The sequence below is a fragment of the Puma concolor genome, chromosome D1, assembly GCF_028749965.1.
Source record: "Puma concolor isolate L17-30 chromosome D1, mPumCon1.1.hap2, whole genome shotgun sequence".
In the NCBI taxonomy this organism is placed as follows: domain Eukaryota; kingdom Metazoa; phylum Chordata; class Mammalia; order Carnivora; family Felidae; genus Puma; species Puma concolor.
This window is the reverse complement of record NC_141676.1, coordinates 74,320,232-74,392,320: the sequence shown is the minus strand read 5'-3', so window position 1 is coordinate 74,392,320 and position 72,089 is coordinate 74,320,232. Positions and strand designations below refer to the sequence as shown.

General features: G+C 37.3%; 1 pseudogene; it reads left to right on the top strand.

Annotated features, from left to right (window-relative positions):
- Window positions 1-29,834: 29,834 nt before the first annotated feature.
- On the top strand, window positions 29,835-54,059 carry LOC112865774 (lipopolysaccharide-induced tumor necrosis factor-alpha factor homolog pseudogene; annotated as a pseudogene).
- The last annotated feature ends 18,030 nt before the right edge of the window (window positions 54,060-72,089 follow it).

Genomic DNA, 72,089 nt, shown 5'->3' with positions numbered 1-72,089 from the left:
GTTAATAAATAGGGATCATTTTTGAGGCATAGGACTAATTATCAGTATCTTCTATTTGTGTAGTATTTAGTAATTAACAAATGCATAAGTAAGCAATCATTTATTGAATTTCTAATATGGGTCAGGCCTTGTAGTTACTTTGTTTGCATTTATTTTCTTACATACTCTTTAAACATCCACTGGGCGATAAATACTTGCCTCTTGATTTTAAAATAAAGAATAAATGAAATTCCACTTGAGGAAGAATGGAAAATCCAAGTTGGGTTAAACAAATCTCTGTTTGAAATACAGCTCTAGAGCTCAATAGCCTCATGACCTCCTAAAGCACTTAACACAGAACTAGGAACAAATAAAGTCACTGTAGTTTTTATTATTCTTATTCCAAATATTTTGTCAATTAATCTCATTGGGTTTCTATGGAATGCTTGAGTACTGCATAAAAGACATGAAGATATTTAACCAAAATGGGCTATATAATTGAGGCTTAATAATTATTCACTATCCTTTCTTTATTTCATATTCAAATAAGAACCTAGCTCAAGATTACTGGACAAAAGTCAAGTGGAATTTGGATAATCAGTATAATCCAGAGATTTCAGTCCCTAAAGTTGATTGGTGAGAAAGCTTTCAGAAATATTTAGCCTGAGTTTTGTAGGCAATTTATTAACCTTCTGCTTTACTTCTTATGTCTTAAAATAGCTTAGCATAAAACATCTGGCCTAATAAGCAAGGCTATGGAAAAAATCCAAACAGCTAATTTTATTTCACTAGAGCTCCTGATGGTGTCAATAAGGTTCAGGGAAGGCAATGTGTAGAGTATGTTCTGTTGGGACTGTTTCTTAGTTGAAATGGAGACTGTGAAATTTTTGTTGGTATATTTCAACTCAAACATCATTCAAAATCATCAAAAAGCCAGAATGTTCTGCAGTGAGCTGATAGCTAGCACTCCAACACAAATGTCCACATACACACACATATATATGGTGTTAGGTCTAATTGTTGGCACTGTCTAGTTATTCTATGAGATAGCATTACAGAATTCATATGCAGAACCAAATGTTGTCCTGTGCACCACATATCTAAAAGCGTTCATAAATTCTGCCATGAAACTCAGCTTGCTCTCCAAGAAAAAAAAATAACCTAAATAATATCTGTAACAATAGCTATAGTTTACTCGCTGATTTCTATGTTCCATCAGAATATAAAATTCTCATGAAACCATCATACATATAAGGAAATCAAGTTACACAAACTACACAGCAAATTGAGTAAACATGAATTCAAGCATAGACTGCCTGAAACTGAATCCACTTGCCTTCTTCATTTATAGCAGGAGGAAAGCTTGAAGTTTCCTTGGGGACTTTTACTGATTAGTGGTCAAGAGTTGACTAATTGTTTTCTCCTTTGATTCTTCTGTTCTGTACAGTTAGCTCATTGATTGTGGACTAATGACCCAAGTAAAAATTCCTTAAGATTTTACATAATATTGTCCTAACCTCCTGTGTTTCCAAAAAACCTTCCAGTACTTCCCTGCATGCAATAGTTAAATAGGATTGTTTATTTTCTTAGAATCTACTATATATATATATATATATATATATATATATGTACACTATATATAATGTATATATGTATATGTATACATACATATGTATACACACACACACATACACATATGCTGGTGATATTCCCTCTGTCTGAATTACATCATTCTATTGGTTAGATTTTCTAAACTTTTAACTCTTTCTCAAGTGTCAGGTTAAATCCCCCTTTTTCTAAGAAGCATTGCCTGAACCCTAGAATCAGATGTTATCTCATTCATTTTAACACCTATGGCTGTTAACATTGCTTTGTTTCATATATATTATGGGCATTTGTTCAGAGGTATGTATTTTGGAGTCCTGAAGATCCCCATTTGATATTTCATTAACCACTTATCAGGCAAATCGTTTGCTTTTCCTGAGCCTCCGTATCTTCTTACACATATATAATTTTATCAACCATAACAAGGTGTTTGGAGAGATGAAACTCATTTTTGCCTATAGAATATAATAGCCATTTCTTTGGTTCTCAATCAGACGCTGTGCTGCCTCCCTAGGTGATAATTGGAAATGTATATGGGTCTGTCTGAAAGCAGAAAGAAGCCAGGCGTATTCTTGGAACATTAGACCAGTATGACTGGAGCATCATCAAGGAAGATGGAGGGGGTGTAGCATGGAATGAAATTAGAGTACTGAGTAGGTCATGTATTTTCATCTAAATCCAGGAAATGATTAAAGGGCATAAAAATGTTGAGATAATATAATACGATTTTCTGATTTAAAATACTCATTCTTTCTCTTACGTGGTTGGTTGATTAAAGGAAACCATTGTAATAATTCAGATAAAAGATGTGATACCTAGACCTGTATGATATCTGTGGAGATGAGGAAAAGTGTGTGGTTCTGGACATACAATATTTTGAAGGCAGGTAAAAATGATAGGGCAGTGGGTGAATAGGATGTGTGAAGTATAGGAAGATAAAAAATTAAGAATGACTCCTAAGAGGTTGTGATATAGGAAGAGATTGGAAGCACACAGGCACTAAAAGTTGTAGTGAGAATGTAAAATGATAGGCTTTTGGTATTTTAAGTTGAAGTTGAAATTATAGCAAATTTGGATGTATAAATTATATGGTTTACTATCAGTTGAGTCTAAGAGGAGAGATCAAAGCTGTATAAGATGTGCAAGCTAGCATCTTTAAAACCCAGTGAGAGTGTAGACAAAGAAAAATAAAATACTTCAGTTTGAGTCCTAGAGCCATTCAACATTCAGTAATGGAATAGGGAAAAAGAGTCAGTAAACGATATTTAGAAAGATCAGCCAGAGTTAAATGGAAGAAAACCAAAGAGAAGGAATGTCACAAAGACCTAGAGATGAAGGTGTTTCAAGACGGTTGGTGTGGTCAGCTCCACCAAAAGCTACTCAGTGGTCAAATAAGAGGAGTGCAGAGAGTGACCATTGCATCTATCAACATGGTATCCTTAACAAACAATATTTCCTAGAGAGTGATTGGGGTAGTGGCTTTGTTGCAATTGGCTAAAGGGTGCCTGGAAATTGGAGCTCTGAAATGATGACAGATGAAGGTAACATGAAGAACATTAGAAATGCCTAACTTTCTTAAGTTATATTTTATAATATTATTTTTAAAGCATAGTTGATCTCCCCAAAAGATCAGAAATCAAATACCGGTGATGTACTGAAAACTGAATCACAGCATAATCAAGGCGAGAATTGATACTGATGTTGTCCTTTGGGAGGTAATAATTGCCAGTAACACAGGAGTTTGAATTGAAAAGACAAGGACAAGGATTTGGGTCCCCGTGTTGGTGAGATGGTATCAAAGCACACGCAAAAGTCTAACATGTTTGAGGAACTGCATTTCAGGGAAGGAGTTTTGTGATAAAAATAGACCCTTCAGCACAGCAGTGCTTTTGGGTGAGAAATCAAAATCAAAGGCAATTCTTTCACATGCGTTTTATACCACACAAATGACCCAGATAATCATAAGTGTTAACATAAACACCAGAGGTACCCATTTGGTGACTGGAAGGAGCAAACATTGGAACCACCACAACATTGAAAATCCAGCCTGCAAGAGAATTCTTCAGTGGAAGGGGTGAGGGGACACTACAAAGATGAGTCCATAATTTTAAAAAGGGAGAGGGTGGCTGTATTAACTTCTAAGAGTACAATAACATATAGTTCATTTATCAAATAGAGATTGCCAAATAAGTATATTTTAAAAGATTAAATATTGTTCCTTCTCTAGAGAAATAAGGTACGACATACTCTGAAAATTCCTCAAAGTCTGGATGTTTTATCTATGCTTGAAAAGCTTAAAAGAGGGGCGCCTGGGTGGCGCAGTCGGTTAAGCGTCCGACTTCAGCCAGGTCACGATCTCGCGGTCCGTGAGTTCGAGCCCCGTGTCGGGCTCTGGGCTGATGGCTCAGAGCCTGGAGCCTGTTTCCGATTCTGTGTCTCCCTCTCTCTCTGCCCCTCCCCCGTTCATACTCTGTCTCTCTCTGTCCCAAAAATAAATAAAAAACGTTGAAAAAAAATTAAAAAAAATAAAAATAAAAAAAAGAAAAGCTTAAAAGATCTTATTTTTTTAAGTTTAGTTATTTATTTTGAGAGAGAGAGAGAGAGAAAAAAACAAGTGGTGAGGGGCAGAGAGAGAGAGAGAATCCCAAGCAGGCTCTGCACTGCCAGCAGAGGGCCTGATGCAGGGCTTGAACTCATGAACTGTGAGATCAGGACCTGAGCTGAAATCAAGAATAGGTAGCTTAACTGACTGAACCACTCAGGCACCCCAAAAGACCTTTTAAAATATATGACTGTCTTTGGAATAAATAAAGGGGAATTTTCAGGAACCAACACGGAAAAAGATAGGCGAAACCAGAGTGGTAAAGCAGCACTAAAGCTCTTAGTGGTGGAACATTTTAAAATATCAAGGTTCTTTGGCCTCAATATTTTATTATGAAAGGTTTTGAACATATGGAAAAGGTAAACAGAAAATACTCATCTGCCGACCTCTTTGGTTCTGCCATTAAAATTGATAATACTTGTTTTTCCACATATACATCCATCTATTTTTCTCCCTACCCGTCATTCCATCTTATTTTTGGTTCATGCTGAAATAAATTGCAGACATCAGTACACTTCATATTTCAGAATACATATCATTACCTAAAGTTCAGTAGTTTTACAGCTTCGTTTCTCCAATGTAAAATTTACAAACAATGGAATCCATAAATCTTAAATCTTTTTGGCAAATTCATACAACTGTGAAACCCTACCCCTATTACTATATGGAATATTATGTCCCTGCTATCTCAGAAAGTTCTCTCATGACTTTTCCCAATAAATCCTGCCACCCATGTTCTAAATCAACTTTCTTGATTTTTTTCTCACCATACAATACTTTATATGAATGAAGTCTCACTGTATATACTCTGTTGTGGAATACTCCTTCCACTCACCACAAGTATATTTGAGATCCATCTATATTATTTCATGTATCCATCATTCATTTCTTTTTACTCTAAGTAGTATTTAATGAAATATTATAAAGTGTATGCTTGTTTCTTTTTAACCAGAGTTTCATAGGCTAGGGCTATCAAACATTCAAGCACAAGTAATCCTCGTTTGACATAAACTGTTTCACAAAGTAGAAAAATAAAAAAGGGAACACTTCCTAAATGTTAACATAACTCGATGAGAACAGTTGGAGAAAGGGAAATCATAATCACTGTTGTTTATTAATTTTGATGGATAAGATACTTCTTGAAATATTAAGCCTGTAACAAAGAAGCAGCTAACAGTTCAACCATTTGAACACATATGCAGCAACCATCAATACCAATGTGAGAGCCACTTCACCTTGGGAAATAACATATTAGGACAATTCTGCAACATTTGTGATGGAGAGGGGAAAAATACTGTGGCATCATCATGATTATTGCCAAAAAGTATGTCTGATAAAATTTAATTTCCAACCATGATAAAGCAAACAAAACTAAAAATATTTTAGCAAGCCAGGGATAACTTGGCATAGTTGTCTACAGAAGTATCTACAACCACAAAATTAACATATATCATTCTTAGGTCTGTTATTGTACTTCTACTGTATTAATACGTGTCCACACACAGGACACAATATTGTTTTTATGTTCAATTTTTACATGAAAGTCAATATTTTACTATTTATAATTTGCTTATTTTCATTCAATATTATGGATTTATCCATGTTGGTATCTGTAGTATGGTTCATTTGTTTTAACTCGTGTGTAATATTCCATCATAGGAATCAGACATAGGATATTTATCAATTCTATTGGAGGACAGGTAGGGGATTTTTGTGATAGAGAAAAATGGACATCCTTGATTGTAGCTTCCTAACACATAATTTTCATCCAAGTAGAATTGCTAGGTGAAAGGTTTATGGGCATTTTCAACTCTTGTGCTGCCAATATGCTCTACCAGGTTACCAATTGATATTGCCATTAGCAGTAAATAAGCATCCCTTTCCCCCATATCCTCACTAGAATTTACTTTATCGGTTTTATTTTTGAAAAAGCTAACTGGGAATCTTTAACGTTTACATTTGCGTTATCTTTATGATTGCTAATAAGATTTGTGTGTGGGTTTTTTTTGATGAGTTGAGTTAGTATCAGAATGCTTATTCACAAATATTGTGTATTTTTAAAAGCTGAGCTATTCATTTATTATTTATTTTAATGAAATCTTCCTGTATGTTGTATTAAAATATTTTTTTGGCTATGTGATATCTCGTATCTGTAACTTAATATCTTATTTCACTTCTCTTGTCTTTTGACCGATAGAATATTTCATTTTCAAATGGCAAGATATATTAATCTTTTCTATTATAGTTTGTGCTTTTTTTAAAAGACACTTTTTCTTTTCTCGACTCATGAAAATACTTTATCATATTTTCTAAAAATTCTAAGTTCTTTTTTTTTTTTTTTTTTTTTTTAATTTTTTTTTTTTCAACGTTTATTTATTTTTGGGACAGAGAGAGACAGAGCATGAACGGGCGAGGGGCAGAGAGAGAGGGAGACACAGAATCGGAAACAGGCTCCAGGCTCTGAGCCATCAGCCCAGAGCCCGACGCGGGGCTCGAACTCACGGACCGCAAGATCATGACCTGGCTGAAGTCGGACGCTTAACCGACTGCGCCACCCAGGCGCCCCCTAAGTTTTTTCTTTATAAATACCTATGAAATGATATTAAAATAACTCTGTGACATAGAATTATTTTCTTCAATGATGAGTACTGAAGCATCATGAGACAGTGACTTGCTTTCAGTGTCATAGCAGCATAAAGGCAGCCTTGGAACCAAAGTCCAAAACTTCTGTTTCTAAGCCCAGGTAGAGTTGCACTGCATAAAACCATGGGAAATGTAAAATATTTTTTCTTTAGAAATACATGCATTAGAACTCCCTTGCACTGCTGGTGGGAATGCACACTGGTACAGCCACTCTGGAAAACAGTATGGAGGTTCCTCAAAAACTAAAAATAGAACTTCCCTATGATCCAGCAATTGCACTAATAGATATTTACCCAAAGGGTACAAAAATACAGATTCAAAGGGCTACATGCACCCCAATTGCTATAGCGGCATTATCAACAATAGCCAAACTATGGAGACACCCCAAATGTCCATTGACTGATGAATGGATAAAGGTGTGGTATACAGTGGAATGTTACTCAGCCATCAAAAAGAATGAAATCTTACCATTTGCAATGACATGGGTAGAGCTAGAATGTATTATGTTAAGTGAAATAAGTCAATCAGAAAAAGACAAATATCATATGATTTCAGTCATATGTGGAATTCAAGAAACAAAACAGATGAACATAATGGGAAGTGGGGGAGAAAAGGAAAAAAAGGCAAACAAACCAAAGGAGACTCTTAATGGTAGAGAACAAACTGAGGGTTGATGGAGGCAGGTGGCTGGGGGGCTGGATTGGCAATGGGTATTAAGGAGGGCGCTTGTTATAATGAGCACTGGATGTTGTATATAAGTGATGAATCACTGAATTCTTCTGAAATCAATGTTTCACAGCATGGTAACTAACTAAAATTTAAATACATACATACATACATACATAAAAACATACATACATACATAAAAACATACATACATACATAAATGCAAATACTTGCATTGTACATATGAGCCTCTTAGAGACTTAGCATCTTATACCAATATAATTCAACGTTAGTGATGGACATCTCAGATATTTTAACAGTCTTGCAAAGATGCTACTTTGGGGGTAGGTGGGAAAGAAGAAGTAGGAATGCATTTTATACCTTTATTCACACCACACTCACTATTTTATCTTACAATGATAATTGATTTTATAATACAATTGCTGTGTACAACACACTATGCAGAGTTAATTTATCTCATTTAAACTGCATAATAATCCTATGAGAGTTTCACTAGTCCCAATGATAAAGCAACCAAGAAACAGAGAGGTAAAGCAATAGCCCATGTCACACAGCAAAGCTGGACTTCAAATCTGGGCAGTCTGGCTCCAGAACTCATTCTTGTAACTACTGCAATGTGCTGACTCTATTTTGTCTTAGATTTTGCTTATGTAGAATACTTTTCCATAAATAAATAAATAAATAAATAAATAAATAAATAAATAAATAAATTTACACTAATAATTCATGTTTGTTACATAAAAATTAAAAAATACAATACAAATAAATAAACCTTCTACTATCCCAATACCTCAGGGATAGTTATGTTAAAATGCTTCATATATACAGTGTAAATTTTCTCTGACAATATATCATGAACATCACTAGTACCACTAAATAACTTTTTTTTTCAAACTTTTAAATTAAGAATGAAGGCTGACTGGAAATTTAAAAGATAGATACCAGGGTCGCATGGGTGGCTCGGTTGGTTAAGTGGCCAACTCTTGATTTCGGCTTAGGTCATGATCTCACAGTTCCTGAGATGGAGCCCCGCATTGGGCTCTGCACTGACAGCATGGAGACTGCTTGGGATTCTCTCCCTCCCTCTCTCTCTGTCCCTCACCCCCTCAAAATAAATAAATAAATAACCATTTAATAAATAAATAAATTAGTTAATTAATTAAAAGTGGATATCAGACATTTCATGGTAGTGGTGACAAACTAATGGGAAATATTTAGGGTGTATATTCTGGTATCTGATGACTGGAATTTCTGTATACTGACTTTCAGCTCTTCTGGCTTCATGAAAAATGTATCCATTGTGATTAGATTAGAAAGCCTGAAATTCCAGAGGTTGAAGCATTACAGCAATGACTGATACCATTATTAGAACAGATTTAGTACGATGGTTGGCATATGGGATGCTCTGATTATTGTTGAATATTATTATTATTTCTGTAAAATCAGCTGATATTATTACTGGTTTAGATGGATTATTTTTTGTGTTATCAATCTTTGTGTCTGGCATCTTTCTGAACATCACAATTCAGTATTAAACTAAAAGGGTACCAGGATCTTGCCCAAAAAATAAATGCTGCCCTTGAAATTAGGAAAATATGGGAAGAAAACAATAATTACTTGGTAAAAGCATCTAATACTAGAAGAATCTTCACTCCTCTCTTTGATTTTTCTGAGGTTTGCTTGAGATTCAATATTCACTCCTGATGTGACCTGCTGTGCCTGTCAGGATTCAAAATGAACAATAAATGAGACTTGGTAAGTCTCATTAGAAGAAGGCACAGGTATCTTACCAGTGGCCTTCTCTCCACCACCACCCTTCCCAACAAAACCAAAGAGAGCCTGAGATGAATAAAGCTCTGAATTTTGATAATAATATTAAACTTGAAAGATTGTCAGACTTCCTTAAGTACCATTAAGTAGGATGATATACTAAAATGGGTGATGGAACTGGCTATTCAAAGAAAAATTATTATGTGTTTAAAGACTCTCTTTATGGTGGTTGTAGCAGGTTTAAAAGCAAACCAAGTCCGATGGAAGAAAATATTCAGAAAATTATCAAAGAAAAGCAATTGGCACCTCAGATGTCAGATTTCAGGATAAAGTACCCTGGAAATAGACAACAGCCATTTGAGGAGAAGAGCTTAAGAGAAAGGGAAGTACCCTAAATAATAATAGTATTTTTACCCAGAGGATTTGGTAAATAGATATGAAAACTGTTTTGATCTTATCATTCTAGCAGCAGAATTCATCAGACATGTAACCATTTAATGTTAGGACATTTCAATGCTAAATACTAAAATGTAACTAAGTAACCTTTTATTTATTTATTTATTTTTGGATTCTTTATTTATTTTGAGAGTGGAGGAAGGCACAAAAAGAGAGGGAGAGAGAGAATCCCAAGCAGGCTTTGCACTGTCAGCACAGAGCCTGACTCAGGGCTCAAACTCATAAACTGTGGATCATGACCTGAGCTGAAACCAAGAGTCTGCCGCTTAACTGACTGAGCCAACCAGGTGCCCTGTAACCCTGTTTTAAAAATAAACCCAACGGACTGCATAGCCTCAGAGGTATTTTTTTATTCCTTCAATTTACGATTTGGACAATATTTTTTGTGGAGATTTCATTGGTTACAACATTTTCGTGATTGTGTGACTTTTGACCAGCTTTTCTGCATCTTTGTTTCTTCATCCCAAATAAGGCAATATATCCAAAGAAACTTTGCAAACAGTAACATACATTATAAAATTAAGTTGTTATTGTGTCTAAGACTGATCTGGACTCTGTATAGAGAGGCTAAATAATACTTATACACATTGTATAAGTCCTAAGAGCTGTGTGAAAAATTTAGGGCCAGCATTCCTGAATGGAAGAAAGAAAAGATGTATAACTCCTTATTTATTACATTACTCTAGCACTTATTACATTGTATTCTAATTATTTTTGAATGTCAGTATCTCCTTGAGGGCAGAGTTTAGGTCTCTTTGGTCCCAAGAACTCTCCATTTAGTAAGCCCTCCCTACAGATGAGTTGTATTCCTGCTTGGTTTTTGGTGTAAACCCTCCTGGGGGGAGGGAATGATTGGAGCCCAGCACAGATGCCTATTATATGATCAGATACAGCACACAAAAGTAAGAATTAAATATAGCTCATCCTCAAGAGTGATTTGCATCTATGACTATTGCCTACATGAATACTACTTAATAAAAGTTTTTAAAAATTGAGATATAACTGACATATAACATTGTGGAAGTTTAAGGTGTTAAATATGTTAATTTGATACATTTAAGTATCACATTATGATTACTGCTTTAGCGTCAGTGGTTATAGTCAACATTACTGAACTACAGAAACTGGATCTTAAATGTTTTTACCGCAAGCCTTTTAAATATCTCATGAAAGCTATGGAATCTGTCTCTAGGGCTAGGAGAGGAGGGTCATGGGACACAAAATCCTGTTTCTAACTTCAGAGGTGTTTCAGTGCTATTCAAAACCAGTGATGTTCTGTCTAAGAAACTTATGCACTTCAAATTAAGAGCCCCTACCTTAAACAACCTAACCCTCTGATTAAGAACGAAAATTCAAGGATTTGCGTCCAGTCATTTTATCTAATTACATCCTCTCACCCAAAAATTTTCTATATATTCCTTTCCTGTCTTATTTTTTTTCTGTAACACTTGATTTATTTAAGTTAAAAATTTTGATTTTTTCTTGTCATGTAAGTTATCAAAGCAATCTATTCACTAATATGTTTCAAGTTCTACTTTCTCTGCTCCAATATTTGGAAGGGATATTTCATCAAATCTTGGCAGGTATCCATACAAATCATGTACTGATTTGTACATGGAAATGGTAAAATAAATAATATAATTATTATGTGTGTATATTAGTTAGATATATGCATATATATAAAAATATGTATATGAACATATGCATATATTGCTTATTACCTGTCTTTTCTGCTTTGAGGGCAAGATTTTTTGGTCCATTTCATTCTTTGTTGTGTCTGTAATTCTTAGAACATAGTACATGGTGCATAGAAGGCAGTCCATATACATTTATAGAATAAATGACATCAATGACATTAATAAAAATAAAAGGAAATTGTATCATTATATGCTTAAGATGGCTTCAAATTTTGTGCCTGCTACATTAATATCAGTACACACTCTTCATAGTTGCTCATGATAGGTCAAGTTCACTTCAGCCTAAGAACATTTATCTTTATTGAATACTACTATGTACTAGGTATTATTCCAGGTGTTTTATAAAATTATCTCATTAATCCTTATATCAATCTGCCAAGTAGGTATCAGAACATACATTTTATAAATGAAGACTCTGAAGCCAGAGGGTCTAAATAATCAAGGTCACATGATTGGTAAGTGACAGGACCAATATTTGAAACCAGGCTTCTATGTTGTTACCTGATACATTTAAATAAGCCTCAAGCTATTTAAAAGATCTGGCTTCTAATTCCTCACTAGTAGAGCTATACTTCTAGAAAAGAGCATAAGATAGGATATCTGCTCTGAGGGAGCGAAGGAGGATAAATGCTCCATGTAATTTATCTTCCTTTCACCAATGGAAGATTGCAGCCATTTTTTTTAACCAAATAGCTTTCAGGGACAGCTATTGGGTTTATGAAACAATGAGTCCATATTAAGGATGGCCTAATAACCATATGTAGGAAAAAGATATATTTTAGGCAAATTAAATACTTAACATCATTATGTAAATATAAGAGAACATGTGGTAGATTGCATTACTGGTCTCAATTCTTTAACACTCCCTTTATCCACACCCTTTGTCATGAAACTTGTAGTGCCTCCAACTAAAGGAGCAGAAAATGTCTCCCCATCCCTTGAGTTTGATTTTCTCATGAGGCTTGCTTTGACCAACAGAATGAGGTAGAAATGACAATGTTCCAGCTTTGAGCTCAGACCTTAAAAGACTCATGTGTTTCTGCTTTCACTCTTGATTTTCACCTTCATGAAAAGTCACACACTGAAGATTTCTACCTCTTCATCAGGGGCCCAAATGATCAGATATGAAGTAACCCTGAGCCCAAACTTCTGAAAGAAACCAAATTCAGCTAGATCTATGGCTTGAAGTAGAGCCATTTAGGTGAACCCAGCTTAGCTCAACCAACATCCTCCCCCAAAATGTGTAGACATATTAATAATAATGAATAATTGTTGCTTACAGCTACTAAATTTCAGGGTGATTTGTTATGCAACAGTGGCTAACTACTGCTACAGTGTTAATTGACATTTCTCTTTCAAGTCCTTCAATGTCACAAAATTGGAGAAACCATAGTGATATCCCTCTCCATCTTCCTCCGTCCCTCCTTCCTTCCCTCCTTCTCTGTCTCTCTCTCTCTCTCATACACACACACATATATTCAGACCAAGACGGAAATCCTTTAGACTTCTGCCATCCTCTTATTCTTATATCTGCCATGCAAGAGAAGTCCAATTTTAGGATAGATTTTAACTTTTCAATATACTTGTATAACAGTGAGCTGAACTACAATATATACATGATGAATCAAATATGTACAATTATAGTCACTGATCATAGCCATAGCTAGCTGTGAATAAAAAGGTTAGAAGCAAATTAAGTAATTTCTAAATATATAATTCAAAATCTCATTGACAAAAAATACTGAAGGAAAAATGATACAAGGCAGAACTAATCAACATCTCAGAAATGTCTGATTTCATTAAGAAGAACAGAACACAATACAAGTAACATGATGTAATTGGGAGAGGATCCTTATTGATTTCTCTTAGTGACTTTCAGAGGCCATATAATAGTATAGTGAGAAACTCCATTAGACATTAAAATTAGAATTTGACAGTTGCAAATTCTGATAAAACGTTTCATATAAACACACATGCACACATATTCAGAGGACTGATGCATTTCCCCTTGAAGATTTATTTAAGTAAACATTGATGTTTATTGTCAAATAAGTTACCAAAGCAGTCTGTAACATGTTCCAAAGTCTGTTTTATATCTGTTCCATTATTTAGAAAGCCTATTTCATTGAAGTGTGGTAGGTAGCCATGGAAATCATGTTCAGAGGGGAGGGGAAGTACATTATCTTGGAGTAAGCAAGGTAAGTATATAGCTCTGGACAGGGATGCTAGTGCCTAGGTGAGAACCTAGGAGATAAGAGTTAGCCACTTGATCATGAGGAAGTCATTTTAGGTGTATATATCTTAATATTTTTATTATTTATTTTTTGAGAGACAGAGACAGAGTGAGAGTTGGGGAGAAGCAGAGTGAGGGAGACACAGAATCCGAAGCAGGCTCTAGGCTCCGAGCTGTCAGCACAGAGCCTGACACGGGGCTCGAACTCACAAACCATGAAATCATGTCCTGAACCAAAGTCAGACGCTTAACTCACTGAGCCACCCAGGTGGCCCTAGGTGTGTATATCTTATGATGGTTTTGTAGACGTGGAAAAGTGTCCTATTGTGTATGTTCATTTATGAGAATGGCTAAGAGAATTATCAACTATTCAGTGATGTTTGGAAGAACCACCTTTAGTGCAGCCTGTGTTCTGACTCAGATACTCTTTAGCCTGAGGTAATATTTAGCCTGCATTTTATTCCCCACCCTCCCCCGCACCGACCCCCGCTTTTCTTTTCTACACAGAAGACAGAAACAAAGTACAAAAGTAATATGTAATTTCCAATTCTGTCTCGGTTATTTATCAGTTATGTGAACTTCGATAATCATTAGGTTCTATGGCTTTAGGTGAACATTTTATAATAGTAGCTATTATTTGTTTACATGATTTATGTATATTATGTGGAATATATTCTTCACAATAATTCTATGAGGTAGGTAATATTAGCCCCATTTTAGAAATGAGATGCAGAGGGGTGTCTGGGTAGTTGAGTTGGTTAAGTGTCTGACTCTTGATTTTGGCTCAGGTCATGATCTCGTGGTTAGTGAGTTTGAGCCCTGCATCAGGCTCTGTGCTGACAGTGAAGAACCTGCTTGAGATTCTCTCTCTCTCTCTCTCTCTCTCTCTCTCTCTCTCTCAAAATAAGTATATAAACTTAAAAAAATGAGATACAGAGAAGTACGGAACTTTCCTGAAGTCACCAGCAAGGGGCTATGAGTCTGGAATTTGAAAGCAGGTCTGTAAAATCTAAACTCAGGGTGTATTCCATTCCACTGCAACTTAATGGAGAGTTCTAGAAAATGTGACTCACGAGGAGAGTACATGGCTTGCAGGAAGTACCAGGTCTGAAGTTGTCAAAACGGGCTTATAGAGAAATATTCTATGTAGAAAAAAAAAGATACTTGCAACTGATCTGCCCTATGTGCAAATCACTGCAGCAGAATCCAGGTGGATAGGATGCAGGTCTATATGTCAGAACCTTCTGGATATGGTAACAACAATGGAAGTAAGACGTTTTAGAATCTAAAGTGCAATGCGTGCCATAAAGGGATTTTGAAGGGGCGCCTGGGTGGCGCAGTCGGTTAAGCGTCCGACTTCAGCCAGGTCACGATCTCGCGGTCCATGAGTTCGAGCCCCGCGTCGGGCTCTGGGCTGATGGCTCAGAGCCTGGAGCCTGCTTCCGATTCTGTGTCTCCCTCTCTCTCTGCCCCTCCCCCGTTCATGCTCTGTCTCTCTCTGTCCCAAAAATAAATAAACGTTGAAAAAAAAATTAAAAAAAAAAAAAAGGGATTTTGAAGATGAAAATGAGGAAAAGATCATGTTTGATGGAGGGGGCATCTGGAAAGTCTTAAAAAGGAAGGCACTTTTCAGACAGGGCCTTGAAGAATAAAATGTACAGAAGCAAAGTTATTGCTACTGGTGGTTTTAAGAGAGGGTGTGGTGAGGAAATCTCGTAGCAAAGGAATAGTTTAAGCAAAATGTAGGACAGGAGAAAAGACACCGCGTATGTTAGAAGTAGAAAGTCTTGTCATTTTATCAGTGCTTGGGAAATGCATCGTATGGTTTGTGGAATGAAGCTGGAATGTGGGTTGATATCATTGCCACTTAGGAATTAAATGGCATTTTTAGCAATTTAGATTATGCGTTGGTCTAGTGGTCCTCATACTTGGGTGAGCATTGGAATCATCTACAGGGCTTGCCGAGACAGATTGCTGGGCCCCACCCCTGAGTTTCTGATTGAGTAGAGCTAGAGTAGAATCTGAGAATTTGTATTTCTACCAAATTCTTTGGTGATACTGATGCTATCGGTCTAGGAACAACATTTGAAAACGACTGCAGTAGCTAACAGTCATCCAGAAAAGGTTTTTGAGCAACGAAATGACTAGATTGGGGAGATGCTTTACAAAGGTCAATATTTTTATAGGATAGCCTTTAGCAAGAGAGGCTATTTTAGCTAATCAGTGGACATAAAGTCTGAGTTATGCACCATGCGTAAGTTCTAGAGATCTGTGCATTGTCCCTTAATTAACAATACTATATTTTACAATTAAAACTTTCTTAAAAGGTTAGATCTCGTGTGTGGCATACTTTACACAATAAAATAAAATGTAAAAAGTAAAGAGAAGTTACTGTAGTTTAAGAGGCTATTGCAATAGTTTAGGTGGTAGTTGATTGAGGTTGTAACAATATCAGTGAAGAAAAAAATAAAATACTCAGATTTTCCAATTTTATTCCCATCTACCTTTACTTCAACCATCACCTCTTTCCCCATGAAGATCTAAGAAGTGAAAAACTAATATAGTTCTAATAAAGTAAACTATAAAAAAGAAATATGAATCATTTTATGTAGGCCACTTTGAATAAATATGCATAGCCAGAGTCACCATTGGCTCCCATAAAACTAACGGCATTAAATTATATGAAAAAAAGAAGGTACATGAGACACAACACTGTTGGTTAGCAGTTAAGGAGCTCAAAAAGAGGAAAGTCACAGTCAAAGCTGGCAGGACCTCCCTAAGGGCTGACGATGGACGGTTCCTGGCTTCCTGGCAGCCATGTCTCCAAACTGGAGATGGATGTATATTCTCTGTAGGATACACTTTTTCTCTTGTTCGACAAATACAAGATTTTATCTGTCAATGTCAGCTACATGTTTAAATGACTGTTTTTAAATGATGTTGAGACAAGGCCACAATCAAAAGACCAAAGAGAAAACCAAGCCAGTGACAGAGAAAGGAATGAGGTCTTTAGAGAGCAATCAAGTGACTAACCACTCACTCTGAACAAGTTCTATGTGATCAAAGGTAAGTAGTCATTGGAACTGGGGGCTTGAGATGTTAGGTTAGATTTTGGACTTTGAGGTGATGCAAGAAGCTTTGCATTACCTAATTTGTATACACAGGCAAATTCCTGCGGTTCATTGTTTGCGATTGGGTTAACAAAATTCAACCCAGAGAAAATTATTTTAGGGATATTAAGTAAAACAGCAAAGTAAAAAGGAAGATGGAAGGAAGTAGACTAGATGGGCAAGTCAATGCCAGGAACATAACATATTAAATTCAGTTCTCATTTGTTTGTCTTTTTCAGAAGAAGTAGGGAAGAGTCTGTCCTGTGCTATCTAATAAAATCTTGCCATATTGCTGCTTTTGAATTTGTTTAGCATAGGAATTTGCTCAATACATTTAAAATTTAGAGAGAAGCACAGCTGTCTGTACTATGGTTTGAGAGTTACAATGTAACAAGGACATTCTCTAGAGAAGAAAATCAAGAAGCCCAGGAACCCACCCCAAGCTGGATTTTGTGAGATCAGCAGAATGAAATGCATAGGAAGAGGTCAGGGACTGTATAAATCCTGGGATTAGATTTTAAAGTGAATACAGCAATTCCGCGCCCAGCCGTGAAAGAGACGGGGGAGTTGGTAGTTATGGTGATACTCTGAATCTTTTGCCAAATGTTGGGAGAATGAAAAAAAGAACAGGGAAATGTAATCCTGTTGTGTCTATCCTGAGGGCTTGAGAGTATAAATCATTTGAAACTTACTCTGGTGAAATACAATATAAAGCCCTAATCACCTGAAATTCCTGTCACTAGGTTCAAGGGGAAACTTAGCTGTCAGTATCTCCGAAACCCCATTCTAATTGCTTAGATAGTTTCTTTTATAAGACCAGAAGCCAAGGGAAGGACCAAGATCTATCTGAGATTTAATTCTGAAAGAAAGAGCATTCATAGGTGGCCAAGAAATCTTGGTTAGTTCAGCAAAATATTTAACACATAATTTTGTACCAGATATTGTCCTAGATACTGGACATGTTGTGGCAAATTATTTTTAAGTGCAGAAGGAGATAGAATGTTAGCTATCCACATAATTGTCAGGTACTCACTGTTGTGAAAAGTGACATTCAAAAAAACATTTCAATGAAAAAGTTAGAGCAACATAATCTAGTTTTAGAAGCTAAGAAAACCTTCTGTGGAGAAAAACTCAACGTTTGTCTTTGAAGGTGGTGGACAGGGATCAGCTAGATGAATGTATGTGTAAAGAGCATTCTGGGTGAGGCAATGCTTTAGACGTACAGGGTCTAAAGCAGAAAGTAGCGTGATGTATCCAACGAACTGAAAGAAAGTAGCTGTGGTTACAAATGCTGAATAAAGTAGAAGTGATGTAAGGTAAGTGAGGCAGAGAATGATGCCATTTGTAAGGAGCTGAAGAGCAAATAAATGTGTGTGTGTGTGTGTGTGTGTGTGTGTGTGTGTGTGTGTGTGTTGGAGCATCTAGAGAATGGGAAGTAGAAACTTTATATATACACATATATACACATATATACATGTATACTATATATATAGTTATATAATAACTTCCAGTTTTCATATATAAATGCATATATGTCAAATATTTGTTATTATTATAACCAAGGTTATAACATAGTTAAATATTATAATTATTATATTATTAAATATATAATAATTAAATATTATTGTAATATTGAATAATATAATTAAAGGTTATAATGATAACCTTGGTTGTTGGCCTTCTTGATTTCTGTACAGCTTATAATAGGAAGAGTTTTGAAACTGGACGTGTCTTTGTGATATTCATTAGGGCTGTTCACAAATAGCCTTTGCATAACCTTTGAAGTTAGGTGAGGCCTCATGACTTGCTTTGGCCTATTCCATGTGAACAGGACTGTAGACGTCACTTGTGCAAATGCACAAAGAACCACTGTGCAACCTACCATGTCCTCTTCCCCTGCTGCAGCAATCACGAAAGCTTGTGTAGTAATGGGTCCTCCATCGTCCCGCACCCATGAGTAATTAAGATAAACAGAGTCTTGGCTTGAGCTCCAGCAGTATTTTATGATTATTATATCAACAGGGTTTTTGATCATCAATTCCTGGTTAATTTTGACTATTTTTTTACTATCTTATAATGTCACCTGGACATTTGGAGAATTCTCACCAATGCATAATTGGCTTTCAAAAGAAAATCAATCAAATGGATGAAAAGTCCCAAGAATGGCAAAGTTAGTAAAAAGTAAAGCATGGCTTTCTCTTGTAGATGCCAGACATTAGCTTCTCCTCCTAATTCGCAGACAGAAATTCTTGTGCCCAGCCTATGTGCTCTAGAGCAATGGTTTGCAAAACAGATGTGGTGAAGCATCGGTAGGTTGCCATCATTTGCAAGCTAAATCATGAATAATTTCTTGTGACTAATAAAGTAGCGAAGTTTGTAAATCATTGACTGAAAATAATTAGAATGGATTCAACATCATTCCCTTTAACTTGCATTCTATCATACTTCTCTGAATTGGGAATTAAGAGTGCATGGGAATGTGGTATGTCTGAAGTCAAGTCAGTGAACCATCCACCAGGCCAAGTTCCCTGGAGAACAACTAGGATTCTAGTTAGATGTATAATCATAAACAGGTTGCTTATTCCCTCTGAGTCTGTTTCCTCATTTACTAAATAGTGATAACCCTCACCAGTAGTAGATACAGTAGTAACTTTAATTAGGAAAGCTCTCTACATATGACAATTATTATTGCTGAATAAGTAAATAACTATCACTAAGTACAATCAGGAGCTAGAAATCAAAGTGATAATGTGCCTTCAAATTTGTCTAGTTGTGAATATAAGTTGTACACAAGTTAATAGATGTCTAATAAACTGACACAAACTGCTAGGTTGTAAATGAGAGTGTAGCAACTCCAGAATTCCCAGGGGAGGGAATTGTGGATCAAAGATCCAGGGAAAGTTTCACCAAGGAGAAAAGATTGGAAGTGGGCCTTGATTGCTAGGGAGGATTCAGATATATGGCCAGGAGGGAGCATGACATTATGAAATGTCTGGGGGGGGTACCTGGGTGCCTCAGTTGGTTCAGCGTCTGACTCTTGATTTCAGCTCAGGTCATGATCCTAGGGTCATGGGATCAAGCCCCGCATCAGGCTCTGTGCTAAGCATGGAGTCTGCTTAAGATTCTCTCCTTCTGCCCCTTTCCCCTGCTCGCTCTCTCTCTCTCTCTCTCTCTCTCTCTCTGTCTCTCAAGAAAAAAATAAAGAAAAAGAAAAAAGAAAAAAAGAAATGTCTGGAACTGCATCCTCACTCTTGTCTACACTGGCCTCATTGATACCTGGCTTCACATATGTTACAGAAAGATGCTCCTAAATTGATAATGCTATTATTGCAGTCTTAATGCAAAAATTAGAAACAGCAACTCTGGCTGCAAGGGATAGTATTTGTTGAGTACCTACCAGAAGTAAGGCAGAAAAGGATGCAAATTATAAGGGACAAGGCAAAATAGAAATGACATTTATTGAGTGCCAAATCAGGGGCAAGCACTTGTAGACATTTTGCATATACATCATCTCATTACCAGAAAACCTTGAAAAGTAGATCTTATTTTCCTCAACATGGAAATGAAGAAACTGGAGTTCAGAAAGCTTAAGTAAATCTTTCAAGATTTTATAGCATAGAAGTGGTAGAGACAAAATATCTACCCAAAGCTATCCGGTTCCAAAGCCTGTGCACATTTACCAGGCCATTCTTCCTTCTTTCAGAGAGTTTTCAAGCTACTGGTGGTGGGAGTGAGAATGGAGGGGGTAGAAATTATACACAAACGATAAAATGCAAGAGAGCCTGTGACAATAGCACAGACTTTATATTTAAATTAGGATAGAAACCCCAGCTGAAATGGAGTTAAAGTCTAAGGAGATGCACTATCTGGGCAGGTGTAACAAGCTTTTTTATACCCCTGAACCTCAGTAATTGCCTTTAATCTCATACTAGGAGCAAGATGGCTACAAGTGTTATAGCCACAAGTGACAATGTGTAGAGGGAAAATAAGGGATTCTTTCTTCATGTGATTCAGTGTCAGTAGCGAAGAAACTTCCCACTCAGACTTCCCAACAGATATTCCTTCTTATTTTGTTGTCCATAAATGGGTCAAGTGCCCACTTCTGACTCATGCGTAAGTAGGAGGGATGGGTTACCTAGTAACACTGGCAACAATCATGGAGCACTTACTGGCTGCAGACAGTGTTCTGTGTGCTTCAAATGGGTTTAATTCTCCAAAATATAACTACAATATGTCTATTATTATTACTCACCATTTTAAAGCTGAAGAAATGAAGAAAGGGAGAGGTTAAGTAATTTTCTCAGAGTCAGGAAACGAGCATGTGAATCAGCCAGGTCAAGTAATTGAATCTGTACTCAATCTCTATACCGTATTGCTTCATGTTCTTCTACCTTTAATCTAAACAGACCAACTCTAGAGCTGGAAGTAAGGTGGGTATCCCTGAGATGCTTGGCTACAAGTACAGAAGATAAACAAAACTAAACAACAAAACAAAACGAGCAACCCCCCTAAGATATTATCAGAAGAAGGAAGGACATATTCTTTCAGAGATACCTGCAGATAAAAGAGATTCTTTTATTCCTAAGATAGTGAAGATACTACTGAGGAGAACCTTGGGACTTCTTTTTGATGAAAAGGCAGGATTTCTTCTCTTTTATTAGATGAGTATGTGAGGATTAAAAAAAATAACTCAGTTCTATTGAACAACTAAACAATTGAAGAAGCACAGGTTAATAGTTTCATATACATTTTTTACTTCATTTTTATGGCAACCATACAGTTATTTGTGCTTATCATTCCCATTTTACAAACGAGAAAACAGAGCTTGCAGAAGTTAAGGCCCCCAAAATATACTACTGGAAAATAGTGGAACTAGGATTCAAACTCTAGTTCTGACTTTAAAATCTAGCTCTTACAAACACCATTAGATTTCGTATATGAAATCCATATGGGAACTTGAAAAAGGGAATCCCCATGATTCAATGCAAGCAGCAGTCCCACACCAATTCATGATTAAAAACTCAATTGACCGTCTAGGTGGACATCCATGTAAACTCCTGACCTACCCACAATCAATAAAAGTAAATTTGAAAATCTTTTTCATCTTATTGGGTGATCCAAATGAAATGCTTCACCTGTCTGTCTCTAGCTAAGCTTGTACAGACTAGTAGAAATCAGGACTTAAATAAAACCTGGGGTGTTTTTCCCTTCTCCATCCTTTAACTGCTGCCAAGGGTAAGAATTCAGTCTTGCTGGGGACACTGAACCCTTCTATAAATCCACTTTGGTTGTATTTACAAAGAATAGCATGGCTTTGGGGAAGGCTCAAAGCCTGTACCATGCTAGTCCACAGATTGCTCATAGACAGATTTTCAGTAATTATGGCAGGTAAGGTCTCTGGCTCCATTACAGACATTTAACAGTGGGCAGATAAATATTTTTATAGCTTTGCTGTTACTTTCGATGTTGAAGCAAAAATCCACAAAAATCTTTGGGCCCCATATGCTGAGTGCTGTCAAAGAGAAGATAAGTTGTCAGTTTCTTTGCAGTTCCAACTGTCAGTTATACAGGAGCCTATAAAGTGGGGTATGTGCCACTCGGATTCCAACTGCAGTGGACAGTCCTCTAATTTTAAATGGCAAATGAATACAAATGACAGTAATGACATGGCCATTAGTGCTGATCTCCAGATTAACAAATCCGTTTCACATCTGTTAGAGTTTTTTGAATAGTCAACTTGAATCCTTTTAATGGTTATTTAATTAAAGCGAATTAGAACTTTAGCAATATGGCAATTTAATTTAAAAAAAAATGGGAGAGAAGTGTCATAGCTCCATCTCTCATTCATTTTAATTTGAGAAAAATGTGTTATTTTATCAGAGAATATCAAAGAAGAGCTGAAAAACATTTTTCCCAAAAGAAAAGTGGGTTATAATAATATGAATCGCAAAGTTGCCTCATATACAGTTGTCACTTAGTCAATGTTATTAACATGGTTTTATAATAGCTTGAGGAGGTAGATTCTCATGGAGTAATTCAATCAGTAAGAGCAAGTTCCTTAACCCCTGTTACAGCAAATCTCTTCTATTGATTTTTTTTAGGGCATGTGGCAAATGAGGAGAAATGTAAAGCAATTATAATGCTATATGGAATATCAGACCTTACAAGCAGTCAGAGCTGAGATCTCATGTTTGTGCACTCATTGTTACATAAGCTTTCTAGTCTATCCATTTCAAGAGTTATCACGGTATTTAAGAGATTACTTCTAAATGTCACCGACAATTTTCATTCCCATATCTTTTCATTTCTTGGAGAACAGTATATGTTGTAGGTCTAGTTTCCCAGATGCACTGGCATAGATAACTCTAGGCCTCTGAATGGTGTACATCTGGGGACATGCACTGGGTCATGGGCTCAAAACACTTGCTACCATCTTTGTTTAAAATATATTTCAAGGTACATCAGAATTTTTTAATTCAAATACCCAAAATCCAATAATAAACTATGCCCATTATTCAAGATGTTAACCTGGATTTTTGGATGATAGTCATTTCTATGTCACTGACAAAAATCTGTTTACCTTTTCTACTCCTAACCATGTCTGTGCTTTAAAAAATCTGCTTAGTGAGTCAGTGTTTTTAAAGAGAAGCAGGAGCATCACTCTTTGGGGCTGAGAGACAATGAAAGATGGAAAGAAATAAGGAACAAAATTGATCTGAGGTCTTCTGGGACTCTTCTTTCAAATCCTGTGTCTCTTATTTTTAAAAATAATCTACCAGTTTCATTTAAATGTATTTAAATGTTTGATATTAAACTTCTCCCCTAAGAAGAAACCATGCTCGGTTGTGTTTGAAGGAAAATACGGAGACTGGGATACCTGGAGAGGCTGGTGAGTAAAGGAGTATGGCAGATAAACTTAGGAAGGAGGCCACAGGCCAGGACTTTAAATTTCTTTTCATCCTAACACAAACTCATTGGGGGCCTTTAAGGAAGAGGATGACAGGATCTAATATTTAATAATCTACAATTTTATTATATATTTTATATGAAAATATCCAAATACACATAAAAGTGGAGAGGATAGTGCACTGAACACTCATATACCCATCAATCATATTTAATAAGTATTAAGAAGCTGCCATGCTTACAATTCTATCTACCCATCTCACTTTTGGGTGCTTATTTATTTATTTATTTATTGCTGAAATAAATGCAAATCTCAGATCTTGTATTATATCACTTCTCCTTGCTGAGTATGTAACTCTAGAAGCTATTACTCCACTCAACAAAGTTAGTGTTTCTTTGGTATATGTACTATTTAGTTTTTATTAAACTTCCTTTTTTAAATATGATCTTTTACAGCTATCATATTGGACTGAGAATTCAAATCCATTACAAACATTGTATTTGATTATTATTTCTCTCTTTTTTTAAAAAAAAAAGTTTATTTATTTCGAGAGAAAGAAACGGAAAGAGAGGAAGGGGACGGGCAGAGAGAGAGAGGAGAAAAACAAAATCCTAAGCAGGCTCTGCACCATTAGTGTGGACCCTGACACAGGGCTCAAACTGCAAGATCATGACCTGAGCCACAATCAGGAGTAAGACTCTTAACTGACTGAGCCACTCAGGAGCCCCATTATTTCTCTTTACTCTCCTTTAATTTGGAGCTGTGCCTCTCTCTATTGATACCTCCATATTTTACCATACCAATGATGTACTGAGTGTATATGGTCATTTTGCTGTAGAATGCCTCACAGGAGGAATTTGACTGCTACATTGTGCTTTCACTTGTTTCTCCTTTCTCTCTCACCCTTTTTTCTTTTCCTTTCTTTCTTTTTTTTTTTAATTTTTTGTAAATTAGAAAATAGCTTAAAAGTCTTGATTGGATTGTTTCCAAATGAATGAGGCCATGTACTTGAGATTGCCTCACAGCATGAGGCACAGTGTCAGGTTGCCCCACTATTAGTGAGGTTAAGGTTGGTCTGTGTGTTCTGGTGGTGACAGATTTATCCCTTCATTGTGAAATTCTCTATCAACATTTCATCTTACCATCCATTGATAACTTTTGCCTAAATGAATTATGTCATTAGGGTTTGCTAAATGATAGTTTTTCAAATTCTGTCAAGGCTTTCCATCTGGATCTCTTCTTCGGAGAAGTGTCCATTCATGTCTTTTGCCCATATCTTCACTGGATTATTTGTTTTTTGGGTGCTTAGTTTGATAAATTCTTTATGGATTTTGGATACTAACCCTTTATCTGATATGTCGTTTGCAAATATCTTCACCCATTCTGTCAGTTGCCTTTTAGTTTTGCTGATTGTTACTTTTGCTATGCAGAAGCTTTTTATCTTGATGAGGTCCCAGTAGTTCATTTTTGCTTTTGTTTCCCTTGCCTCTGGAGATGTCTTGAGTAAGAAGTTGCTATGGCTGAGGTCAAAGAGGTTTTTGCTTGCATTCTCCTCGAGGATTTTGATGGCTTCCTGTCTTGCATTTAGGTCTTTCATCCATTTTGAGTTTATTTTTGTGTATGGTGTAAGAAAGTGGTCCAGGTTCATTCTTCTGCATGTCGCTGTCCAGTTTTCTCAGCACCACTTGCTGAAGAGACTGTGTTGATTCCATTGGATATTCTTTCCTGCTTTGTCAAAGATTAGTTGGCCATATGCTTCTGGGTCCATTTCTGGGTTTTCAATTCTGTTCCATTGATCTGAGTGTCTGTTCTTGTGCCAGTACCATACTGTCTTGATGATTACAGCTTTGTAGTATAGCTTGAAGTCTGGGATTGTGATGCCTCCTGCTTTAGTTTTCTTTTCCAAGATTGTTTTGCTATTCAGGGTCTTTTCTGGTTCCATACAAATTTTAGGATTGTTTGTTCTAGCTCTCTGAAAAATGCTGGTGTTATTTTGATAGGGATTGCAGTGAAAATGTAGATTTCACTTTCTGTTGCTTCATTATTGGAATATAGAATTGCAACCCATTTTTGTGCATTGGTTTTATATCCTGTGACTTTGCTGAATTCATGGATCAGTTCTAGCAGTTTTTTGGTAGAATCTTTTGGGTTTTCCATATGGAGTGTCATTTGCGAAAAGTGAAAGTTTGACTTCTTCCTGGCCTTTTGGATACCTTCTATACCTTTATGTTGTCTGATTGCTGAGGCTAAGACTTCCAATACTATGTTTAATAACAGTGGCAAGAGTGGACATCCCTGTCTTGTTCCTGACATTAGGGGGAAAGCTTTCAGTTTTTCCTCATTGAGGACGATGTTAGCATTGGGTTTTTCATATATGGCTTTTATGATCTTGAGGTCTGATCCTTCTATCCCTACTTTCTTGAGGGTTTTTACCTAGAAAGGCTGCTGTATTTTGTCAAATGCTTTCTCTGCATCTATTGAGAGGATCATATGGTTCTTTTCCTTTCTTTTATTGATGTGATGTATCACACTGATTGTATTGCGGATATAGAACCAATCCCAGATCCCAGGTATAAATCCCACTTGGTTGTGGTGAATAATTTTTTTTTTAATGTATTGTTGGATCTGGTTGGCTAATATCTTGTTGAGGATTTTTTCTTCCACGTTCATCAGGGAGATTGGTCTATAGTTCCCCTTTTTAGTGGGGGTCTTTGTCTGGTTTTGGAATCGAGGTAATGCTGGCTTTACAGAAAGAGTTTGGAAGTTTTCCTTCCATGTCTATTTTTTGAACTGCTTCAAGAGAATAGGTGTTAATTCTTTCTTAAATGTTTGCTAGAATTTCCATGGAAAGCCATCTGGCCCTGGACTCTGGTTTTTTGGGAGATTTTTCATTACAAATTTGATTTCTTTACTGGTTGTGAGTCTGTTCAAATTTTCTATTTCTTCCTGTTTCAGTTTTGATAGTTTATATGTTTCTATGAATTTGTCCATTTCTTCCAGATTGCCCATTTTTTGGTTGTATAATTGCTCATAATATTCTCTTTTTATTGTTTTTATTTCTGCTGTGTTGGTTGTGATCTCTCCTCTTTTATTCTTGATTTTATTTATTTGAGTCCTTTTCTTCATCTTTTTGATCAAACTATTAATTTGATCAATTTTGTTAATTCTTTCAAAGAACCAGCTTCTGGTTTCTCTGATCTGTTCTACTTGTGTTTGTTTGTTTTTGTTTTTTTTTTTTCTCTGAAAGCATTGATTTCTGCTCCAATCTTTATTATTTCCTGTATTCTCCTGGTTTGGGGTTTTATTTTCTGTTCTTTTTCCAGCACTTTTAGGTATAAGTTTAGATTGTGTATATGAAGACTTTCTTCCTTTTCAGGAAGGCCTGGATTGCTATATACTTCCCTCTTATAACCACCTTTGTTGCGTTTTGGGTTGTGGTGTTATCATTTTCATTGCATTCCATGTAGTTTTTAATTTCCTTTTTAATTTTTTGGTTAGCCCATTCATTCTTTAATAGGATATTCTTTAGTCTCCAAGTATTTGTTATCTTTCCAGACTTTTTCTTGTGGTTGATTTCAAGTTTCATAGCAGTGTGGTCTGAAAATATGTACAGTGTGATCTTGATATTTTTGTACTTGTGGAGGGCTGATTTGTGTCCCAGAATGTGATCTATTCTGGAGAATGTTCCATGTGCACTGGAGAAGAATGTATATTCCACTGCTTTAAGATGAAATGTTCTGAATATATCTGTTAAGTCCATCTGGTCCAGTGTGTAATTCAAAGACATTGTTTCCTTGTTGATTTTCTGTTTAGGTGATCTGTCCATTGGGGTGCCTGGGTGGCTCAGTTGGTTGAGTGTCTGACTTCGGCTCAGGTCGTGATCTCATGGTTCGTGAATTCAAACCCTGCATCAGGCTCTGTGCTAATGGCTTAGATTGCCTTGCAATCTGTGTCTCCCTTTCTCTCTGTCCCTCCCTCATTTGCGCTCTGTGTCACTCTGTCACTCAGAAATGAATAAGCGCTAATAAAAAAAATCTTGGATGATCTGTCCATTGTTGTAAGTGGTGTATTGAAGTCCCCTACTACTATGGTATTATTACGAATAAGTTTTTTTTTATGTTTATGATTAATTGACTTATATACTTGGGGTCTTCCATGTTTGGAGCATAAATGTTTACAATTGTTAGATCTTCTTTGTGGCTAGACCCCTCAATTATGATATAATGCCCTTCTTCATCTCTTGTTACAGCCTTTATTTTAAAATCTAGATTGTGTGTTATCAATATGGCTACTCCAGCTTCTTTTTGGTGACCATTAGCATGATAGATGGTTCTCCATCCCCTTACTTTCAATCTGAAGGTGTCTTTAGGTCTAAAGTGGGTCTCTTGTAAACAGAATAGAGATGGATCTTGTTTTCTTATCCATTCTGTTACCCTATGTCTTTTGATTGGAGTGTTTAGAGCATTCACATTTAGAGTGAGTACTGTGAGAAATGTATTTATTGTCATTATGTCGCCTGTAGTATTAGAGTTTCTTGTGGTGTTCTCTGGTCCTTCCTAGTCTTTGTTGCTTTTGGTCTTATGGGTTTTTTTGTTTGTTTATTTGATTTTTTTTTCTTTTCTACCCTCAGAGAGTCTCCCTTAAAATTTCTTGCAAGGCTGGTTTAGTGGTCACAAACTCCTTAATTTTTGTTTGTCTGGGAAAGTTTTAATTTCTCCTTCTATTTTGAATGACAGTCTTGCTCAACAAAGAATTTTTAGCTGCATATTTTTCTGATTCAGTACATTGGATATATCCTGCCACTCCTTTCTGGCCTTCCAAGTTTCTGTGGCTAGGTCTGCTGCAGACCTGATCTGTCTTCCCTTGTAGGTTAAGGACTTTTTCCACTGCTGCTTTCATGATTCTTTCCTTGCCTGAGTATTTTGTGAATTTGACTATGATATGCATTGGTGATGGTCAGTTTTTGTCAAATCTAATGGGAGTCCTCTGTGCTTCCTGGATTTTGATGTCTGTGTCTTTCCCCAGGTAAGAAAGTTTTCTGCTATGATTTGCTCACATAACCCTTCTACCCCCCTTTCTCTCTCTTCATCTTCTGGGACCCCTATCATTCTGATGTTATTCCTTTTTAATGAGTCACTGAGTTCCGTAAATTTTATTTCATGCTCATTTGCCTTAGTCTCCCTCTTTTTCTCTGCTTCATTATTCTCCATAAGTTTGTCCTCTGTATTGCTGATTTGCTGCTGTGCCTAATCCATATTTGCCACCATGGCATCCATTTGAGATTGCATCTCCATTATAGCATTTTTTATTTCATTCTGACTGGCTTTTACTTCTTTCAACCCACAGAAATGGATTCTAATCTATTTTCAACCCCAGCTAGTATTCTTATTATTGTGATTCTAAATTCTGGTTCAGACATCTTGCTTGTATCTGTGTTGATTAAGTCCCTGGCTGCCATTTCTTCCTCTTTTTTCTTTTGGGGTGAATTCCTTTGTTTCGTCATTTTGGAGGAAGAAATAGAATAAAAAAATGTAAAAAAAATTGATTAAAAAATTAAAAACAACACAAAGAAATCAAATAAAGGATGCTAGATCCTAGGTATTTTTTGGTCTGGTTGTTGAACGAAGCTAGATAGATTTGAGATAAAAGGGAAAGATAAGAAAGGAAAAAAAAAGAAAAAAAGAAACAAAAAGAAAAACATTTGATCATTTGAAAAAATGAATACAATAAAATGAAATGATGAAAATAAAATAGAATTTTAAAAAATTACACAAAAATAAAAAGTATAGTAGAAAAGAATTAAAGAAAAATTTTAATAAAAATGGAAAAAATAGATATTTTCTCTTTCTGTATGCAAGAATAGGAACAGAAAAGAAAAAGAAAAAAAATTGAAAAGGACCAGCAAACAGAATGAAGTACCATTGAAATTACATCTGAGTTCCTGTAGAAGTCAATCTATGAAGCACTTTATAGTCTGTAAACTAAGCAGGTGGAATGACTTGTGTTTGTCAAGAGCGCTGTTGGCCCAGTTGGGTGGAGTTTAGTGTAACTGCTCCCTTCTCCACTAGATGGCACTGCTTAGCTTACTGGGGTGGATTCCTGTGGTGCATGTAGGCATGTATGGGCATACATTGGAGGGGTGAAAATGGCGTCACCCAGCTACCCAGCTGGCGTCATCCAGCTACTAGTTCCTCTAGTATCGGGAACTCTGTTCTTCACGACTGGCAATCAAATATCCCTCCTTTGTCTCCAGCTTCTGTCTGCTCCCTGCTTCTACACTGTCTGTGACTAAGCCATTAGGCTGTCAGGTGGTACCTCCCTCCTGAGTTTTATCTCAAACTGGACTTTGTTTCCCAGCCCCTCACTTCTGAGGGACTGTGGCTTTGACTCACTGAGACCTTCTAGGGGAGGGTCTCAGTGAGCAATGGCAGGGTGCTCGCCCACTCCCAGGAACATTCGCAGGACTATGCTGCTGCTGATGCCCAGAAACTGCAGCTGGATGCCAGCCCACCCCGGAAAAAGTTCACGCAATTGTGTAGCAGCAGCATTTCAGGGTTTATGGAATATCACAACACACATCTGGCACCAGGCTTTACCCTTAATGTCCTTGTTCCAGCACCAGAGAATGTGGTTGTCTCTGGGGTCCACTGGGGCCTTTGCCTGTTGGGTGACTGCAAAGCCTCTACCAAATGTCCTTCCAGCAGTAGAACCACTTCTCCCCATGTGCCCTAAGGACCTCCCAAACCCCACTCTGTTCCTGGGGATTCGTCCTTGTCATCAGAGCACCGCCAGGTATCGAGCTGTGGAGTTTCAGACTCTGCACTTCCCCTGTTTATAGAGTCTTAATGGAATTTAAACCCTTTCCTTTCTCCTTTCTCCCTTTTTTGTTCAGTCCCTGCAGCTACTTCCACTTTTCCACATTCTCTCTGGCTGTTTTTTTGGGGGGTGGGGTGCTTTTCCCATACTCTCCCCCTGTTTCCGTCTTCTCTCTACAAGCAAACACTGTTCCCTGCACTCCACAGCTTCTCTCTCCCCCAGTGCGCCTCTCCACACTGCGTACCTGCTGACTTCTGTGATTCAGATTGTACAGATTGTTGTGTCAATCCTCAAATCAGATTTCTAGGTGTGCAAGATGGTTTAGTGTTGACCTGCCTATATTTCAAGGGCAAGCCTATATGTATTTTATATATATGTGTGTGTGTGTGTGTGTGTGCGTGTGTGTGTGTATGTACACACACACACACACACACATATATATATATATATATATATATATATATATGGATTAAAAATAGATTATGGATAGGGGTACCTGGGTGGCTCGGGAGGTTGAGCAGCAGACTTTGGTTCAGGTCATGGTCTCACAGTTTGTGGGTTGGCCTTGTGTCGGGCTCTGTGCTGATAGCTCGGAGCCTGGAGCCTGATTTGGATTCTGTGTCTCTCTCTCTTTCTCCTCCTTCCCCACCTGTGCTCTATCTCTCTCTCTCTCTCAAAAGTAATGAAACATTAAAAAAATGTTTTTTACATTAAAAAATAGATTATGGATAGTATATGGATTTTATATATTCAATATGCTTCAATCTATTGAAATAATTTTTGGTTTTGATGCTCAAATTTTCTCAATTTTGTCCAATGAGAATAATTTTATCTAGAATCTATACTCTTGTCATTTAAAAAATGTTTTTTAAAGAGAGATAGAGTATGTAAGTAGGGGTGAGGGGCAGAAGGAAAGAGAGAATCTGAAGCAGGCTCCATGTTCAGTGCAGAGCTTGACGCAGGGCTTGATGTCATGACCCTGAGATTATGACCTGAGCCGAAATCAAGAGCCAGACGCTCAACTGACTGAGCCACCCAGGAGTCCCTATACTCTTGTCTTTTTGACACAACTTGTTCTTCTTTGAAAACTTGTTTGCTTTCTGGAACAATAATATGCTTCTTCTCATCTTCTACATTTCCTGCCCCATCCTGGTTAGTCAGTCCTCCCAACAAAATGAGTTCCTTTTAGTGAGGAATGACGGAGACCACTATCAGAGCAACAGATATATTTGTTCATTGCTATGAGTTCATTATTGTTTCTTGAATAGCTAGAAATAGGGGGAAAGTATTTTGAGAAAAAGAAAACAGAATTCATGCTGGTATATCTAAATGAAATACAAATAGTTTAATTTTATGTATTTTATTCACGTAACTCTTTCCTTTTAACTAAGAAATACTGATTTCAAACGATATTAAATAATGGTTTAATTTTCTTTATCCTACAATGTTTAAAATAGTTGCAAAATAACAATACTAATATTATCACTTAAAAGACTACTCGTGAAGCTTAAGATTTCTTCCCAGTTCTGCTTGTTCTTTGACTGTATTCCATTTTGCCAGTATAGTCAAAATATTGTGTTTTGAAGTCACTCAAAAATATTTTTTATGTAGAATATTTCACCTTCTTGATAATAATTAGGCTCATTAATTTCTTTGTGCTTTCACTTTTAGGGATTGCTTTTATTTATGTTTGTTTATTTTTGAGAGAAAGAGACAGAGTGTGAGTGGGGGATAGGCAGAGGGAGAGGGAGACACAGAATATGAAGCAGGCTCCAGGATCTGAGCATCAGCACAGAGCCCGATGTGGGGCTTGAACACACAAATCATGAGATTGTGACCTGAGCTGAAGTCGGATGCTTAACTGACTGAGCCACACAGGTGCCCCTAGGGATTGCTTTTTTACCTCTCTGTTTAATTTTACCTTTGAAATTGTGCTATATTTAGATTATTCCAAATTCAAAACTATATAACAAGTTATGTTTAGAGGAATTTTGTTTTCACCGCTAATAATTCTGCTTCCTTTAGGTAACATTTTTGTTTGTTTATATTTCCACTGTTTCTTATAAATATAAGGAAACACACACAAACACATATTCATGACATCCTCTTTCATTACATATATATGTGTGTGTGTGTGTATATATATATATATATATATATATATATATATATTTCTGTACTTTGCTTTTCTAACTGAACACTACATCTTAAAGATTACTTTCTAGTACAGAGATCTTTTTTTATTCCTTTTTATTGTTTCATGTTATTTCTTTAGTATGGAATCAGTGGCAGTGTTAGTTTCTAATTTGATAGGATAATGGGACAAGGGCAGAAGCAAGGAGACCAATTAGAAGGTTTTGGCAGTAGATTACATGCAGATAGCTTGGACTGGGATGATGGAGTGGTTAAAATTAGGAAATATTTTGAAGATGCAACAGTTTGGAGTTACTGATACTTTGGATATGGAATGAGAGAGGAAAGTGACAAATCTGCATTTTGTGCCTGCACAAGTTGGGGAATGGAGTGCCATGTACCAAAGAAGGAACAGGTATGGATATGGGGAATAGCAAATGTTCATTTTGGGATATATTATTTTGAGATTTTTTAGATATGCAAGTGGCAATAATGTATAGATAATTAAATATGTGAATTTGAAAATCAAGGGAGAAGTCTGGTATGGAGCATTAATAATTTAATTCTATTATTCCATTTTGCATTTGGCATTATGGTCAAAATTTGACCACAATTTCTTTCCTGCCAGTTTTGGTTTAGATGTTTTCTCTGGCACTTACAATATGACCTTAAAATGTCACTAGACAACTTAAAACTAGTAGAACCATATACGCATTTACTTGGCATAGTGTCTAACATTTTATATACTTTTAATTAATGTTGGATAGAATTATTTTGGTTAGTCACTCTTCAGGACAATCCCAAGATTTATATAATTAATTCAACATATATTATTTTACCTCTTTGTCTACCTTTTGTGCTACCTATGTTCATTATCTGCTGGGTTATGCAACATAAATATATATGTCACAGCCCTTGCTTTTGAGGACCTCATGCTATTATTATTCCCATATTATAATTGGAGAATTTGACTCAAATTCACTATTTAAATAATAAATTAGTGGAATATGATTTTCCCCCTTCAGAACTACTTTGAACAAATTTAGGCAAGCAAGCAAACTTTGAGCAAGCAACAATTGATGAAATCTGGGAGTAAATTTACGGAAAAACTACATCTGATTATATTTTCATTTTGTCCCCAAAATACAAGCAAACCAACAAGTATAGTCTTTCTATTTGGGATACTGAGAGAGCATATTGATTTATTAGAACCTAACAAATGCATACAAAGTCCTTGACCTTCTGAACACATCTAAATCCAGTGGTAGCACATGTAATAAATCGGTTGTTAACTCAAATGGACAGAAGGATCAAACATAAATGGTGAGCAGGTGAAAGCTAAAAGGCATTGGGCCAAACAAACATTTACTTGGAATTTATTTAAATGCACCAGGGAATACTGTATAAAGTGGGGTTGATTTCTACAACCACACAAAAAAGAAAATGAAGTGAAGTGGTGAAAAGAGAAAGAATGTTGCAAATAGAAGGGAAGGACTCTTTGTGTTTGACTTTTACATGTATGTATTATCTCAATAATACTGATGACAATTACGTTGTGGTTCCCACTTTACAGATAAGAAATTAAGGGTTTACAGAGGATGAACAACTTTCCCAGAGTCACTCTGCTAAAAAGTGAAGGAGTCCAGATTCCCAATCTTGGTCCATGTAATGAGTAGCCAAACTCTTGTTCTGCTTATCGCACTGCACTCTAAGTCCACAGAACACTCAGAACTGAGTGATTTCTTTTTTTTTTTAATATGAAATTTATTGTCAAATTGGTTTCCATACAACACCCATTGCTCATCCCAACAGGTGCCCTCCTCAATACCCATGACCCACCCTCCTCTCCCTCCCACCCCCCCATCAACCCTCAGTTTGTTCTCAGTTTTTAAGAGTCTCTTATGTTTTGGCTCCCTCCCTCTCTAACCTTTTTTTTTTTTCCTTCCCCTCTCCCATGGTCTTCTGTTAAGTTTCTCAGGATCCACATAAGAGTGAAAACATATGGTATCTGTCTTTCTCTCTAGGACTTACTTCACTTAGCATAACATTCTCCAGTTCCATCCACATTGCTACAAAAGGCCATATTTCATTCTTTCTCATTGCCAAGTAGTATTCCATTGTGTATATAAACCACAACTTCTTTATCCATTCATCAGTTGATGGACATTTAGGCTCTTTCCATAATTTGGCTATTGTTGAAAGTGCTGCTATAAACATTGGGGTACAAGTGCCCCTATGCATCAGCACCCCTGTATCCCTTGGGTAAATTCCTAGCAGTGCTATCGCTGGGTCATAGGGTAGATCTACTTTTAATTTTTTGAGGAACCTCCACACTGTTTTCCAGAGCAGCTACACCAGGTGGCATTCCCACCAACCGTGCAAGAGTGTTCCAATTTCTCCACATCCTCACCAGCATCTATAGTCTCCTGATTTATTCATTTTAGCCACTCTGACTGGCATGAGGTGGTATCTCAGTGTGGTTTTGATTTGTATTTCCCTGATGAGGAGTGACGTTGAGCATCTTTTCCTGTGCCTGTTGGCCATCTATATGTCTTATACACTAATAATGAAACAACAGAAAGACAAATAAAAAAACTGATCCCATTCATAATTTCACCAAGGGTCATAAAATACCTAGGAATAAACCTAACCAAAGATGTAAAAGATCTGTATGCTGAAAACTATAGAAAGCTTATGAAGGAAATTGAAAAGATACAAAGAAATGGAAAAACATTGTGTGCTCATGAATTGGAAGAATAAATATTGTTAAAATGTCAATACTACCCAAAGCGACCTACACATTCAATGCAATCCCAATCAAAATTGCACCAGCATTCTTCTCAAAGCTAGAACAAACAATCCTAAAATTTGTATGGAACCACAAAAGACCCCGAAAAGCCAAAGTAATTTTGAAGAAGAAGAAGACCAAAGCGGGAGGCATCACAATCCCAGACTTTAGCCTCTACTACAAAGCTGTAATCATCAAGACATCATGGTATTGGCACAAAAACAGACACATAGACCAATGGAATAGAATAGAGACTCCAGAATTGGGCCCACAAAAGTATGGCCAACTAATCTTTGACAAAGCAGGAAAGAATATCCAATGGAAAAAAGGCAGTCTTTTTAACAAATGGTGCTGGGAGAACGGGACAGCAACATGGAGAAGAATGATACTAGACCACTTTCTTACACCATTCACAAAAATAAACTGAGTGATTTCTTATGTCTGGTGTCTTTCCTTTTACTTCAAAGAAGCTGTTCATTGCATTTGGTTTTAGGGGAAGAGCCCAACTTTGAGTGAACATCAGTGTATGTTGAAAATTTAATATATATTTCCCTGATTAATCTTCAAACCGACTCAATAAACTATAAAGGATTTTCTCTTAAAAAGAAGGAAATCATGGCTTAGACATTAAGTAATTTGTCAAAGTTCTCACAGGTCACACAGAAATTAATGAGTTGGAATTCTACCTCAGGTTTACTGAATTTAAACCTTGTACTTTTCCTCATCCAACAGACCTCTTGTGCCTGAGGCCAAGTGAATTTGAGCTAAGTCAGCTTTTTATGACTTACTTTCTGATTCCCTTTCTGCTTCTTATTTATCTTTTATGATGATACTAAAGCACCATTTCTATGAAGTCTCTTAAGAGTGATCTGGACAAGTTATTTACTCCCCCAGTGTGCTCTGATGGCAAATTGTCTATGATAGCTATTCTCCTCTCTCCCTGAATTGTACTATAATAATTTGTCTTCCACACTAGACTGAGTTACTCAAGGTCAAAAGGTTGCTTGACATACCTTTGGACCTTGAATTCACTTAGTGGATTTCTCTCTAGAATCAAAACATCATCGTTATTTAGAAGATTGTTTTTTGCCATTTTGCAGTTTAAAAACAAAATAAAACAAAAACCTCTGTCGGGTATGAGTGAAGCAGGAGATAATAGGATGATGCATTTAAGGTAAAGAGATATAAAGCAACTTAAAATACATTTGCAATGATGGAATCCCATGCATGAAAAGGGAAAAAATTAAACATAGAGCCTCGTATTTTATATACTAGTGATGTATTTGGCTCAGGTGAATATTGATGATTTTGCTTCCAGGATTGACTGGAATGTAGAGATAACAGATGATTAGGTAACCCAAGGTGCCCGATATATATTTTTTAATTAAGAGCAAAGGGTTGGTTAAATTTAAGAAGAGAAGAAAGAAACCAGTATAAATGATTATTTTATAGTGTGTGGGGAATACAGGAATGGATCCTCAAAGCTTGCCCTGAGGATCTGATGCTACAGATCAAAAGAGATAAGAGGTTTACGGGGTTGAAACATAGAGATGTGTGAGACTAACTTCAGAGACCTCAGCAGGGGAGATTAGAGAGAAGGGAGCACCAAGGATTCCAGAATAACTAATCTCTTCTGAGAGAATGTTGAGTTGGAAAGAATTAAGGGTTTAGTGAGGAGTTTCTATACTGCCAAAGGAAGCTCACAGGAAACTAGGGTGGATGCAACATAGTAACATTTTACTTGAGGGACAGCTTGATGTAATAAATAGGATACAGATTTAGGAATCACCTTGACCTGACTGAAATCTCTGTTCCATCAGAGATGGAAGTACGTTTTCACTTCTTTGAACCTTACTTTCTGGGTGGCAGGGGACAAGTAGGGGTAAGAGAGACCTACTCAGTGGTTCTTTTGGAAGTATGATGATACAATGCATGAACATAACTTGAAATCTGGCACATTTCTCTTCCTTCCACACTCTGCATTCCCATTTCTTTGTGTATTACTAAAGCTCTCTCCTTCTCATGTTAGTATAAGTATAGTAATAGGAGCAGATATTGGAATCTATCAGGGTAATACAAGAAAGATGAGATAAAAAGAAAGGAAATGATGTAATAAAATATCCAAGGAAAAAAGACAGAGACAGTTTGAAAAAAAATCCACATCAGATAATTTTTAGAATTATTTTACTCATAAAGGAAGAAAACTGGGATTTAGGGTCTAGCAGTGGGACAATGGTCCACAAATGACTAAATCCTTTTCTTCTTTAGTCTTCTGGGTTTCTGTATCTGTGGAGTGAATACAATAGCAGCTGGACATGGTATAAACCTTAGGGGAAGGCGGAATGTATAAGCCCATTAAAGAAGTTTAAACCCACAACTTTTGAATTATTGGCCTTCATCAAATTAAAACTGAACAGGGTAGGTATGACTATTAGAACTCTGTTATATTGATTTTCCACCCCCAAAATTCAGATTGCCACACATTTGCAGGTGAGTTAATTTCCTAGGTATATAAATAATATATCTAAATCACTCTCCTGTTATTAATTGAGTAGGGAGCTAGACATAATACCTGAATACAACTAATTTAAATGCTTCCAAACAAAACAAATTATTCATTAAGACATCAGTGTTGTTATTAATCAAACATTGCCATAGAAATTCATTTTAAATGACATTTAAATCAATAATAAAAATAACATTAATAAACTTATAATTAATATTTATAAAAATTATAAAATGTTATTATTATTGTCATTATTAATCATAGTGCTAAAGTTATTTTTATTAAGTACCACATTTGATATTCTCAACAATCCTGAAAATTGGTAGTGTTACCTCACTATTCATATTTAATCAACAACAAAAAAAATGATGTTCGGTATAGATTACTGGCTCTGAAAGAGGTCATAAGGTGAGAAAACAGAACCAGGATTTGAGCCACTTCTTCAGATGTCATATCTCTTGTCCTACTAGCCAAACTTAGCTTTGAGTATATACATTCAGCACAGACTGGTTGGGACCCTGTGTATCAAAGTGTGAAATGTCACTATGGGATTTGACCTTTGGATTTTTATGTCATTAGAAACTGTATACCCTAAGTCTTTTCCAGGTCACTGTTCCTAATTAAGTCCCTGTATTAGTTTTCCAGAGCTGCCTTAACAATTGTTTTATTGTAGCCCCACTTATTATTTTTTTTTTTGCCTTTGTTTTAGGTATTAGATACAAAAAATCATTGCCAAGACCAAGGCAAAGGTGCTTACCCTTTATATTTTCTTCTAGGAATTTTAAGGTTTCAGGTGTTATGTTCAAGTCTTTAATCAATTTTGATTTGATTTTTGTGTATAGTATCAGATATGGGTCCAGTTTCATTGTTTTGCATGTAGCTATTCAGTTTTCCTAACATGATTTGTTGAAGAGAATATCATTTCTCCATTGTATATAATTGACTCCCTTATCATAAATTAATTGATCAAATATACATGGGTGTATGTCTGGTTTCTCTTTTCTGTTCTATTGATCTATGTTCTGTTTTTATGACAATACCATAATATTTTGATTACTATAGCTTTGTAATATAGTTTGAAATCAGAAAGTATGATGTCTTCAGCTTTGTTAAACTTTCTCAAGATAGGGGCATATGTACCCCAACTTACTGTGGTTGTCATTATGCAACACATACATATATAAAATTATTAGGTTGTACACTGAAAACTAATACAATGTTATATTTCAACTACATCTTTAAAAAAATGGAGGGGGGTGCCTGGGTGGCTCAGTTGGTTAAGCATCAGTTTCTTGATTTTGGCTCAGGTCATGATCTCACAGTTGGGAGATTAAGCCCTGTGTCTGGCTCTGTGCTGGGTATGGAGCCTGCTTGAACTTATCTTTTTCCCGCTGCCCTTCCTCTGCTCTTTCTCTCTCTTAAGATAGATAGATAGATAGATAGATAGATAGATAGATAGATAGATATATAGATAGATAAACTAAGGGGAAAAAAGAGAGGAGGGACTGAATTTGTTTATAGCAGTGGTATTAACAATAGCCAAATTATGGAAAGATCCCAAATATCCATCAACTGATGAATGTATAAAGAAGATGTGATATATTGGGGTGCCTGGGTGGCTCAGTTGGTTAAGCGTCCACTTCAGCTCAGGTCATGACCTCGTGGTTTGTGAGTTCAAGCCCCATGTCAGTCTCTGTACTTACATCTTGGAGCCTGGAGCCTGCTTCAGATTCTGTGTCTCCCTCTCTCTGGCCCTCCCCAGCTTGTGCTCTGTCTCTGTCTCTCAAAAATGAATAAATGTAAAAAGAAAAAAAAAAAAGAGGCGGTATATATACACAATGGAATACTACTCAGCAATGAAAAAGAATGAAATCTTGCCATTTGCAATAATGTGGATGGAATTAAAAGATATTATACTAAGTGAAATAAGTCAGTCAGAGAAAGACAGATATCATATGTTTTCACTCATATGTGGAATTTGAGAAACTTAACAGAAGACCATGGGGGAAGGGAAGGAAAAAAAATAGTTACAAATAGAGAGTGAGGCCAACCATAAGAGACTCTTAAATATAGAGAACAAACAGGATTGATGGGGTGGGGGAAACGGGGGGGCAGGGAAAATGGTTGATGGACATTGAGGAGAGCACTTATTGGGATGAGCACTCAGTGTTGTAAGTGATGAATCACGGGAATCTACTCCCAAAGCCAAGAGCACACTGTGTATACTATATGTTAGCTAACTTGACAATAAATTATATAAAATAAATTTTTAAAAAAGATTGGTTGGAAGAATTAATTTTGTTAAAATGTCCATGCTACCTAAAGCAATCTATAGATTCAGTGCAATCCCTATAAAAATACCAATAGCATGTTTCACAGAAAGAGAAAAAAAAACAATTTTAAAATGTTTCTCACTCTTCTACTTCCTATTATGTAAATATTGATCTACTGTATGGTGTCCCATAAATCTCTTAGGTAAGTTTTTAATGTTTGTTTTCTTTCTGCTCTTCCTACTGTATGATTTCCATGGCCCTGTGTTTGAGTTGGCTGATCCTTTCTTCCACATGATCTACTCTGATGTTGAACCCTCTATTAAATTTTTCAATTCAGTTATTATATTCTTCAGTTTTGTGATTTCTGTTAGGTACTTCTATTTTCTCTGTTGAAGTTCTCACATGGTTTGTACATTTTTCTCCTGACTTTGATGAGCATATTTATAACTATTACTTTTAACTTTCTATTAGTTAAATCACTTAATGCAATTCATTAAAATTGTTCAGCTTTGCCCTAGCTCTTGGTGGTCTCTTAAATCATTGTGATTACCCAAGCAACCTTTTGGTTCTTAGTGGCTCCCAGTAGTCGAAGGTGACTCAAAACCTATCAGTGTCCCAAAAGGGAGGATGTCAGTTAGTACTTAGATGCAGATTGATTGGAAGCTGCTGGTCCCTCAGCAAACAGCTTTTAAAGTATGTGAGTATTTCAGGTGTGGAGCTTGGTGAGTTCTTTATGGATTTTGGATATTAGCCCTTTGTCTGATATGTCATTTGCAAATATCTTTTCCCATTCTGTTGGTTGCCTTTTAGTTTTGTTGATTGTTTCCTTTGCAGTTCGGAAGCTTTTTACCTTCATGAGGTCCCAATAGTTCATTTTTGCTTTTAATTCCCTGCCTTTGGAGATGTGTCAAGTAAGAAATTGCTGCGGCTGAGGTCAGAGAGGTTTTTTCCTGCTTTCTTGTCTAGGGTTTTGATGGTTTCCTGTCTCACATTCAGGTCCTTCATCCATTTTGAGTTTATTTTTGTGAATGGTGTAAGAAAGTGGTCTAGTATCATTCTTCTCCATGTTGCTGTCCCATTCTCCCAGCACCATTTGTTAAAGAGACTGTCTTTTTTCCATTGGATATTCTTTCCTGCTTTGTCAAAGATTAGTTGGCCATACTTTTGTGGGTCCAATTCTGGAGTCTCTATTCTATTCCATTGGTCTATGTGTCTGTTTTTGTGCCAATACCATGCTGTCTGATGATGACAGCTTTGTAGTAGAGGCTAAAGTCTGGGATTGTGATGCCTCCCGCTTTGGTCTTCTTCTTCAATATTACTTTGGCTATTCGGGGTCTTTTGTGGTTCCATACAAATTTTAGGATTGTTTGTTCTAGCTTTGAGAAGAATGCTGGTGCAATTTTGATTGGGATTGCATTGAATGTGTAGGTCGCTTTGGGTAGTATTGACATTTTAACAATATTTATTCTTCCAATTCATGAGCACACAATGTTTTTCCATTTCTTTGTATCTTTTCAATTTCCTTCATAAGCTTCTATAGTTTTCAGCATAGATATTTTACATCTTTGGTTAGGTGTATTCCTAGGTATTTCATGCTTCTTGGTGCAATTATGAATGGGATCAGTTTCTTTATTTGTCTTTATGTTGCTTCATTATTAGTATACAAGAATGCAACTGATTTCTGTACATTAATTTTGTATCCTGTGACTTTGCAGAATTCATATATCAGTTCTAGCAGTCTTTTGGTGTAGTCTGTCGGGTTTTCATGTATAGTGTCATGTCATCTGCAAAAGCGAAAGCTTGACTTCATCTTTGCCAATTTTGATGCCTTTGATTTCCTTTTTTTTGTCTGATTGCTGATGTTAGAACTTCCAACACTATATTAAACAACAGCGGTGAGAGTGACTTCCCTGTCATGTTCCTGATCTCAGGGGGAAAGCTCTCAGTTTTCCCCACTGAAGGTGATATTAGCTGTGGGCTTTTCATAAATGGCTTCTATGATGTTTAAATATGTTCCTTGTATCTCGACTTTCTTGGGGGTTTTTATTAAGAAAGGATGCTGAATTTTGTCAATTGCTTTCTCTGCACCGATTCACAGGATCATATCGTTCTTATCTTTTCTTTTATTAATGTGATGTATTAATGTGATTAATGTGATGTATTGGTATGATGTATCAATTGATTGATTTGTGAATGTTGAGCCAACGCTGTAGCCCAGGAATGAATCCCAATTGATTATGGTGAATAATTCTTTTTTATGCTGTTGAATTCGATTTGCTAGTATCTTCTTGAGGATTTTTGCATTCATATTCAAAAGGGATATTTGCCTGTAATTCTTTTTTTTGCTGGGTCTCTGTATGGTTTGGGAATCAAAGTAATGCTGGCTTCATAGAAAACAAATAATCTAGTGAAGAAACGGGCAGAAGACATGAATAGACACTTCTCTAAAGGAGACATCCTGATGGCCAACAGGCACATGAAAAGATGCTCAATGTCGCTCCTCATCAGGGAAATACAAATCAAAACCACACTCAGATACCATCTCGCGCCAGTCAAAGTGGCTAAAATGAATAAATCAGGAGAGTATATGCTGGTGAGGATGTGGAGAAATTGGAACACTCTTGCACTGTTGGTGGGAATGCAAACTGGTGTAGCTGCTCTGGAAAACAGTATGGAGGTTCCTCAAAAAATTAAAAGTAGATCTACCCGATCACCCAGCAATAGCACTGCTAGGAATTTACCCAAGGGATACAGGAGTGCTGATGCATAGGGGCACTTGTACCCCAATGTTTATAGCAGCACTTTCAACAATAGCCAAATTATGGAAAGAGCCTAAATGTCCATCAACTGATGAATGGATAAAGAAGTTGTGGTTTATATACACAATGGAATACTACTTGGCAATGATAAAGAATGAAATACGGCCTTTTGTAGCAATGTGGATGGAACTGGAGACTGTTATGCTAAGTGAAATAAGTCATACAGAGAAAGACAGATACCATATGTTTTCACTCTTATGTGGATCCTGAGAAACTTAACAGAAGACCATGGGAGAGGGGAAGGAAAAAAAAAAGGTTAGAGAGGGAGGGAGCCAAAACATAAGAGACTCTTAAAAACTGAGAACAAACTGAGGGTTGATGGGGGGAGGGAAGGAGGGGAGGGTGGGTGATGGGTATTGAGGAGGGCACCTGTTGGGATGAGCAATGGGTGTTGTATGGAAACAAATTTGACAATAAATTTCATATGAAAAAAAATAAAGGTACTTTGATGAAACATTAAAATAAAAAGTATGTGAGTAAACTTCTATAAGGGAAAGACTGGGAATAGGGCATTTCTACGTACTAACTCTGCTCTGAGCCCATGGAGAATCCTTGTAAGCCCATTAAGAGTCATTTCTTTTTGTTTTCTATAGTCTAATTGGTTTCAAGGAACCAAGTCCTATTGGCTTTCAGAGCTAGGTTGTTTGAGAGCCCATCCCTCCAGTAAAAGTCTTAAAAGTTGGGGTGCTAGATGTTGAGCCCAAACCCTTAACTCTTCAGGGTGAAGCTGGGAGTGGTGAATTCTCTCCCAATGTATATCACAATGCCAGGCATGTGGTTTATGGAGAGATTGTGTCTCATCTTCTCCTACCAGCTTTGATCTGGGCTTTTTCCTCATTTGCCTGATGTATAGGAGTCACTCAGTCATTTTTTGGTTTTCTTTCAGAGGAAGTTATTCCATATATATGGAATATATTATATGGATTCAGTGTGTCCATGGGGGGAGATGATTTCAGGAGTCTACTATATTGCCATCTTAGACTAGAACACCCACTCTTTGCTTCTTTTCCCCTGTATTTCAGTAAATCTCATTTATCTACCCCTTGCCATGTGATCTGTTAGCTCTTGGTTGTGTGACGGGAAATCTCTGCATAGAGAAGTGGTCAGAGATATACTGAGCCAAAGGTGAACAGAGATTTGAAGCAGAGAAATTTGGGATCAATAGCACAGACACAAAAATCAATTTAGAGTCTGGTCACAAAGAATGAGTTGGAAGAGTTTTAAAGTTCATTGGGTTGTAAGGAAGAGAAACCCAACTAATCTAACTTAGCCAAATACTGGGAATTATGGGAAATGCTTCTTCTCTTATACAGTTATTGATTTATTCATTTAATAATTATTAAGGGGTTCCTACTATAGGCACTATCCTAGGTGGCAGAGAATACAAAAGGAAACAAGGCAGACTAAAATCCCTACCCTTATGGAGATTATTGTGAAAGAATGGAAGGGAGAAGAAAATAAACACAATATGTATATTAAATATTTGGTACATAAGGAGGTGAAATGTACTATAGGGAAAAGTAAAGTAAGGAAGGAAAATAGAAGATGAATGAATAAGGGTCACTAGTATTAATGTAGCCAGCCTTCCTGGTTTGCCTGGAACTGAGAGAATACTGAAATGTAAGACGTTGATACTAAAATAGGAATCTAATCTACTACTGAAATAGTATCTAAGGGAAGGAGACTCTAGGCAGAGAGTAAAAGAAATTTTAGGACCATGGGGCAGGTGAATGCCTGATGTGATTCAGAAATAGTAAGAGGGTTAGAGTGGCTGGACTTGAGGAAGTAGGAAAGAGAGTGGTAAGAAATGAGGTGGAAAAAAGTGACCAAGGACTAGGTCACAAAAGACCTTGTAGGTCAATGAAAGACACGGATTTGTACTATAAACATAATGGAGAACTACTGGGGGATTTTAAGGCAAATCTGGTTGTAACCTGACTTAAATTTTATTTTTATTTTATTTTATTATAATTTTATTTAATATTTATTTATTTTGAATGAGAGAGAGAGAGAGAGAGCGGGGGGGGGGGGGAGGGTGCAGAGAGAGAGGGAGACAGAATCTAAAGCAGGCTCTAGGCTCTGAGCTGTCAGCACAGAGCCTGACGTGGGGCTCGAACCCACGAGCCACAAGATCATGACCTGAACCAAAGTCAGACACTTAACCGACTGAGCCACCCACGCACCTCTGACCTGACTTAAATTTTAAAAGGATCATTCTTGAAGCTGCTGAGAATAAATTTCAGAAGCAAGGGTGTAAACAGAGAAAGTTAGGAAGCTATTATAGCATTTTAGGCAAGAGATGATGTCAGTTCAGAGCAGAGGGAAGTGGAGAGGTGCAGTGTTATTTATATTTTTATTTATTAACTAATAAATATTGTTGATAAAATGGCTGTGGACTGTAAGAGAAAGAGAGGAATCAAAATAAACTGTTTTTTATAAAATTAGAATAGCGATATTGAGTAAAGAAGTTAGATAATGAGTCTGTAATTCAGGGCAGAAGAATATCTGTAAATAAAAATCTGTATAAATATATATCAACTCAAGCCATGAGATCTTGAGCTATTGAGAAGGTATGGGATATCCTACACAAAAGAAATCTGCATCTTACACAGAGGATTACAGAAATATCATCTATGTTGAAAGGAAGAAAGAACATGTACACAGGTGTGAGATGTGGAGATGGGAGTTTGTGGAAGTTATTTTGTAATTGTTTCTGATTTTTCAGGTTGTGGAAAGAAAGATTATATGAGAGTGAGGATAGAGGATAGGATAGGAGAACAAAGACCGGCGGCTTGAGGAGATAGTATGAAATCATCATATTGAGGCTGCAAGAGTACATGATCCAGGGAAAGGCAGCAAGATTGTTGGGCAGTATAAAGGCCCACTTGAAGTCAGAGGTCACTGTGTGAAAATAGATTCAGACAGCATGGTTATGAGTTTTTGTTTAGCTTCTTTTAGCGGCATGGTATTAGATGTAGAATAGCTGGGAAATTGGATTTAACAAGGGTTAAAGTTTCAACAAAATGGGTATGGCAAAGTTGGAGAAAGGGAAGCAGGTGAGAAAATAAGCAAGGGAATTGTTGTTTAATGATTGACCTTGGAATGTAAGCAGGGCCAAAGGGAAATGAGAGGAAACTAAGAAAGAAAGTTAAAGTATAATGAGAAGATGGTAAGAAGAGTGGGTTACAGACTTTGATGTGGTGGACTGGTTACAAAGGTGGGGGAACAAAAGAAAATGTATACATGAAATACAAGGGCCTCCCATATGCCTGGAGTCAAATACAAGAAAGCTTACTCTCCTGTGTTTTTGAGATGGCATGGCTTCTCATCTCTGTTTCTCTTTACATGTCTGTTTCATTCTTTTCTTTGTCTCTGGAGGGTTTTCTCTTCTATGGTGTAGCTATTGCTATATGGAACCCAGCACTACATGGAGTCCCAGCTCAAAAGTCCTAATGAGGGGCGCCTGGGTGGCGCAGTCGGTTGAGTGTCCGACTTCAACCAGGTCACGATCTTGCGGTCCGTGAGTTCGCGGTCCGTGAGTTCGAGCCCCGCGTCGGGCTCTGGGCTGATGGCTCAGAGCCTGGAGCCTGTTTCCGATTCTGTGTCTCCCTCTCTCTCTGCCCCTCCCCCGTTCATGCTCTGTCTCTCTCTGTCCCAAAAATAAATAAAACGTTGAAAAAAAAAATTTAAAAAAAAAAAAAAAAAAAAAAAAAGTCCTAATGAGTCCGTGGGAGAGGGAGTATGTTTGGCCTGATTTGGCTTGAGCCCTCTTCCAATCGGTTGATAGCAGGGTATGGAATCATACATTCCACTACCTTTCAGTAGGTGTAATGAGAACTGACTTTTGAGAAAGGGACACAAGCAAACTTTTTCATAAAAGGGTGTGGAAACTAGGAAGAAATAATTATTAGAGGAAGTGGTTGACATCTTGTAAAAGTCAGTGGGACATCAAGTTAATGGTCATCATGGACTAGTTTCAGACTAGAGTGACTGCGAGGAAGGATACTGATTTTACTGTCATGTTGAACCTTCATACCTTGGTTGAAAATGAGTTGACAGTGCAATTGCTATGGATTTTCCAGCCACATTGGCACATCTGTCTTAGTCTTTGCTCTTCCGTATCTTACTTACTTTTTAAGATTTTCCTCAAATTCCACTTTTAAGTTTCATTTCCCTGACTCTTCCTGTTCATATGATTTTGAGCCCTGTGTAATATGTCTGTACCACTTCTTTAAATCTTAATCATGGGCAACTTAATCATTGTAGTTTAGTCTTCCTTGTTTCTCATGTAGTCTTATTCCTAAGTAAATGGTGGCTTCCTTAAGAAAAGGAAATTTGTTTATCTTTGCATCCTCTACAATTCAATGAATGGTAATATATATTAAGCACCTTTTATATGTCCATACCCAACTACACATTTAGATTAAATTTAAATAGATGAGTGATCATTTACTTTAAAAACACACACAGGGGCGCCTGGGTGGCGCAGTCGGTTAAGCGTCCGACTTCAGCCAGGTCACGATCTCGCGGTCCGGGAGTTCGAGCCCCGCATCAGGCTCTGGGCTGATGGCTCAGAGCCTGGAGCCTGTTTCCGATTCTGTGTCTCCCTCTCTCTCTGCTCCTCCCCCGTTCATGCTCTGTCTCTCTCTGTCCCAAAAATAAATAAACGTTGAAAAAAAAAATTTTTTTTTTTAAAAATAAAAAAAAATAAAAGAAAATAAAAACACACACACACCCAACTACAGATATAAGACACTATAATAACCACAACAGGATATATGAAAATGAAGAAGATATATATAGTATCCTCTAAGATGTTTCATATAATACAGGTTCTCATATAGCTTCAAATGAAAAGTAACTATTTATTAGAAATCATGGTGAATAAGGAAAGTCCTAAATCTGGCATTGGACATGTGATTAGAGAAGAGAGACATTTCAAAATGAGATAAGATGGTTGTGTAAAACTCTTATCAGAAAGATTCTAGGCATTAGTTAATGGAGGTTCTTGAATGCAACACAGAATATCTGGGACTTTCTTCTCTAAACACTTTGGAACCACCAATGGATTTTGAACAGTGGGGTACTGTGATCTGAATAGTGCATAGGATAAGCTCAAAACAATTGATAATTATCTAGTAGTTTTAAGATGAAATGTGCAATTACGTGAGTGAAATACTGAGGAAAACAGACTCAGTGATAAATAGCCCAGGGAATATAGGTGAGATTTTACTTTATATTTTACCTCAGCAAGGTTTTTATATATTTCCTACATGGCATTGGCATCAATAAACAGAAAATATAATTATAAAAAGTGGTATAATACAAAAGAGATCATGGTGAAAATCTCGGGTTTGAATTCTTGCATCAGCCTTTGTTAACTGTGAAATTGGCCAAGTTATTCCATTCTCATTACCATAACTTTCCCATCTGGATAAACTTCCCTGGATTAAAATCCCAGTTCTGTCACTTACTAGCTATAATATTGAGATATATCTTAACCTCTTGGTGCCTTAGTTTCCCCATCACTAAAATGATTAAAATAGCACATACTTCATGGATTTACCATAGGGATTAAACATGTAAACATGTAAAACAATGAGAATATCACGTACGTGAGAAACACTCCATATTACGTAATATAATCTGTGCTCTTGAGATAAAGGTCTCCTTTCATGGGGCTGTTGAACTGAGTAAGGAAGGCATAATGTAGTGCCTGTGATATGGTAGGTGCTAAATAAACATTAGATCAACTTGAATTTGAATCTGGATGAAACACATTTTCTCATTCTCCTCCCTGGATAAACTGGATCTCAGGACATGGATTTGGGCTTAAAAGGTTCCAGAGATTTGGCCTAGGGTGAGGATTAGCTGGGTGTTTGGATAAAAAGTGTGAAGCTGAGACTGTGTCAAAGAGAGAAACTAAAAAAAAATGACACGGACATCACAGAGTGATCAGAGCGATAATAACTTGATTTCAGATAAAGGGATAAGCTTCAAAACTACTGGACCACAAAAAGGTTTTGAAGGATGAGAGAGAGAAATTGAGACACACAGGGTGAGGAGGGGAGAGGGAAAAAGAGTGAGAGAGAGAGGGAGAAGAGATTCTTTATTTTACTGGCTTATAACTGCTTAGACTTTTAAGGCACTGAAATGGGAGGTAGATACCATTGACCAAATAGTTGGTCAATGCCTGTCCAATAGACTGTTCAGCTATTGGGAAAGGATAAGGGCTTTCTGATTAACCTTTTTCCCAAAGAAGCAGATGGAAGTAGGGAGCTCCTGTGTCACTCCTAAGAAGGAAATTGTGTTGGAAGACACTTCCAGTCTACTTTCATTGAATTCCTCCTTCTACTAAGGAGGAGTAACATTCCTGATGGATGAAATTGGACTTTTGGATCCTGCTCCTTCTGTCTTGGACCTATTTGCATTCAGACAGATTAAGTTCATTTTCACTATTCCTGCTTCCCCTGGTTGGCCATCTATACCCCCCATCTACCTTGCACTAGACAACAGACATCAGTGGGGAAGCTGCACTTTTACACTTGTGCTGCCTTTGAAGCAATTCAGTGAGGAAGGAACTCCAGTGTCCTCCAATGTTGCTTTATTAGGAGACCCGCATTTAGGTTATAAGACTGACATTTCGTTGTAACTCCTATTTAGTTCCAGTTTCTATTTATCCAAATTTCCTATCTCATAGCACCATATGTTGGGGTTTCGAGTGTTAATTAATCAAATCCTTCCACTACTATCACCACCTACTGATTTAATCAGTCTGATACGAGTCAAAGATGGGGGTGGAGAGTGGGACTGGAATTCTTCCTGATGCTCTTCTTCCCCTAGGCATGAACAAGTTATTTCCCTTTGAGGTGGGGAAAAGGAGGGGTGGGGAATGAAGGATTAAGATAAATTGTCATTCCTCAACAAAAGCTAATTTGAAATTATGGTGCGTGAATGCCACATATAGCTATAACTTTAAGTTCCTTACACAACCCTATAGTTCTAAAATATTGATATTAAAATCCGAATTGCCTACTAAATGCAATGAATCTAATGTAATTTGAATGGGCTAGAGATAGCACAGGAATTAATTTAAAAATGTTCAAAAGATGCTGATTTATCTTTTTATGTACGAATCAATAGAGACACGTTATGTCCTCCTATTCCCTAAAAATAAGTCATGTTCATAGAGAGATGCCAGAGAGCAAATTGATCAAAGGCTAACAACAAAAAGAATTGATAAATATAAATGTACCTTGTTGGGCTGTCTGAGTGGGTGTCATGAGACTTGTATTAGATCCAATTTAATTAGCAGTTTGACTCTCCCTCAGAATGGTGTAAATAGTATGGGAAATTTGCAAATGAGGCCAATTTGAGAGATATAACACATCCTAAGAAAAATAGATACATTGATCAGAAAAAGAAGTAGGAAAATGACTGCAGAACAAAGAAATTAAATGGAAATATTCATTGGACTGCACAGAGTATAAGACTAATTATTTTAACAGATTGAGAGAGACTCTATAAAGGACAATTGTCTAAGTTTCTCTAGATGGCAAACATGGCCTTTAATTTGTGAACTTTTTACAAAATTCTGTCTAATTAAAGCTTTCTTATTCCAACAGTTTTTTTAAACAGCTTAACTGAGATATAATTCATATTACATAACATTCACCCATTTAAAGTATACATAGTGGTTTTTAGTATATTCACAAAATAATGAGACCATTACCACAACGTACTTTTGCCTAATTTTCATCACTCTTAAAAGAAGCCCTGTATCCACTCCCTGCAAACCATTAGTCTACTTTCTGTTTCTATGAATTTGCCTTTTCTGAACATTATGCATAAATGAAATCACCTAATAGGGTGTTTTGTGCCTAGTCTCTTTCATTTAGCATAATGTCTTCCTGGCTCATCACATTATGTTATCAGTACTTTCATACCATTTTATTGCAGAATAGTGTGCCATTGTGTGGGTAGATATGCCATGTATTCTGTATCCATTTGTCAGCTGATGAACATTTGGTCCATTTCCATGTTTTTGCTATTATAAATGCACTGCTGTAGTATTCAGTTACAAGTTTTTATGTGGACACGTGCTTTGATTTCTCTTGGGTGTATGCTTAGCACTAGATTTGCTGGGTCGTATGGTAACTGCATGTTTATGTTTTGCAGAACTGCCAAATGGGTTTCCAAAGTAGTTGTTGCCCAACATTAAATTCCCAACAGCAGTGTATGACGGGTCCATTGCCTCCACATCCTCGCTATACATTTTATTGTCTCTTTTTTATTATAACCATCCTAGTGGTTGTGAAAAGGTATCTCACTGCATTTTTTATTTACCTTTCCCCGATGACTAAAAATGTTGAAGGTGTTTTCATGAGTTTATACTTGTGCATACTTCTAGTGAACTGTGTATTCATAACTTTTGCTCATTTTTAAAAGAGGGTAATTTGTGTGCTTATTATTGACTTGTAAATGTTATTTGCATATCTTTTACTAAATCCCTTATCAGATATGCAACTTGAAAATATTTTCTCCCCTTTTGTGCATTGTATATCACTTTCTTGATGGCATTGTTTCAGCACCAAAGTTTTACATTTTGAAGTCCAATTTTTTTTTCTCTTATTACTTGTCCTTTTGGTGTCATACATAGGAAGACATTGTCTAACACAAGGTTATAAAGATTTATGCCTATTTTTTTTTATTTTACTTATTTAATTCTTTCTCATTATTAGTTTCAGAAAAATAAGTTGTTTTTTCTGGCATCCACCAAATGTCACCGGTGAGTCCCCTCCCTGCCTTGGGGGAATATATCTTTATGAACTTACGGATTTTAAATTTTGGGGCATGGGGGGTATGCCTATATTTTTTCATAGAGCTTTATCTCATACATTTATCATGTTGGATCCATTGCAAGTTAAATTTTGTCCATGGTATAGGTGGAAGTCCAATTTATTATATTCCATAATAATATCCCATTGTTCCAGTGCCATTTGTGAAAAGAGCATTCTCTCCTTATTGAATTGTGTTGGTAGTTTTGTTAAAAATCAATTGACCATAGGGGAGCCTGGGTGGCTCAGTCAGTTGAGCATCCAACTTCAGCTCAAGTCATGATCTCACGGTTCATGAGTTTGAGCCCCGCGTCAGTGTCTGTGCTAACAGCTCAGAGCCTGGAGCCTGCTTTGGATTCTGTGTATCTTTCTCTCTCTACCTTCCCCTGCTCACTCTCTGTCATTCTCTCTCTCAAAAATAAATAAACATTGGGGTGCCTGGGTGGCTCAGTCGGTTAAGCGTCCGACTTCGGCGCAGGTCATGATCTCGCGGTCCGTGAGTTCGAGCTCTGTGTGGGGCTCTGTGCTGACAGCTCAGAGCCTGGAGCCTGTTTCAGATTCTGTGTCTCCCTCTCTCTCTCTGACCCTCCCCCATTCATGCTGTTTCTCCCTGTCTCAAAAATAAATAAACATTAAAAAAATTAAAAATAAATAAATAAATAAATAAACAAACATTAAAAACTCAATTGACCATAAATGTAACAGGCTATTTCTGGACTTGCATTTCTATCCCATTGACATATCTATCTTGGTACATCAGTGAGATAGAACATATCACTGAGATAACAGTGATAACAAGGGTAATAAATAATAATGGGATAGAAAATACTTATGTCTGTCCTTATGCCAATACCACACTGAATCAATTATTATAGCTTTTTAGCATATTTCAAAATCAGGCAATGAAGATCTCCACAACTTTGTTCTTTTTTTTCAAGATGTCTTTGACTTTCTGGGTCCCTCGATTTCTTTCTTATTTGAGTGGACACAAAGTTACATTAGTTTCATGTGTCCAACATAGTGATTTAACAAGTTTATACATTAGTCTATGCTTGCCTCAAGTGTAGCTGCCATCTGTTCCAATACATTGTTATTAGAGTATCATTGATTGTATTCCTTATGCCGTGTCCTTTATTCCCTGATGTATTCATTCCATTCGTGGAAATTTGTATCGCCCTCTCTGCTTCAGCAATTTTCCCCATCCGCCCTCCCGTCATCCTCTCCTGCAACCATCAGTTTGTTCTCTGTACTTATAGGTCTGATTCTGCTTTTGGTTTATTCATTTGTTGTTATTGTTTTTAGATTCCACTTAGGAGTGAAATCCATGTGGGATTTGTCTTTCTCAGTCTGACATATTTCACTTAGCCTGGTACCTTCTAGGTCTTTTGCATTTTGATAGGAGTTTAACAATCAGCTTGTTGGCTCCAGTGGCAGCCCAGTGGGTACAACGCCTTCTCCAGGATCCCACCAGGAGGCCGCTGGGCCTTTCTTGGTGTCAACCGTGCTCCCATACTGTGAAGAGATGGTGACAGTCAACAGTTAGTTTTCCATGCTTACTGCACCCCTCCTGGGGCCAGCCAGCAGGCTCGTGTGGGGCCCAATGGGAAGGGTATGAATCCACCTGTGTACTACACACAGCCAGTGCCAGTTCCAAGTGCCAATGAAATTGCTGTGCAGACAGTCTACCGCAGCTGGTCTCCTTTCTCCACCACCCAGTCCAGATTCTCTGTCCTTCCTCCAACAAGATGATTGTGGCTCAGCTGCCCTATAAGACTGGTGCCCTCACCTAGCTCTCCTATGGCATCCTCCCTTTCTGTGTGGGTGCCCTACAGGAGGTGGACAACCTCTGTCCCAACTGCAAAGCTCTCCTGGGCACCTGTGAGTATTTGTAGGACTCTGCTAGACCTGCAGGGGGCCTCATACTGTAGGAAGTACTCTCTGACTCTCACCCAGTCCCACCCCTGCTGGGGGTTCCATCTTGGTGGTCTCATCTCTCCAGGGGCTTCACCTTTGTGTCTTCTTTTGGGGAAAAATATCACAAAGGTGCACACCTCCAAAACCCCAGAGATTGCTGCTTGGAATGCTGCACAAGACATGCAAAGCCATTCACCTTGAGTTCTGGTTCAAGTGTTTCCCATCTACTGTGACCCCAAGTCACCCCATCTAACTGTGACCGTTGCCCCATCTGAATATCTTCTAGTATTTGCCATTGGCTGGCTTCTTTTCTTGTCTCTGTGGCCCTTTCTGAGGGTGGGTCTTATAGGACCAAGGCACAGATTGCTTTATTTTTGAGATTGTTTTGGCCTGAATATGTCTGACCCAACCTTTAGTGCCTATCATCATGTTCATCTGTTCCCACTTCTGATAACAAAATTATTGCCTTATGTACTAAGAGCTTGGTTCTCAGTCTATAACTGTGGGTCTTTTCATTAGTACACAAATTCACTTTAATTTCTTCATTCCTTTTTAAGTACAAGGAGCTATTCACACCCACCAGACCCAATCCATGAGGTCATAAATCCATGTTAGAAATGCGGGATTAGATCTAATCATGGATCTGCCTTCCCTCAGTTCTTTGTACCACATCCTCAGCTACTTTCCCTGAAAGGCTTTTGTCTTGTAGAGGAATCATTTGTGTCAGCCATTTTCTATGACTTCCCTTTGGTCTTAAATACCTTGGAATATAAGTACAACAGGAAGGACTATAGAAGCATTTTTTTTTTAACCATATGACTGCTATAATTTTCTCATTTGCCAGTGCACTCTTATTTTGTTGTTGTAGTTTTTCTTAACAGAAAATATGTATAATTTTATCTACTGCCTCTACTTAGGTTTAGTGTGGTTCTTAAAAACTTCTATAATGGAACTCTTAAAATGGGACCCCATTTGGGTTCTCCGTCGTGTGTTTAGAAAGACAAAGAAAGCACAATTTGAGCATATCTGGGTACCATAGTGGTGGAAAGTTTGGGACCTGACCCTTTCAAGGGAATCTAAATTCTGATTTTATTTGATCTCTCAGTTCTCAAGTTTGAGCCCCAAATGGGTTCTCTGCTGTCTGCAGGGAGCCTGCTTGGGATCCTCTGTTCCCCTTTCTCTCTGTCCCTCCCCTGCTTGGGCTCTTTCTCTCTCTCTCAAAAATAAACATTAAAAAAAAAAGACTGTATTATAAGTGTACACACACGTGTGTGTGTGCGCATGCATACACATACACACACACACACACACACACACACAATTTTTGTATAATATCAGAAGCCATGATTTCTGGAACCCAATCAGGAAGCCAGACTTCTCAGCTACTATGTCATTTTTGAAATCAAGACAAAGCTGGGTGCAATTTTCAAGAGTCCTCATTTTCATGGGGAATGCACATGAATAATATTATGAAGAAATCAAGCCTAGACCTTGAACAAAAATCAGTATATTGGCTGAAAATTTTACCCATAACCATTGATTCAGCTGTGCTTTGATGTTTTGAGAGTTCCAGTAATTATTTTTTCAATGAATGTGGATACTACATAGTACTTTGGTGTTTTCTGCTTTTAATAAATAGAGTCTTTGGTTCACTCGGTGGAAAAAAAAGAATAAGTTTGTCAATTTCTTCAAACAGTAATAATAAATAAGTCCAGCTAGGATTTTTTTTTTTTTCAACGTTTATTTATTTTTGGGACAGAGAGAGACAGAGCATGAACGGGGGAGGGGCAGAGAGAGAGGGAGACACAGAATCGGAAACAGGCTCCAGGCTCTGAGCCATCAGCCCAGAGCCCGACGCGGGGCTCGAACTCACGGACCGCGAGATCGTGACCTGGCTGAAGTCGGACGCTTAACCGACTGCGCCACCCAGGCGCCCCAGCTAGGATTTTTTTAATTTAATTTTTTATTTTTTAAATTTACATCCAAATTAGTTAGCATATAGTGCAACGATGATTTCAGGAGTAGATTCCTTAGTGCCTCTTATCCATTTAGCCCATCCCCCCTCCCACAACCCCTCCCATAACTCTCAGTTTGTTCTCCATATTTATGAGTCTCTTCTGTTTTGTCCCCCTCCCTGTTTTTATATTATTTTTGTTTCCCTTCCCTTAGGCTCATCTGTTTTGTCTCTTGAAGTCCTCATATGAATGAAGTCATATGATTTTTGTCTTTCTCTGACTGACTAGTTTCATTTAGCATAATACCCTCCAGCTCCATCCATGTAGTTGCAAATAGCAAGATTTCATTCTTTTTGATTGCTGACTAATACTCCATTGTATATATATATATACCACATCTTCTTTATCCATTTATCCATCTGTGGACATTTGGGCTTTTTCCATACATCGGCTATTGTTGATAGTGCTGCTATAAACATGGGGGTGCATGTGTCCCTTCGAAACAGCACACCTGTATCCCTTGGATAAATGCCTAGTAGTGCAATTGCTGGGTCGCAGGGTAGTTCTATTTTTAGTTTTTTGAGGAACCTCCATACTGTTTTCCAGAGTGGCTGCACTAGCTTGCATTCCCACAGTGCAAAAGAGATCCTCTTTCTCCGCATCCTCACCAACATCTGTTGTTGCCTGAGTTGTTAATATTAGCCATTCAGACAGGTGCGAGGTGGTATCTCATTGTGGTTTTGATTTGTATTTCCCTGATGATGAGTGACATTCAGCATATTTTTCATGTGTCGGTTGGCCATCTGGATGTCTGCTTTGGAGAAGTGTCTATTCATGTCTTGTGCCCATTTCTTCACTGGATTATTTGTTTTGTGGGTGTTGAGTTTGATACGTTCTTTATAGATTTTGGATACTAACCCTTTATCTGATATGTCATTTGCAAATATCTCCTCCCATTCTGTCAGTTGCCTTTTAGTTTTGCTGATTGTTTCCTTTGCTGTGCAGAAGCTTTTTATTTTGAGGAGGTCCCAGTAGTTCATTTTTGCTTTTGTTTCCGTTGCCTCTGGAGACGTGTTGAGTAAGAAGTTGCTGTGGCCAAGAGCAAAGAGTTTTTTGCCTGCTTTCTCCCCTAGGATTTTGATGGCTTCCTGTCTTACATTGAGGTCTTTCATCCATTTTGAGTTTATTTTTGTGTATGGTGTAAGAAAGTGGTTCAGGTTCATTCTTCTGCATGTCACTGTCCAGTTCCAGCACCATTTGTTGAAGAGACTGTCTTTATTCCATTAGATATTCTTTCCTGCTTTGTCAAAGATTAGTTTGCCATACGTTTGTGGGTCCATTCTTGGTTCTCTATTCTGTTCCATTGATCTGGGTGTCTGTTCTTGTGCCAGTACCATACTGTCTTGATGATTACAGCTGTGTAGTATAGCTTGAAGTCTGGGATTGTGTTGTCTCCTAATTTGGTTTTCTTTTTGAAGATCTCTTTGGCTATTCAGGTTTTTTTCTTGTTCCATATAATTTTAGGATTATTTGTTCTAGCTTTTTGAAGAATGCTGGTGTTACTTTGATAGGGATTGAATATGTAGATTGCTTTCGGTACTATTGACATTTTAACAATGTTTGTTCTTCCTATCCAGGAGCATGGAACCTTTTTCCATTTTTTTGTGTCTTCTTCAATTTCTTTCATAACCTTTCTGTAGTTTTCAGTGTATAGATTTTTCACCTCTTTGGTTAGATTTATTCCTAGGTGTTTTATGGTTTTTTGTGCAACTGTAAATGGGCTCAATTCCTTGATTTCTATTTCTGTCACTTCGTTGTTGGTGTATAGGAATGCAACCGATTTCTGTGCATTGATTTTATATCCTGCAACTTTGCTGAATTCATGAATCAATTCTAGAAGTTTTTTGGTGGAATCTTTTGGGTTTTCCATATAGAGTATCATGTCATCTGCAAAGAGTGAAAGTTTGACCTCCTCCTGGCTGATTTGGATACATTTTATTTCTTTGTGTTGTCTGATTGCAGAGGCTAACACTTTCAATACTGTGTTGAATAACAGTGGTGAGAGTGGACATCCCTGTCTTTTTCCTGACCTTAGGGGGAAAGCTCTCAGTTTTTCCCCACTGAGGATGATATTAGCTTTGGGCTGTTCATATATGGCTTTTATGATCTCAAGGTATGTTCCTTCTATCCCTACTTTCTTGAGGGTTTTTATCAAGAAAGAATGCTGTATTTTGTCAAATGCTTTCTCCGCATCTATTGAGAAGATCTTATGGTTCTTGTCCTTTCTTTTATTGATGTGATGAATCATGTTGATTGTTTTGCAGATATTGAACCAGCCCTGAATCCCAGGTATAAGTCCCGCTTGGTCGTGGTGAATAATTTTTTTAATGTATTGTTGGATCTGGTTGGCTAATATCTTGTTGAGGATTTTTGCATCCATGCTCATCAGGGAAATTGGTCTATAGTTCTCCTTTTTAGTGTGGTCTCTGTCTGGTTTTGGAATCAAGGTAATGATGGCTTCATAGAAAGAATTTGGAAGTTTTCCTTCCATTTCTATTTTTTGGAACAGTTTCAAAGAATAGGTGTCAACTCTTCCTTAAATGTTTGGTAGAATTCCCCTGGAAAGCCATCTGGTCCTGGACTCTGGTTTTTAGGAGATTTTTGATTACTAATTTGATTTCCTTACTGGTTATGGGTGTGTTCAAATTTTCTCTTTCTTCCTGTTTCAGTTTGGGTAGTGTATATGTTTCTAGGAATTTATCCATTTTTTCTAGATTGCCAATTTTTTTGGCATATAATTTCTCATAATATTCTCTTATTATTGTTTTTATTTTTGCTGTGTTGGTTGTGATCTCTCCTCTTTCATTCTTGATTTTATTTATTTGGGTCCTTTCCTTTTTCTTTTTGATCAACTGGCTAGTGGTTTATCAATTTTTTTAATTCTTTCAAAGAACCAGCTTCTGGTTTCATTGATCTGTTCTATTGTTTTTTTGGTTTCGATAGCATTAATTTCTGCTCTAATCTTTATTTTTTTCTGTCATCTGCTAGTTTTGAGTTTATTTGCTGTTCTTTTTCCAGCTCCTTAAGGCGTAAGGTTAGGTTGTGCATCTGAGTTTTCTTTCTTCCTTCTTTAGGAAGGCCTTTATTGCTATATACTTTCCTCTTATGACCACCTTTGCTGCATCCCAGAGGTTTGGGGTTGTGGTGTTATCATTTTCATTGACTTCCATATACTTTTTAATTTCCTCTTTAACTGCTTGGTTAGCCCATTCACTCTTTAGTAGGATGTTCTTCTGGCTCCAAGTATTTGTTACCTTTCCAAATTTTTTTCTTGTGGTTGATTTTGAGTTTCATAGCATTGTGGTCTGAAAATAGGCACGGTATAATCTCCATCTTTTTGTATTTCTTGAGGGCTGATTTGTGTCCCAGTATTGATCTATTTTGGAGAACGTTCCATGGGCCATGGAGAAGAATGCATATTCCACTGCTTTAGGATGAAATGTTCTGAATATATCTGTTAAGACCATCTGGTCCAGTGTGTCATTCAAACCCATTGTTTCCTTGCTGATTTTTTGATTAAATGATCTGTCCATTGCTGTGAGTGGGGTGTTGAAGTCTCCTCCTATTATGGTATTACTATCGATGAGTTTTTTTATGTTTGTGATTAATTGATTTATATATTTGTGTGTTTTCACATTTGGCGCCTAAATGTTTACAATTGTTAGGTCTTCTTGGTGGATAGACCCCTTGATTATGATATAATGCCCTTCTGCATCTCTTGATACAGTCTTTATTTTAAAGTCTAGATTGTCTGATATAAGTATGGCTACTCCAGCTTTCTTTTGTTGACCATTAGCATGATAGATGGTTCTCCATCCCCTTATTTTCAATCTGAATGTGTCTTTAGGTCTAGAGTGGGTTTCTTGTAAACAGCATATAGATGAATCTTGTTTTCTTATCCATTCTGTTACCCTCTGTCTTTTGATTGGAGGTTTGAGTCCATTGACATTTAGAGTGAGTACTGAAAGATGTGAATTTATTGCCATTATGATGCTTGTAGAGTTGGAGTTTCTGGTGGTGTTCTCTGGTCCTTTCTAATCTTTGTTGCTTTGGGTATATATATATATATATATATATATATATATAATTTTTTTTTCCTCTTTTCTCCCCTCAGAGAGTCCCCCTTAAAATTTCTTGCAGGGATGGTTTAGTGGTCACAATCTCCTTTAATATTTGTTTGTCTGGGAAACTTTTTATCTCTCCTTCTATTTTGAACGACAGCCTTGCTGGATAAAGAATTCTTGGCTGCATATTTTTCTGATTCAGCACACTGAATATCCTGCCCCTCCTTTCGGGCCTGCCAAGTTTCTGTGGATAGCTCTGCTGCAAACATGATCTGTCTTCCCTTGTAGGTTAGGGACTTTTTTTTCCCTTGCTGCTTTCATGATTTTCTCCTTGCCTGAGTATTTTGTGAAGTTGACTATTATATGCCTTGTTTATGGTCGGTTTTTGTTGAATCCAATGGGGTCCTTTGTGCTTCCTGGAGTTTGATGTCTGTGTCTTTCCCCAGGTTAGGAAAGTTTTCTGCTATGATTTGCTCACATAACCCTTCTACCCCTATGTCTTTCTTTTCCTCTTCTGGGACTCCTATGATTCTGATATTATTCCTTTTTAGTGAGTCACTGACTTCTCTAATTCTTAAATCGTGATCTTTTGCCTCAATCTCCCTCTTTTTTTCTGCTTCATTATTCTCTATAAGTTTGTCCTCCATATCGCTGATTCTCGGTTCTGCCTCATCCATCCTTGCCACCGCTGCATCTATCCATGATTGCAGCTCAGTTATAGCATTTTTAATTTCATTCTGGCTATTTTTTACTTCTTTTATCTCTGCAGAAAAGGATTTTAATCTATTTTTGACTCCAGCTAATATTCTTATTATCGTGATTCTAAATTTTTGTTCAGACATCTTGCTTCTTTCTGTGTTGGTTAAGTCCCTGGCTGTCGTTTCTTCATGCTCTTTCTTTCGGGGTGAATTCCATTGTTTCACCTTTTGGATGGAGAAAAGGAATTAATGAGGTAGAAAAATTTAAATTATAAGAAATTAAAATTCAAAAAATATTGAAATTAAAGATTAAACACACACACACACACACACACAAATCAAAGAGATGATGCTAGATCCTAGGTGTGTTTAGTCTGGGTGTTGAAAGTGGTTTGACAGATTAGAGAAAAAAAAGGAGGGGGGAGAAAATCGTTTGAAAAAATGATAACACTAAAATAGATAAAATGAGATGATGGGGGTAAAATAGAATTTGAAAAAATATACACAAAAGTAAAGAGTATAGTAGAAAAAATTAACGAAAAATATATTTTTTAAAAATTATTTTTTTAACGTTTATTTATTTTTGAGACAGAGAGAGACAGAGCATGAACGGGGGAGGGTCAGAGAGAGGGGGACATATGATTTTTTTCTTTTTCTGTATTTAAGAAAAAAGAAAAGAAATGAAAAAGAGAAAAAAGATTAAAAAATCATTTGAAAATTTGAAAAAGTGAATACACTGTAGTAGACTAAAATGAAATGATGGAAGTAAAATAGAATTTGAAAAAAATTACATAAAAGCCAAAAATATAGTAAAAAAGTAAATAAAAATATTTTAATAGAAATTGAAAGTAAAAATGAAGTTTTTCTCTTTCTTCATTCAAGAAAATGAAAAGAAATGAAAAGAGAAAAAAGAAAAAGAAAGAAAAAAGGAAATTGTTTGAAAATTTGAAAAGGTGAATATACGGAATTAGACTAAAATAAGATGATGGAAGTAAAATAGAATTTGAAAGCATTTACACAAAAGTAAAAAATATAGTAACAAAAATTAAAGAAAAATATTTTTAATAAAAATTGAAAATAAAAATCAATTTTTTCTCTTTCTGTATTCAAGAAAAAGAAGTGTAAAAGATAAAAAGAAAAAAAAAGAAAGAAAATTGAATAGATGAACCTGCTAACAGATTGAAATAGGACTGAAATTACTTCGTTTTCCCCTAGAACTCAGTCTATGTAGCACTTTATAACCCATAAACTAAGCCAATGGTGAGACTTATGTTTTTGAATAGCAATGTTGGCTCAGTTGGGCGGGGCTCAGTGTAATAGCTCCGCTCTCCACTAGATGGTGCAGCTAGCCTACTGGGGTGGATTGTTGCGGCTCATATGAACATGCGCGGGAGTGGTGACAATGGCTCCACCCAGCTACCCATTCTGTTCTCCCGGATCAGCAATTGTGCACCTGTCCTCAGTCTTCAGATTTCATCCACTCCCTGCTTTTTCACTCTCCATGACCAGGCCTCAGGCAGTACCTCTCTCCTGAGTTTTGTCTCAGATGCAGCTGTTTTCCCCGGGCCCTTACTTCTGAAGGACTGTGGCTTTGACCCGTTCTGCCCCTCTGTGGGAGGGTCTCACCAAGCAATGGCAGAATCCCAGCTGCACCCAAGAACGCTTGCAGGACCCTGCTGCTGCCAGAGTCCCAAGACTGCGGCCAGGTTCCAGTCTGCCCCAGAAAAAGTTTGTGAGACAGTGTAGCAGCAGCATTTCAGGGATTATGGAAAATCACAACACACATCTGGCACCAGGCTTTACCCTTAATGACCTTGTTCCAGCACCAGCAAATGTGGCCATTTTCTGGGGTCTGCTGGGACCAGGTGGTTTCAACAGTCTCTATCAAATGTCCTTCCATCAGTGGAACCGCTTTTCGCCATGTGGCCCGAGAACTTCCTGGACCCCACTCTGTTCCTGGGGATTTGCCCTTCCCACCAGAGCACCTCCAGGTATTGAGCTGCAGAGTTGCAGCCTTGAACTCCTGTTTACAGTCTTAATGGAATTGAAAACTTCTCTTTTCTCCTTCCTCCCTTTTTAGTTTACTCCCTGTGGCTGTTTCCAATTTTCCACTTTCTCTCCAGCTGCTTTTGGGGAGGGGTGCTTTTCCCATATTCTCCCCCACCCCAGTCTCTGTCTTCTCTCTGCCTGCAAAGGTGGCTCCCTGCCCACCGCCAGCTTCTCTCTCCCCAAGTTCACCTCTCTGCACCACGTACCTGCTGAATTCTGTGGTTCAGGTTGTTCAGATTGTTGTGTTAATCCTCCAATCAGTTTCTAGGTGTGTAGGATGGTTTAGTGTTGGCTGGCTGTATTTCATGGACGTGAGACACACAAAAAACTTCCATGCTGTTCCGCCATCTTGGCTCCTCCCAGCTGGGATTTTGATAGGGATTGTGTTGAATCTGCAGATATATATGGAAATTATTGCTGTCTTAACAATATTAAGTCCCTCAATTTATCAACATACATGTTTTTTATTTATATCTTTTTAAATTATTTTAAATAATATTTTAAAGTTTCAGTATACCAGTATTGTGTATGTTTTTTTAAAAATATATCCCTAAAATGGGGTGCCTGGGTGGCTCAGTCGGTTGAGCGTCCGACTTCAGCTCAGGTCACGATCTCGCGGTATGTGAGTTCGAGCCCTGTGTCGGGCTCTGTGCTGACTGCTCAGAGCCTGGAGCCTGTTTCAGATTCTGTGTCTTCCTCTCTCTCTGACCCTCCCCCACTCATGCTCTGTCTCTCTCTGTCTCAAAAATAAATAAACGTTAAAAAAAAATTAAAAAAAAATAAATAAAATAAAATATATCCCTAAATGTGTTATTTTTGGATGCTTTTAAAAAGGAAATGTTTTATTTTGTTTTTGGAGTGCTCCTTGATATTTGTATATTGATCTTATATCCTGCAACATTTCTGAATTTTTTTATTATTTCAGAGTCTTTCTGTGAGTTTCTTAGGATTTTCTAAATATGTAGTCATGTCATTTACAAGTACAGCTTTTTTTGGCATTTCAATGTGGATACCATTTATTTATTTATTTATTTAGCCTAATTGCCCTGTGTGCTGGGTTGAATAGTTTCCTCCTCAAAATTCATGTCAACCAGCACCTCAGAATGTGATCTTATTTTTGCAAATATGGTTGAATAAGATGAGGTCATACTGAGTTGGAATAGATCCTTAAAGCCACTGGCTGGTATTCTTATGAAAAGGCCATGTGAAGACACACAATCAGAGACAGTGAAAAGGACCATGTGAAGATGGAGGAAGATATTGGTGGGATGCAGCTATAAGCCAATGAAGATAAAGATTGCTGGCAACTGCCAGAAGCTGGGAAGAGGCAAAGAAGGATCCTTACAGTCTTCAAAGAGAGCATGATCTTGCCAACTTCTTGACTTGTAGCCTCTGTAACTGTGAGAGAATATACTTCTATTATTTTAAGCCACCCAGTTTCTGATACTTTGTTGTGGCAACCTTGGGAAATTAATGTGTAATAGAAAAACGTGGCTTTGGAGCCAGATGAACCTGAGGTGGATTCCAGCAGTCTGGCACTAATTAGTTCTGAGTCACTGAGCAAATAATTTCAAGTGTTTTTGTGCCCTTTTCAATCTATGAAATGGGATTAATGGAAACCATACATTGTGAAGTGTGAAATGGGTAATTTTTATAACAAACATTAATAGATTTTTAAAACCTTCTTATCATTATTGTTGCTATTAAGTGAAACTACATACTACTGGAGGTTCTGTCTAAAAAAGAATCCTGAAAGAAGTCAGTAGGTTCTCTTGTTGAGAAAAATATCATAGACAGTTAACACATCAGGTTGAGTATTTCCTGTATGTGCTTTTGGCTGCTTTTGGATTCTCCTCCTTGATTTTGAATAGTTTCTTGCTCTTCTGCCTACAAAATATAAATTAGACTATTCCACAGGGGCAAATACTATGCTTAATACACTTCCATCCCATCATGGATCCCATCATCTGCTTAACCGGTCACCTTCCCCCACCTTATCATAGAGATGACATCTTTTTACTCACTGACAGAGAGTCATTTCTACAATATCAGGTGCAACTGCAGTATGACTCTGACCATTCCAGAATGCAACATAGCCAACATCATGAACGGGACAGGCTCTGCTGCTAATGGCTGCTTGTTTGCTTCTGTCAAGTTTATATTTCTTAGGGTGAGAAGCTAGGTGAGATGAAATAGAGCAGGCTTTTAGAAAGCTCTTGACATATGGGTTCTCTAGCTGTGTATAGCCTAGGAGGATCAATAGAAACCTGTCACAAACACACTCACACAATCCTGCTCAAGGTAATGAGCATTGACTAATACAATTTTATTTGTCCCTTTGCAAAATGCTTCTGGTCAGAGGTCAGCATTTGTGGGCAAATGCTTGCCTCTGGTATTTATTTTTCTAGTAGGGGCTGTTGGATGGCTCACTAGAGGGAGATTATGAAACATTTAAAATATATATACTGTGATTTCCTCCTCCAAATGCCCACCTCACACATATACAGACTCAAACACGTTTGTTGGAAAATTCTTAATCTTCAAAGAACAGGCACAGAACATGGATTCTGAAATCAGACAGATTTGGGTGTTTCACTCACTAGCTGTGTGACCACTCACAATTCCAATTTTCTGATTTCTAAAATGGAAATTAATAATATGAGTCTCAATAGCTTTTGTTGATTTTGTTTACAAGTTTATCTCCTCCTTTAGACTAAACTCTTTGAGGAGAAGTTCTCTGTTTTATTTCTACATCTTCAACATCTAGCATAGTACTAAGTGTATGTTACACATTCCAAGTATGTGTTAAACATTCCACACTTGCTGAATGAAGGATGGATGATGCTTAAATTAGGTTTACTTCTTGGGGCACCTAGGTGGCTCAGTTGGTTAAGCAGTTGACTCTTGATTTTGGCTCAAGTCACAATCTCACAGTTTGTGGGATGGAACCCCACATCAGGCTGCTTGGGAAGCCTGCTTGGAATTCTCTCTCTCTCCCTCTCTGTGCCCCCCCCCCAACACACATACTCTCTCTCTCTCTCTCAAAACTTTAAAAAATTAGGCTTAGCTTCTTATATAGTGTTCAATTTTTATCAAGTTACAACACTTCTTTCCAACTCTGTTTCCATTATTTGAGAACTGTATTAAATAGTGTACAAATAATATCTTAGGTCTCTTCCACTGCTAATATTCACGATGACACTGATTGTTCCTCTTGGGGGAAGAGGAGATGGTGCTTCCATATGATAGTTTCCTTATTTGGATTTAATTTCACAGACACTGGACTTTTCTGCCAATGCTTGCCCATTTGTGTCCAAAGGCATGTGCTTAGCAAGTAAAATGCATTCCAGTAGAGCATGTACTGTTTAGAAGCTTAGATCTTTATTTGAAATACCTTTCTGGAGACCAAAAGAGTCAAGAATGAGGAATACATCATCACTCACCACTTTGTCATGATGTACGTAGGCATTATCTCAATAGTTTTTACCTTACTTGAAGAATAATCACATTTCCTTGTATTTGGGGGGGAAAATCGGAGTGAGCCAAAGTGATATTGGCTTTAGGCAAAACATATGCTTTGTATTTATCAAAGTTTTCAGCAATAGCTGCATAGTCTCTACTGATGATCCATTTTTAAGCTAGTCCTGATTGTAGCATTTCTCCCTTTAATCCAAAGTATCTTAAGCAAAGTATCATAAGCAGTACCTCCTTCTTCCCATCTTGGGCTGGAGGAGTCAGGAAATAGAAGTTCTGATATTTTTCTTTTCCCATTTTGGAAGTGGGTCAATTCCAAGTTTATTTAAGAGAAAGCAAAATGAGGAAATGTACATATCTTTCATACAGACTAACGAAGATGCAATCTTGCACTCTAATTGAGGATTCAGAGAGAAGGCTCTGTGGTGTCATGAGGTGTCATACATACAAGAAACAAGTGGCAGCTGGTTGCTGTGGAGGCAGCTAATGTGCAAATTCACTAATTAGAGAAATGCAAATTTTAAAGACATATTCTGTTATACCCTGGAGCCATGTTGAAGCAGTCAGCATAGAAGGGGTCCTAAAAGGGCTCACCTTTGGGGGATCTCGGAGCCAAGATGCACTTGGCTTACACTTATCGGTACATATTGAAATAGCAGCTACTTCTCTAGATGCAGAGAGGTTAAACACAGGAGCAGTTTAAATTGTGAGAGCAAAGAGAGGAATCTGATGGACCTTTAACCTGGCCGGCACACTTGTGAAGCCATTTGCCCTCGTGGAATCTCCTCTATTCCTGTACTCTGTTCTGCCTTTAACTCCGTCTCAGTTCAAGGCACACAATGTACTGGTGGTACGGGAAGGGAATGGGTTAAACCTTGAAAAAACAAGGGATTCAACTACTGCTAGAGACACAAACACATTTAAATAAACACTTATTAAATAAAAAAAATTGTTTTTTGTTTTTGTTTTGTCTTGACCTAATGACCTGTCGATTTTTTTCCCTAACTAAATTAGCTAATTTTCAATTAAGTCAAATTAATTGACTGTTTTTAACATATGCCTGCCTAAATATCTGTCCTCTAGTGCTGAAGTCCTAGCTTCAATTCACTGATTATCAGAGTATAGGTCAGTTGTTCCTCATTTCAAGTTTAAAGATTCCATGGATATTCTTAAGTTGACATAAGGAAACCTATGAATCTTCCAGAATTTTAGGCAATAGTGTCTGTTAAAATGCATGTACATTTTTCTAAAGAGGTTTATGGCTTCCAGTATGTTTTTCATAAGGCCTGAACCTCAGCCTCCAAATTAAAGAAGACTGTTTTTGTGGTCTCATTACAAATACAGTTCAGGCAGTCCTGAATAAGTATGTCAGACCATTTCTCCTCTACTCTCTCATTTACGTTCACTGATGTGGGGAATGGATGAGGTCACATGACTTACAATGTATCATAAGCATAGATGTGAGAAATCTCAAGTCCCTGCTACCATTATTGGATCCCAAAGGAATATTCTCTTTGCTGCAGGAGACCGGCTGTGGGATGGCCTTACTTATCTAAGCAGAAAGGCTAGAGAGTTGAAGCAAGGCCTGAGGTTGCCGAAAAAGTGCCTCCTCCCACAGGCGATTTTCTGTTTCCTGTTTCTTTTTCTGTTTCCACAACACTCAATTCTGGAACTGAGAGCATGTGTTGTGGTGGTTTTTGTGTTTGTTTTAGACAAAAGTGGACTGACCCTGAATCTATAAATTTAAGGCAGTTTCCTTGTTCTGGCCCTACTGTCTCCTGGCTCTGTGACCTCGGTTGACTAGCTCATCCTGCTGTGCCTCAGGTTCTTTACCTGCAAAATGATGGTTATAATCCATGCCTCATTTTCCTGCAGGGTTGTTGGGAAGATCAAATGAGATGAATGTGAAAACTCTTAGGGAAGAGTAAATTTTCTGAAAACATATGTGTATTATATTTATTTGTTTATTTCATAAATGTTTATTTTTTGAGAGAGAGAGAGAGAGAGAGAGAGGCTGCAAGTGGAGGAGAGTGCAGAGAGAGCAGGGGCCAGAGGATCCAAAGTGGGCTCCACACTGACAGCAGTGAGCTAAATGGGGGGCTCAAACTCAAAGTCAGACACTCAACCGACTGAGCCACCCAGGTGCCCCCCTATGTGGATTATATTTATTTTAAAACAGGTCTATTGTCAATTTTTTTTACATGGGTAGAGAAAACTACTTTGGATGATTGATTTTTATTAGTGAAATGGCTCTTTATTCGAAAACTTGGTTTTTCATGTATCTCTGCTTAAATAGAAAAGCTCACTCAGTGATAAGAGAGTAAGTGTGATGGTTCCATGTTAATGTTTTGGTGTCTGGGAAAATCAAGGCTCTCGACTTGGTCATAATTTTGTGTATGTTTAGTTTTTTATATTATAGCTATTTATATAGTTATATAGTTTTATTATATATATAGTTATATATAGTTTATATTATAGTTATATATACTTACTAAAAATGTGTTACTTTTAAAATATATACTTAATACAGGTTAACTCTATAGCTTTGGCCTATTAAAAAACATTTTTTGAAAATTATCTATATTAAGAATTGGGAGGGGTACCTAGGTGGCCCCATGGTTTAAGCAACCGACTCTCGATTTCGTCTCAGGTCATGATCTCACTGGTGTGAGATGGAACCCTCATCTGACTCCATGCTGAGTGTGGAGACTGCTTGGGATTCTCACTCTCCCTCTTTGTCTGCCCCTCCTCTGTTCACTCTTTCTCTCTCTCTCTCCAAATAAATAAACTTAAAAAAAATGTGAAAGCATCGCCTGTCCAGTTTTATTCTGTCTCCCAAGGTACCACACGATACTCTGAGAGGGGCTGCGCTCTTACAGGAGAAAATTTCCTACAGCCATGAACGTGAAGGGTGCACGGCAGCTCCCTCAGTGTAGGTTTGCTGTCCCAGCCTCCAACAGGCTAGTCAGAAAAGTGAATTTACTGGTTTGTGCCTACTCAGCATCTTTCTTTGGGCCTATTCTAAGGATTTAAGAAACCAAAAAGAGTTTCTTTTTTAACAGCATACTTGCATCTGTGTCGTATAATCATAAAAATCTTGGAAGAAATGTATCCCATTTATTAGGTTAAAAGGAAGTAATAATTCAATGACTCCCTTCTTTGTAATGCTGTCTCAACCATTTCCTTTATGAAGTAGAGACATCTAAACCTCATTAATTCAGAGGCTACTAATATATACTTTGTAATTGCTGGCCTGAGTTATTCTGAAGCTTACCTTTGCATTATATATGAAAGATAGATATTAGGAAATAATAGAAAATATGTATATGTATGTATATGTATGTATATATATGTATACACATATATATGTATGTATATATATGTATACACAAATATATGTATGTATATATGTGTTTGTGTATATGTATATGTATATATGTATATATATGTGTGTGTGTGTGTGTGTGTGTGTGTGTGTGTGTGTGTGTCTGCCTCTTGTTCCTGGCTACAGCTTCTAAAACCCTTGTAATTTCCTAAGTGATAAGAACACTAAGAGCATCTTTTGTTTTAATATTTGAGTCTTGGTTCCTGATGAAGAATTAACTAAATCCCTCAGAATTTCCTGGGTGACTGGAGTGTCTTTTATTCTAATGAAGTAAGTCTTCATGGGTTCCTTGATAGCTTTAGGATTGGGGCTGGTGACCAGAAAGACTAAGCCATATTTAGAAGCTTGCAACTTTTAGCCTCATCTCCCATCCTCTGGGAAGGTGTGAGGGATTAGAGATCGAGTTAATGGTCAGTCATGTCCACATGATAAAGCCTCCGTGAAAATTCCAAAAGTAAAGGGTTCAGAGAGCTTCCTTGTTGGTGAACACATCTATATGCCAGACAGGTGACAGGTGACAAACTCTAACTCCACAGGGACAGAAGTTGATGAGCTCAGGACACTTCTAGACCTTGCCTATGTATGGATCTCATTTCTGACTCCTCATGTATATGCTTTATCAAATAAACTTGTAAATGTTAGTAAGTATTTCCTTGACTCCAAGGAGGGGATTGTGGGAAACTCCAATTTGTAGCTAAGTCAAATAGAAGTCGTGGGTAACACACTACACTTGCAACTGGCATCTGAACTGGGGTGGGGGGGCAGTCTGTTGGGACTGAACCCTCAAACTCTATTGAATTGTGGGATATCCAGCTGGTGTCCTAAAGAATTGTTTGGTGTGGGGAAAAAAACCCACACACATCTGGTGTCAGAATACTTTCTGTGTGTAAGTTAAGGAGAAACACAGGAGTCTTTCCCAGACAGAAAACTTTGGCGTTTTATGTGGTGCAACAATAAAGCAAATCTTCATACAATTTTATAATACGTTTGAAAACAAAATCATAAAACTGCTTATTTCCAGATAAGTATTATTAGCACCAAGTAAATGTGTCTTATTTATTAAAATAGTCCAAGTTGGACTTAAATTTATTAATTATTAGCAGTGCTAAGAAAATTCTATTTCTGAAAGAAAAATTATATGATTCAAATCTTAAGACTGAGTTCCTTCCCAAACAAACGAATTAGCGAAATTTGAACTAAGGGATTTAACAAAGGAGATTAACATAAACAAAACAATTTAATAAATTTCATCAAAATTTCATATCAATTGCTAATACCAAGCAGGATTAAGCCTTAAATAATGACATGATCATTATCTCTTGAACCACTGATGTTGGTATAAAATAGAGCAACTGTTTATATAGTCTCCCACGCTGTTTTTCTAAGCCAGTATTTCATACTTTCTTTAACATGCTTTTAAGTTTATTTATTTTTGACAGAGAGACATAGAAAGAGCACGAGCAAGAGCTGGCAAGGGCCAGAGAGTGAGGGAGACACAGAATCTGAAGCAGTCTCCAGGCACTGTGCGGTCAGCACAGTGCCCAACGCAGGGCTTGAACTCACAAACGGTGAGACCTTGACCTGAGCTGAAACTAAGAGTTGGACGCTTAACCAAATGCGTCATTCCGGTGCACCAACATGCCCTTCACAGCAGTCTAATGACATAGGTAAAGGATGGAAAGAAATAGAGACTCAAAGGGCAAATGACTTGCCCAAGTCATCTCGCCTCAGAATTGATAAGGATGAAGCTGGAAGTAAATCGTACTTCCCACATTAGTAAGTTCAACAGAGTGTTAAGGACAGTACAAAAGCTGAAGTCCTTGAAGTCAAACAGATTTGTATCTAATTCTGGTCTGCTCCTTAACAGCGAGGTAATCTTAGAAGAAATATTACTTCTCTCTGCACTTTTGCTTTTTCCATCTGTAAAAAAGTTATTAATAAGAAACTGATGAAGGTAGTATAGATTAATAAAATAGCATAGGAATGTTTCTGGCATACAGGACCCTGTTGATAGATGTTTTTGAGGAGCAGTGTGTGGTACTGGGAAAAGCATGGGTATCCTTTGGATTTGGAGAGATCTGACTTCCAGTTCTGAATGCTGATTTCTATGTTTGTGACCTTAGGCAAGTTTCTTCATCTCTCTGTAATCTCTCTGTAAGATGTGTATTTACTTGGACAAAATAACATATACAAAGTGATACATGATGCCTGACACTTGGCAGATAGGACATGAATAGATGTTTCTATGATGCCTGCGTGTCCTCACCCTCAGTTTATGATTATAAAATCCCAGTACGTGTTGGTACACAGCAGTGATGTGACACTTCCACATTTCAATGTAATTTACAGAAACATTTAATTATCCATAATTGAAAACACACAGCAAGTTTTTCGCTATTGATAAAGCTTAGCCCTCCAGATGTCCAGGGATGCCTGGAAACTGATTTCTTGTACTTCCCTCATAACTGTGTTCCTAGATCTTCTGATTTTCACCTGCCTTGGTCTTAGAACTTGAATTTAGCTCGGGGCGCCTGGGTGGCGCAGTCGGTTAAGCGTCCGACTTCAGCCAGGTCACGATCTCGCGGTCCGTGAGTTCGAGCCCCGCGTCGGGCTCTGGGCTGATGGCTCA